Genomic DNA, 72,089 nt, shown 5'->3' with positions numbered 1-72,089 from the left:
TGAGAAGTTGCAGAACCTGGGCCTCTGTCCCACCCTCTGCAATTGAAATCTCAGTTTCCTAACCGGAAGGCCACAATCTGTGCGGATTGGTGATAACCTCTTCTCTTTGCTGGCAATCAATACTGGTGCACCTCAGGGGTGTGCGCTTAGACCACTGCTCTACTCTCTCCATACTCTTGACTGCGTGGCTAGCAATAGCTCAAATACCATCTATAAATTTGTTAATGATATAAACATTGTTGGTAGAATCTCAGGTGGTGATGAGAGGTCCTACAGGCATGAGATATGCCAATTAATGGAGTGGTGCCACAGCAACAACCTGGCACTGAATGCCAGTAAGACGAAAGAGCTGATTGTGGACTTCCAGAAGGGTACGACGAACGAACACATACCAATCCTCATAGAGGGATCAGAAGTGAAGAGACAGAGCAGTTTTAAGTTCATGGGTGTCAAGATTTCTGAGAATCTAACCTGGTCAAAACATATCGATGCATTTATAAAGAAGACCAGACAGCAGCTATTCATCATTTCGAATTTAAAAAGATTTTGTATGTCAACAAATACACTCAAAAATGTCTATAGATGTACCGTGGAGAGTATTCTGACAGGCCACATCACTGTCTGGTAAGGGGAGGGGTGGTGGTGGAGGTGCTACTGCGCAGGACTGAGAGAAGTTGCAGAGGGTCATAAATTGAGTCGGCTCCATCTTGGGTACTTGCCTACAATGTACCCAGGAGATCTCCAAGGAGCGCTGTCTCAGAAAGGCAGCATCCAACATTGAGGACCTCCAGTGCCCAGGGCATTCCCTTTTCTCACTATTTCCATCAGGTAGGAGGTACAAAAGCCTGAAGGCGCACATTCAGCATTTCAGGAAAAGCTTCCAGTTTGCCATCCGATTCCTAAATGGACTTTGAACCCTTGGAAACTCCCTCACTTTTTAATATATATTATTTCTGTGCTTTTGCATGATGTTAATCTAATCAATTTTCCTATACTGTAATTGATTTACTTCTTTATTTATTATTATTATTATTTATTATATTATTTATTTCATTTTCTTTTTTTTCTTCCTCTGTGTTATGTATTGCATTGAACTGCTGCTGCTAAGTTAACAAACTTGATTCTTATTCTGATAATAAGGGGAATGACACAATGGTATTGGAGACTTCAATATACAAGGGGATTGGAAAATCAGGTTGGTGCTGATTCACAGGAGAGGAAATTTGTTGAATGTGGATGAGATGGCTTTTTAGAGCAGTTTGTGCTTGAGCCTGCTCGGTGAAAACCTATCTTTAGACTGCGTGTTAAGTAATAGCCCCGATCTCATAAGGGAGCTTAATGTGAGGGAACCCTTAGGAGGCAGTTATCATAATATGATTGAATTCATAGTGCAATTTGAGAGGGTGAAGCATTACTCACATATATCAGAGAGGACCTTGCCCTGGTGGATTGGAGCCCAAGTGGATTGGAGGTTGATAATGGCAGAGATTACAGCAGAGCAGAGGTGGCTGAAGTTTCAGGGAATATTGCAGAAGGTGCAGGATAGCTATGTTGCACAGAGAAAGATGATCACACATTGACAGGAGTACCTACAAAGTAGGATAAAAAAAGTTTATTTTTGGTTATATATCATGCAAAAGGGAGTTGAGGGTTGTTATTGAACCAATGGCAAATGATGCTGGTGAGATAGTATTGGGGGACAAAAAATAGAAGATGAACTTAATGAGGACTTCACATCTGTCTTCACTGTAGAAGATACTGGCTATGTACCAGAGTTTTGTGAGTATCAGGGAGCAGGAGTAAATGCCATTGTTAATAAAAAAAACAAAAAGTGCTAGGCAAACACGGAGGTCTTAAGGTGGATGGGTCACCAGGGACTACATCTCAGATTCCTGAGAGAGGTTGCTGAAGAGATAAAGGTCATGATCTTTCAAGAATCACTTGATTCTGGCATGGTCCCAGAGGACTGGGAGATTGCAAATGTCACTCCACTCTTTAAGAAGGGAGAAAGGCAAAAGGAAGGAAATGAGAGGCCAGTTAGCCTAACCCTAGTGGTTGGGAAAGTACTGGTGTCTTATTAAGGATGAGGTCCCGAGGTACTTGTAGAGGGGTGATAAAATAAGTCACAGTCAGCATGATTTCTATGAAGGGAAATCTTCCTTGATAAAGGGGTTAGAATTCTTCAAGGAAGTAACAAGCACTGTGGAAAAAGTGGATGTCACTTACCTGATTTTCAGAAGGTGTTGAAAAGGTGCCACACATTAGGCTGCATAACAAGATAAAATCCTAGAGCATTACAGGAAAGATACTCGCGTGGACAGTGGAATGGCTGACAGGCAGGAGGCAGAAAGTGAGAATTAAAGAAGCCTTTTGTGGTTGGCTGCCACTGACTGGTTGTTTTCCTCAGGGGCCTGTATTGGGACTGCTACAATTCACATTGTTTATCAATGATTTAGAAAATCGAATTGAAGGGTTTGTGGCAAAGTTTGCAAATGATATGAAGGTAGGTGGAGGGGTGAGTAGTGCTGAGGAAGCAATGTGTTTGCAGCAGGACTTAGAGAAGTTGGAAGAATAGGCATAAAAGTGGCAGATGGAATACAGTGTTGGGAAAGGTATGATAATGAATTTTGGTAAAAAGAGCAATAGTGCAGACTGTTATCTAAATGGGGAGAAGATTCAGACATCAGAGGTGCAGAGGGACATAGATGTCCTCATGAAAGACATCAGAAAAGTTATTTCATAGGCTGAGTGTGTGGTAAAGAAGGTAAATGCAATGTTGGCCTTTATTTCAAGGGGAACAGAATACAAAAGCAAAGAGATAATTCTTTGCCTTTATCTGCCACTAGCCAGGCCTCACTTGGAGTATTGACAACAGTTTTGGGCCTCATATCTTAGAAAGGATGTGTTGTCGTTGGAGACAGTCCAGAGGAGGTTCACGAGGATGATTACGGGAATGAAGGGGTTCACATATGAGGAATGTTTGTCAACCTTCGGATGTACTCACCTGAATTGAGAAGAATACGGTTCATCTAAATGAAACTTACCAAATGTTGAAAAGAATAGATAGGATGGATATGGAGATGATGTTTCCCATTGTAACGCGCTGTAAGGGTTCACTGCTAATGGAAAAGTTCACTGCTGGAGTAACGGTTTGTCTGTAGCAGCAATGTTTGGGTTATGGCTGGAGATAACAGGACTGCTGGATGCACATTAGCCAATCAGGATTTTGTTGCCCTGGCTTGTGATTCTGGAAGGGTGTGGAAAAGTTAGGGCAGACATACTTGGAGATAGGATTACTATGTGAAACAGTGGGTTAGCCAGTGCAAAGATCGGGCTGAGAGAAGGGCAGGACTGATGGTTAAACATTCCAGGATTCAGATGATTCAAACAGTCCAGAGAGAGGTGAATGATGTTGGGGAGCTGCACTGCTGATCAGGCAGAATGTCACAAAGTTGAGGTCCTCCAAGATGCTCATCCAGTAGGACAATGTAGGTAGAAGTCAGAAATACGGAAGGTGCAATCACTGTAATGGGATGATACTGTAGGCCTACCAACAGACAGTGAGAGAGATTAACATATGTCAGCAGGTTATGGTCTGATAAAATATCAATAGATTTGCTGTACTGGGGTGATTAATCTCCCCAGAATTACTAGGGCTCCCTTACTGCCTGAGGCTTGGATGGGGCTTTATTTGTTAGGTGTGTTCAGAAAGGTTTCCTGAAACAGCATCTAGATGGTCACCAGGGAGGGGGATATACTTCACTTAGTCTTGGTAATAAGCCTATAGAGATGTTTGCAGTTTAATTGGGAAAGATTTAAGGATTATAAATCTGAAGGGTTTCAGATGGTTATTGATAAGGATAGACCTACAGGTCGATGAATGTAAGTTTGTGGATGGCAAGTTACATGAGAATTGGAAAGGAATCTTAGAGGGTAGTCTGGGAGTCAATGTTCCTGTTAAGTCCATCTGACATGTCAGTCACTCACAGTCCAGTCGGTCAGAATTCCGGATTTCCCTGTCCATGTTAGGAAGGTAGAAAAGGACGGGGACTTTCAGGAACTTAGGAAGATGAAAGATATTGTATTTGTTTAAAAAAGTAGGAAGAGTCATATGTCAGATTTAGGAAACTGAAATTGGACAGGGCATTGGAAAAACATATAGGAAGCAAGAAACAAGTCAGACTGTGATTCAGAGAAATGGCTTATGAGGTGAGGTGTACTCTGCGAAGTCAAATTTCAGAGGTTTTCTTCAGAATTCCTCTCCCTGTTGCATAGCTGTAATGACAGTTATGGCAGAGACGTTTTCTGCCTGAGAATCTGGGAGATCCTGGAGTCGGTCGGTGTCACTGATAACTTCATATGAGGGAATTTGCAGTAGCTGCAGTTCCTGACTGAAAACGTGATGGAAATGGAGGTGGCGATTGACAATTCGAAGATAGGTGGAGGGACAGGTAGTGGTGCAGAAGCAGTGAACCTGCAGGAGGACAGACAGATTCGGAGAATGGACAAAGCAGTGCCAGATGCCAGGAACTGTATGGTCATGTGTATAAGCAGTAATGGTGTAGGCTATTTTCTAAGCAGGTTAAAAATTCAAAAAAGCGGATGTGCAAAGGGACTTCGGAGTTCTCCTGTAGGATTCCTAAAGGTTACCTTGCAGTTGAGTTTTTGGTAAGGAAGACAAATCAAACATTATCAATCATTTCAAGAGGACAAGTAAACAAAAGCAAAATTTAATGTTGAGGTTCAACAAGGCATTGGTCAGACCATACTCAGAGTATTATGAGCAGTTGTGGGCCCGTTATCTCAACAAAGGTATCCTGGCATTAAAAAAGGGTCGAAGGAAATTCATGTGATTGGTGAAAATAAATGTTAATGCTTGAGGAGTGATTGGTGACTCTAGGCCTGTACTGACTGGAGTTGATTAGAAATAGGGGGAATTTCATTGAGACCTATTGAATATTGGAATAGAAATATAGACTGGATGTCGAGAAGATGTTTAATCTCTCCATCTACCAGTATAGAGTGCCCTCCTGCTTCAAATTATCCACATTGTCCCTGTACCAGAAAAGACCAAGGTAACATGCCTCAACTGGTGTCCTGTCACACTCACCGCAATAACAAGCAAATGCTTTGAGAGACTGGTCAAGGATTACATCTGCAGCTTGCTACCACCCAAACTGGACCCCCTACAATTCGCCTACCGACAGAACCAATCGACCGACGACGCAATAGCCCTGTTCAACACACAGTCCTTACACATCTGGAGAAGAAGATTGCTTGTATGAGAATGCTGTTCTTGGAGTAAAGTTCAGCATTCAACATCATAATTCCATCCAGGCTCGACAAGAAGCTCAGAGACTTCAATTTTGACACTGCCTTGTGCAGCTGTATCCTGAACTTCCTGTCAGAGCACCAGCCTTTACTCCCTATACACCCACGACTGCATCGTCACCCACAGCTCTCATCTGCTAATTGAATTTGCCAACGACTCTACATTGAGTGGCCTTATCTCAGACAATAACGAGGCGGCCAACAGGGAAGAAGTCATCTCTCTGACACAGTGGTGTCAAGAAAAGAACCTCTCCCTCAAGGTCGCAAAAACAAAGGAGCTGGTTGTGGATTACAGGAGGAATGGAGATGGGCTAGGCCCTATTGACATCAGTGGATCTGGAGTTGAGAGGATAACTAGCTTTATGTTCCTCAGCATCCACATCATCATGGACCTCACGTGATGGGTACACACCAGCTGTGTGGTGAAAAAGGCACAACAGCACCTGTTTCACCTCGGACAGTTTACAAAGTTTGGCTTGAGCCCCAAAATCCTAAAAACTTTCTACATGGGCACAATTGAGAGCATCCTGACTGGCATGGGAACTGTACCTCCCTTAAATTCAGGACTTTGCAGAGAGTGGTACAGACAGCCCAGCGCATCTGTAGTTGTGAACTTCCCATGATTCAGGACCTTTACAAAGACAGGTGTGTACAAAGGGCCCGTAGGATCATTGGGGACCCAAGTCACACTAATCACAATCTATTCTAGCTGCTGCCATCCGGGAAGTGGTACTGCAACATAAAATCCAGGACCAACAGGTTCCGGGACTGCTTCTTCCACTGGGCCATCAGACTAATTAATTCAGACTGATTTAAGTGTAATCTATATTACATTGACTGTTTGCTTTATTATAAATTATCAATTCCTATAATTGCACATTGCACATTTAGATGGAGAAGTCACGTAAAGATTTTTACTCTTCATCTATGCAAAGGATGTAAGAAATAAAGTCAATTCAATTCAATTTATTCCTATAGTGGAGGCATCTATGACCAGAGTGCACAGTCTCAGAGAAGAGCTATATCCATCTAGAACAGAAATGAAGAGGAATTACTTCAGGTTGTGGGTAGTGAAACTGGAATTCATTACCACAGACTGCAGTGGAGGACAAGCCATTCAGTATAAAATAAAGGTTGATAGATTTTTGATTCGTCAGTGCATCAATGGGGTGTGTGGAAAAGGCTAGAGAATGGTGTGAAGAGGGATTAAAAAAAAACCTCAGCCATTCTGGAATGGTGAACCAGACTGGATCTGGTTGAATGGCCTAATTCTGCCCCTACCCCTTGTGGTCCGATCACAGCCATAACAGATACGTAGCTGAGGGAAGGGCAGAATGGGCAGCTAAATCTTCCAGGATACAAAGATGCAGGGAAGAGGGGAGGAGGAGTTAACAACTTGAATGCAGAGGACATAATAATGATCTGTAGGGAGGGCATCATTCTCACCTGAGTCGTCTGGTGAGGCCCTATCAATACCACTTAGATATAAGGATTTGGTATTATAGAAACCCTAACAGTCAGCAGCAATTGGAGTCACAGATATGTTGAGAGACTGCAGTTGTAAACATCATAAGGTAGTATTAGAACGAGATTTTAACTTTCTCACATTGACTGGACCTTTCATAGTGTAAAAGGCATGGAGCTGAATTTGTGAAATGTGTTTAAGAAAGTTTCCTTCATCAAGACAGAGATGAACACTGCTTGAGAAGGCACAACACTGGGACTGCTTCTGAGAAATGATGGAGGTCAGTGGCAGAATTGTCTGTCGGTGAGCAGTCTGGCTCCAATAACCAGAATTCTCATAGATTTTCAATGGTTGTTGTGAACAATACAATCCATTAAAAAGTTAAATTCCCAAACAGGACCAGAACACAGTTAGGAGCTAATAAGCGGGATCTTGCAGTGGTTGACAAGAAAGATACATCTGGCAAGTAGGAAACCTATAAAAGTGTGATGTCAGGAGTTTGGGGCCTTCTTGTTCCTTTTAGGGTAAAGAACAAGGCTCACTGGTTGATGAGAAATACCGAGGCCATGGTTGAAAAACTGGAAACAGCCTGCTTACATTTACTCTTGAGCCCAAAGAAATTAGCTTCAGTCACCTTCACTTGCCCCATCATTCAACTATTTGCACAAGCAACAAACTTACTTTCAAGGCCACCTCATCGCATATTCTCGATATTTATTGATTATTTAATTATTGTTCCTTCTTTTTGCATTTGCACTGTTTGTTGTCCTCTGTAGACAATAGACAATAGGTGCAGAAGTAGACCATTCGGCCCTTCGAGCTTGCACCGCCATTGTGAGATCATGGCCGATCATCTACTATCAATACCCAGTTCCTGCCTTGTCCCCATAGCCCTTGATTCCCCTATCCATAAGATACCTATCTAGCTCCTTCTTGAAAGCATCCAGAGAATTGGGCTCCACTGCCTTCTGAGGCAGCACGTTCCACACCTCCACAACTCTCTGGGAGAAGAAGTTCCTCCTCATCTCTGTCCTAAATGACCTACCCCTTATTCTTAAACCATGCCCTCTGGTACTGGACTCTCCCAGCATCTGGAACATATTTCCTGCCTCTATCTTGTCCAATCCCTTAATAATTTTATATGGCTCAATCAGATCCCCCCTCAATTTCCTTAATTCCAGCATGTACAAGCCCAGTCTCTCTAATCTCTCAGCGTAAGACAGTCCGGACATCCCAGGAATTAACGTAGTGAACCTACGTTGCACCTCCTCCACAGCCAGGATGTCCTTCCTTAACTCTGGAGATCAAAACTGCACACAATGCTCCAGGTGTGGTCTCACCAGGGCCCTGTACAATTACAAAGGATTTCCTTGCTCTTGTACTCAATTCCCTTTGTAATAAAGGCCAACATTCCATTAGCCTTCTTCACTGTCTGCTGCACTTGCTCATTCACCATCAGAGACTGATGAACAAGTACTCCTAGATCTCTTTGTATTTCTCCCTTACCTAACTCCACACAGTTCAGGTAATAATCTGCATTCCTGTTCTTGCTCCCAAAGTGAATAACCTCGCACTTATTCACATTGAACGCCATCTGCCAAGTTTCTGCCCACTCACCCAGCCTATCCAAGTCACCTTGAATTCTCCTAACATTCTCATCACGTCACACTGCCACCCAGCTTAGTATCATCAGCAAACTTGCTGATGTTATTCACAATGCCTTCCTCTAAATCATTGACGTAAATCGTAAACAGCTGTGGTCCCAATACCGAGCCCTGTGGCACCCCACTAGTCACCACCTGCCATTCCGAGAAACACTCATTCACTGCTACCCTTTGCTTTCTATCTGCCAACCAGTTTTCTATCCATGTCAATATCCTCCCCACAATGCCATGAGCTCTGATTTTACCCACCAATCTCCTATGTGGTACCTTATCAAATGCCTTCTGAAAGTCAAGGTACACCACATCCATTGGATATCCCGCGTCTATCTTCCTGGTTACATCCTCGAAAAACTCCAATAGATTAGTCAAGCATGATTTGCCCTTGGTAAATCCATACTGGCTCGGCCCAATCCTATCAATGTTATCAAGATATGCCGCTATTTCATCTTTAATAATGGACTCTAGCATCTTCCCCACTACTGATGTTAGGCTAACAGGGAGATAGTTCTCTATTTTCTCCCTCCCTCCTTTCTTAAAAAGTGGGATAACATTAGCCATTTGCCAATCCTCAGGAACTGATCCTGAATCTAAGGAACATTTAAAAATGATCACCAATGCATCCGCAATTTCCAGAGCCACCTCTTTTAGTACCCTAGGATGCAGACCATCTGGACCTGGGGATTTGTTAGCCTTCAGTCCCATCAGTCTACTCATCACCGTTTCTTTCCTAATGTCAATCTGTTTCAGTTCCTCTGTTACCCTATGTCCTTGGCCCATCCATACATCTGGAAGATTGCTTGTGTCTTCCCTAGTGAAGACAGATCCAAAGTACTTATCAAATTCGTCTGCCATTTCTCTGTTTCCCATAACAATTTCTCCCAATTCATTCTTCAAGGGCCAAACATTGTTCTTAACTATCTTACTTCTCTTCACATACCTATGTTACGTACCCCGTAACTGGGTTGCCAAACCAGCAGAAATGGATCACTCAGTTGGAGTCTGGATTACTGGAAGTAAGAAAGTTTTATTAAAGAAATAAGCAACACAGTACTCTAATAGTAAGGATATAAATGCAACGGGTTAGCAATGAATAAACACACATGTACACAGAACTAGGATAATAGGATCAATCAAGCTCTATCGTCGTCTAGGGGTAAATGACCAGTTTCAAAGTGACAGAGTTCAGTTTAGTTCAGTTCGCAGTTATCGCCGTCGCCGTGGGAGAGAGAGAGAGAGAGCGAATGAATATTCAAATCAGATTCCAATCAGACCTTCGATATTCCTCACAGTCAGCTTTCGGGCGAGCCCTTTGTAATGTCTTCTGAGGTCACCGACTGTGACCCCCCTGTTTCAGATACGATCGTTCCTCTGCAGTGAACCTGGCACCCAGGGAAGGGGACACACACACCAGGTTCCCGCCGATCGTACCTTTCCACCCTGTACGTCTATGGCTTGGTCCCGCGACAGCCCTCCAAAACTCCCACCGACTTGTGGGAGGTGCAATGCTTCCAGGGTCTCGTTACCTTGTGGTGTCGTGTGTGCTGCCGTGGCAAACCTGTCCCTTTTTATCCCCCTGCTGGGGTATCGCCTGTCCATCACACTTCAAACAGTTCAGGGTTCATAAAGGAGCCGATCTTGACAGTTCTCAGACCGGTGTCTCCTTCCGTTAAACTCTCTCGTCTCTTCATTAACATTTCCAAATGCTGCTCCATTGTCTTCCTTATCTCTCTTTCTCCTGAAGAGAGGTGGCAGATCAACTGCTGATCCCACTGGTGCCAGCACAGGACAGTTAACATCTTAGTCTATGTGTACGTTTTGTAACCCTCTTTCATCACACCTAAAAAGAAAAACTTTTGCTATCCTCCTTTATATTCCCAGCTAGCTTGCATTCATACCTCATTTTTTCTTCCTGTATTCTCTTCTTGGTTAAGTTCTGTTGCTCCTTAAAAATTTCCCAATCATCCGTCTTCCCACTCACCTTAGCTCTGTTATACTTCTTTTTTAATGCTATGCTATCTCTGACTTCCTTTGTCAACCACTGTGGCCACTTTCCCCCCTTTGAATCCTTCCTTCTCCAGGGGATGAACTGATTTTGCACCTTGTGCATTATTCCCAAGAATATCTGCCATTGCTGTTCCACTGTCTTTTCTGCTAGGATATCTGACTAGTCAACCTTGGCCAGCTCCTCCCTCATGGCTCCATAGTCTCCTTTGTTCAACTGCAATACTGACATTGCTGATCTGTACTCTGATTGAATGTCCTAGGTGGACGGAATTTCATTGATTCTGTTATAGTTATTATTTACAGATTTGTTGAATAGACAAGAAAATTAATCGGAGTTATATATAGAGACATATATGTATATTGAACTCTTGTCTAATACCTTCAACTCTTCCTTCCTTTTTAAAAGTTCCTTCATCCTACCATTCCTTATCTTCCTCACCAGGACAAATTTATCCCTGACATCTTGCAAACTGCAAGGTAACCTTCAGATATCCTGCAGGAGGACTCCCAAGTCTCTTTGCACCACAGTTTTTGAATTTTTAAACTGCTTAGAAAAAGGCCCACGTCATTACTGCTTATATACATGACTATACAGTTCCCTGCATGACATTCTATCTGCCACTTCTTTGTCCATTCTCACAATCTGTCTGTCCTTCTGCAGATTCCCTGCTTCCTCAACACTACCTAACCCCCACCTATCTTCGAATTGTTTGCAAACCGGAATGAAAAGCCATTAATTCTGTCCTGCGACATGAAAGGTGGTGACCCAGCAGTCCCGAGCACCCGTCACACCTGAGCGCATCCACCTCACCTGTCAAGCCGCTTGCATCGAGCTTAAACTCATTGTCTTTCCTCTCTTTTGTCTGTGCTCCTGTCTATCCTGTTTACCGAATTAGCTCTCATTGGCGACAGTATTATCTCCTGCTCACGGTCACACTGACTGCAACTCACATTTACACTATTCTGCGCATCACTCACAAATCTACAGGATATTGGTCCCCCTCCAGTTCAGGAGCATATAACCATATAACTATTACAGCACGGAAACAGGCCATCTCGGCCCTTCTAGTCCGTGCTGATCCCCTACCCTCACCTAGATCCACCGACCTGCACTCGGTTTATAACCCTCCATTCCCTTCCTGTCCATATATCTATCCAACTTAACCTTAAACGACAACATCGAACTTGCCTCAACTACTTCTGCTGCAAGCTCGTTCCACACAGCTACCACTCTCTGAGTAAAGAAATTCTCCCTCATGTTACCCCTAAACTTTTGCCCTCTAATTCTCAACTCAGAATCCATCTCTTCTGTACATATCGCTCTACCACAGAAAAAATTGCAATGATCCAAGAACTTCAATCTTGCCCCATGCCTCAGACCCTCAGTGACGTATTCATCTGAATCATCATTCTATTTTTATCCTCACCAATATGTAGCACAGCGTGTAATCTCGAGATTACTGCTCTGAAAGTTGAGCTTTTTAAGTTCTCTCCTAATTCCCCCTATTCACTTTGTAGAAGTTCAACCAACTTTTTACCATGATTTTTTGTTAAGGCATTTGATAAGGTTGCCCCATGCAAGGCTCCTTCAGACTGTATGGAGGCATGGAATACAAGGAGACTTTGCTTTGTGGATCTAGAATTGGCTTGCCCACAGAAACAAAGGGTGGTTGTAAATGTTTCATATTCTCCATGGTGGTCGGTGACCCATGATTTTCCACAGGAATCGATTCTGGGACCTATCCTCTTTGCGATTTTTATAAATGACCTGGATGAATGAAGTGGAATGGTGGTAAGTTTACTGATGATACCAAGGTTGGGGCTACTGTGCTTTGTCTGGAGGGCTCTCAGTGATTAAAGCGGACATTTATAGGATGCAGAACTGGGCTGAGAAGTGGTAGATGGATTTTAACCGAGGGAAATGTGAAGTGGTTAAATTGGTATGTCCAATTTGAGGACAGAATATAATTTAAATGGTAAGACTGTAGGCACTGTAGAAGATCTAAGAGATCTTGCAGTCCATTTCGATAGGACACTCAAAGCTGCAGTGCAGATTGACAGTGTTGTTAAGAAGGCGTATGTTCTGTTGGCATCATCAACTGTAGGATTGAGTCCAAGAGTTGTGAGGTCATGTTACAGCTATGTAAGACCTTGGTCTGACCCCACTTGCAGTACTGCATTCAGTTCTGATCACCTCTCTACAGGAAGGATGTGGTAACTATACAGAGAGTGCAGAGGAGATTTACAATGACGTTGCCTGGATTGGAGCATGTACCTTATGATAATAGGTTCAGTGAACTTGGTCTTTTTTTCCTTGGAGTGACGGAGGATGAGAGGTGACCTGATAGAGGTGTGTAAGATGATGACGGACATTGATCGAGTGGATAGCCAGAGGCTTCTTTTCCACGGCTGAAAAGGTTGACCAGAGGGGACATAGTTTTATGGTGCTTGGACATAGGTACCGAGGGGATGCGAGAGGTAAGTTTTTCACACAGAGGCTGCTGGGTGTAGGAAATGCACTGCCAATGCTGGTGGTGGAAGTGAATACAATAGAGTCTTTTAAAAGCCTCTTAGATAGGTACATGGAGGTCAGAAAAATAGAGGGCTATTCAGTAACAACATTTTTGGTGGTCTCTTGAGTAATCTACATGGTTAGTACAATATTGTGGACCAAGGGACCTGTAATGTGCTGTAAATTTCTATGTTCTATATATACCAGGAGCACTTGAGAATTCTCTGCAGCTGCTGCAACACGTTCCTGATTCTGGTTCTCTGGAGACAGCACAACATCCCTGTATCCCTTGTACAGCCACTGAAACTTGAGTCTTCTCTTGAATGCTGCTCTGCCTGGGTGTGTTGTGATCCGTGTGGAGGGCTGTCAGAGGTTACAATGGGACATTGATAGGACGCAAATCTGGGCTGAGAAGCGGCAGATGGAGTTCAACCCAGATAAGTGTGAGGTGCTTCATTGTTGTCGGTCAAATACGATGGCAGAATATAGTATTAATGGTAAGACTCTTGGCAGTGTGGAGGAACAGAGGGTTAGGGTTGCGAGACGGTGTGGTCTGAGTCCATAGGGCACTCAAAGCTGCTACGCAGGTTGTCTCTGTGGTTAAGAAGGCAGATGCTGCATTGGCCTTCATCAATCCTGGGACTGAGTTTAAGAGCCGAGAGGTAATGTTGCAACTATATCGGATCCTGGTCAGACGCCACTTGGAGTATTGTGCTCAGTTCTGGTCACCTCACTATAGGAAGGGCGTGGAAACCATAGGAAGGGTGCAGAGGAGACTTAGAAGGATGTTGTCTGAACTGGGGAGCATGCCGTATGAGAATAAGTTGAGTGAATTCGGCCCTTTCTCCTTGGAGCGACGGAGGATGAGAGGTTACTTGATAGAGGTGTATAAGATAATGAGAGGCATTGATTGTATGGATAGTCGGAGGCTTTTCCCCAGGGCTGAAATGGTTAGCACGAGAGGGTTTTAAAATGCTTGGAAGTAGGTACAAAGGAGATGTCAGGGGTATGTTTTTTTTTACGCTGAGGGTGGTGAATGAGTGGAATTGGATACCAGCAGCGATGGTGGAGGCAGCAACGATAGGGTCTTTTAAATGTGAGGGGATCCAGGAGTACCCCTAATAACTGTTTGGAGAGAGACATTTATCATTGATGGTTTGTTTGGAAAGGAGAGAGAGACAGAGTTATTTACCACTGATATGTTGCTTTTGAAAAGAGAGAGACAAAGGTTAACAGTGGACTGTCACTTTAAGGCATTGGAAGCAACTTTGGATTTTTACTGAGTTGGGAGTTGAAGACAGCACCGAGCAGTTCGAAGGTTGCTATGGTGACTGAAGGTGGTTGACACTCGATGTTATGATTTTCAGCTGGTTGTTGATGCTACTTCCAAGGACTTGCTGCGTGCTTGTGCACTCCTTTACAGACAAAGGAAGGGGGGACTCTTTGAATGACAGGTGATGCTCAGCCTGGTGAAATAAATGGGAGGTCAGATGATACAGACCCTTTACCCTACGATAAAGACACTCCATGTCTAGTTGATCCATCTCTGACATATAGTTATAAATCTCTATCTGATCTCCCCTCAGCCTCTGCTACTCCAAAGAAAACTATCAAGTTTGTCAGACCACTTATGTTAGCACATGCCCTGTAAACCAGACAGCATCCTAGTAAACTTCTGCTCCTTCTCCAATGCTCAGTTCTCAAAATGGGTGAACTAGAACTATATTCGATAGTTCAGATTTGGCCTCAGTGGAGTCCTTTTACAGCTGAAACATCACTTCTTGAATTGAGCTCAGTAACTCAGTTAATAAAAGCAAGCATTTGATAAGCATTCTTAACCACAGATTGACCCGTGTAGTCACTTTCCAGGAGCTGTGAACTTGGACGTCAATCCTCCCTGTTCAGCAACGCTGTTAAGGGTCTTCTCCTTAGCATTTAACTACTTGCTTTTGGTCTACCAAGTTGCAACCCCTCACATTTATCCGTGTTCAGCTTGATCTGCCATTTCTCTGTCCTTAGCTGTGAATAATTTATATTACACTGTATTCTTTGCCAGTTTTCTTCATTATACACAACTGCACCACTATTGGTATAATTCACAAACTAACTAAAGCACCCATCTACATTTTGATTTCGGTCACTTTCATTTCATGGTAAAAATCTTTTTAATTATTATTGAAAATCAACAACAAATACATTAAAGTAATCAAGTGAACATGTCAATACGTACAATAAGAATTAAATTATTGTGACAAGAATACACATCGATTAAGATGTAGCTGTCCTGTGCTGGCACCAGTGGGATCAGCAGTTGGTCTGCCACCCGTCTTCAGGAGAAAGAGTGTTAAGGAAAACCATGGAGCAGCATTTGGAGATGTGTAATGAAGGGACGGGAGAGAGAGTAACAGAAGGACAGAGCTGTCCAGATCGGCTCCCCCTTTGAACCCTGAACTGTTTGAAGTGATGGACAGGCGATAGCCCAGCAGGGGGATAAAAAGGGACAGGTTCACTAAGGCAACACACACGACACCCGAGGTAACGAGACCCTGGAAGCGGTGCGTCTCTCACAAGTCGGTGGGAAGTTTTGGAAGACCGGTTGCGGGACCAGGCCATAGACACACAGGGTGGAAAGGCACGATCGGCGGGAACCTGGTGTGTGTCCACCCTTGCTTGGGTGCCGATCTCACCGCAGGGAAACGATTGTATCTGGAAACGGAGGGGTCAAGGTCGGTGACCTCAGATGACATCACAAAGGACTCGCCCGAAAGCTGACTGCGAAGGTCTGTGCGTGGAAGCCGTTTTGAATATTCATTCGTTTTGCTCTCTCTCTCCTTCCCTTCACTATCTGCGAACTGAACTGAACTAAATTGAACTGAACTTTGCGTCACTTTGAAACTAGTCATTTACCCCTAGACATTGATAGAGCTTGATTGATCCTGTTATTTTAATTCTGTGTACATGTGTGTTTATCATTGCTGAACTGTTGCATTTATTATCCTTTTGATTAGAGTACTGTGTTGCTTGTTTCTTTAATAAAACTTTCTTAGTTCTAGTAATCCGGACTCCAACTGAGTGATCCATTTCTGCTGGTTTGGCAACCCAGTTACGGGGTACGTAACATTATCAAATAAGTGATTAACAAAGCTAAACAATATATCAATAATAATAAGAAAAAAAATGTTAAAACTATTTTTTGGGAAAAGGAAAGGAGGAAAACAGAACCTCCACTAACAAAAACAAAAAAAAACTACTAAAAACAAACAAGCAAACATTGGGAGCAGAACCCCAGAGCTATACGCCATACAAGCTTCCATAAAAGAAAAACATCAATCCGCCAACCAGATCCATTTAAACAAGAATCTGAAGGGTCCATCAAAAGAACCCCACCTTTTCTCAAAGACAAATCGAGGATCAAAAGTCAGTTTCCAGGAGCTGTGACTTCTGATTTTCTCCAAACTAAGACATAACATCACCTGAGAGAACCAATGTATCAAAGTGGGGGCAGAGGCATCTTTCCATTTCAATAAAACAGCCCTTCTGGCCAATAATCTGACAAATGCAATTACGTAGCAATACCATAAATATATTGAGGGACAATATCGAACAAAACTGTCAATTTATTAGGTTGTACGTTAATTTTTGAAGCTTTAGAAATTGTAGAGAAAATACATTTCCAAAACTGTTTCAATACAGAACACAACCAAAACATGTGTGTCAATGTAGCAGTCTCAGGTTTACATCTATCCCACTGACTTTCAACATTAGGAAATATTTTAGACAGTCTCTCCTTTGTCAAATAGTAACAATGTACAATTTTAAATAGAATTAGAGAGTGACTGGCATAAATCGAAGAAGATTTAACAAACTTCAAAATTCGCAACCAATCCTCTGTTATCAAGGTCATGTTAAGCTCTCTTTCCCAATCTTGCTTAATCTTAAGTAAAGGATAATTGTACTGTTGTAATAGTAAATTATAAATTTTCCCAATAAAACCTTTCACTAAAGGTTTCATTTTTAAAATAATGTCTAACCGGTCAGAATCTTGTATATATGGAAAATTACTTAAAGATTTTTGTATGAAATGTCTGACCTGAAGATATTGCAAGAAATGTGAGTACGAGAGAGAATATTTAGTTACTAACTACTCAAAAGACATCAATTCGCATTCTTGGAACAGATCTATGAAGGAATAGACCCCTTTATTCCTCCAAAGAGAAAAGGTAGGATCACTAAGTGAAGGTTCAAATAAATAGTTTTGATAAATTAAACTAAGAAGGTTAAATTTTTTAAGATTATAAAAATTACGAAACTGGTACCAAATTTGTAATGACTGCTTAATCACAGGATATAAGTGTAGAATAGAAATTTTTGCTAATTTTACAGGTAAAGAAGCTCCTAATGACGAAGTTAAGTAAAATTGTTCACAGCTTTCAATTCCAAATCAACCCAAGGTGGTCCTTCATTTTTATCAGTCCAATATAACCAAGAGCACACATAACATATTGTTGTTCGTCCATCGTTGACGTCGAAGAGGACCTCGACACCATAATGATGGTGTCGAGACTAGCGCGTGATTTGGATTTAAGCGAGGGAGAGTTGCGCAGCGTCAGCCTCACTCTCTCTTCCCAATTCCCATCCGGATCCAGTGGCAAGACAGAGTCTAGACGGCTGGAGATGGGACTAGGCGCAGTGTGACCAGGACGTCTTCTGTGTCTTGTCCTGCTCTACACGTTCCACGACGCTTGCAGAGACCGCCTTCTTGACCGTTGGACCTTCCGCTGCTCTCGTCCGCTCAATCCGCCGGAGTCTGTCTTCACATGCTGGGATAGACAACTCCCTATCTCACCGAGGGTTTGAGACCCGTCGGCTACCCTCACCTGGTTTAGCCGGCTTGTCGAAGCCGTTGCCCGGGGTGTGGCTGCTGTCCCATGCAAACAGCTATGGGGAGCCACAGGTGAGAGCTGAGTGCCAGGTGGGGACCAAAGGTGGACTAACCGCCCTGAAAAGGACGTGACATGTTCCCCCACCAGAGGGGCTACCCCTCCCTGACACTCCATATACCCCACACATAATATATATTAACAGCCCAATAATACATTCTTAAATTAGGCAGAGCAAGACTTCCATCCTTTTTTAAATTTTTATAAATGATATTTTCCAATTCTTGGTCTTTTATTATTCCAAACAAAAGATGAAATGATAGAATCAGCCTGATATAAAAACTCCTTAGTTAGAAAAAAGGAATATTTTGAAATACATATGAAAATTGGGTAAAATCACCATTTTAACTGCATGAATTCGGCCAGCTAACGAAAGTGTAAGTGCATTCCATCTACAAAATAATTGCTTCATAACATCCTCTAAGGCAACCAAATTAGCTCTATAAAGGTCTCCATAATTTTTAGTGATGATAATACCTAAATATTTAAAAGAGTCCGTGACGTTACAAGGAATGTCATCATATATAGAAGCAGAATCATTTAGAGGAAATAATTCACTTTTATAAAGTGTTACGTAACCAGCAACAATGAATATCAATCGAGACAGGTTATATAAAAACAACCAAACATTTATTAAACACAGATAAACAATAAAAAAACAAACAAACACCTTAACCAGAAGTTAACCGCTATGTGGCTGTTCAACAAATCGTCACTCGGTACTGATTCTTAAAGCGACAAATGCGAATACAGTTCTTAAAGCGGTAAATTCAAACACAGTTCTTCGAACAGTAAATTTTAAAGTCCAAGAGATTTATACAGTCAATTAGGAGAGACTTTCATGAAGTAACGAATTCCTCGAAGACACGGCGTCACTGCCACTCCCAGATGGAAACTGCCTTTTCCACAGGTTTCACGGCGACGGAAATAAAACTATTTTAAAGGCACTGACCTTCCTCCATAGAAGAACCTTGCACAGCCTTCCTGCCACTTTTAGCAGAGTCTATCTCATGCAGATTACTCCTTCTTGAACAAATTCTGTAATGGTTGATTCTTTCCAAACCCGTCGAACGTTTCCTTCGGGGTCCCACCTTCACTCTCCAATGTTACTGAAAAGATACATTAATAAACCTAGCAGCGATTGTCATACTGCTGGCTCAGACTTCTGTACCTTATGTTAGAACATAAAACTCTGTTTAAAATCAAAACTCCGTCATAATGCAAATACACAGCGGAGCGGAGTACCTCATTAACGTTCAAACTGGAAAAACTAACAGCGTCATCAGAGGTCTTCCCTTTTATACTCGTGGTGAACATGAGGTCCTCACGTGACCTCACATCGGCGGGAAAACTACATCAGCTGACCTCCAAAACACCATTCCATCATTCTCACAAGATCTCCTTGAGGTATGTAACCCCTCTCTCCATAAAGAAATGGGTCTCTTAAAGAGTAAAATTTTAACAAATAACAATTTACACAAAAAAATACAAAGGTATAAAATTTACAACATACACAATATATAGTCTTATCTTTCAACACTTTACAAACTAATATACAGTAGGAGTGTTAGAAATGTTAAAATATCACTCCATAAAAAACTTTTCATTGTACATTTAACATCTAGATAGCCAATCAGCAATCACATTATCTTTACCCTTAATATGAGTGATCAAAATATTGTACTCCTGTAACATTAAACTCCAATTTAGTAATCTTCTATTTTTGTTTTTTATCTTATCAAAAACACCAACGGATTATGATCGGTATAAACCGTGAGTGGTTTATGAGTAGTACTAACATACACTTAAAAATGTTGTAAAGCCAAAACAAGAGATAATAATATTTTTTTCTATTGTTGAATAATTTCTTTGATGGGCATTAAATTTCTTACAAAAATAAGCTACTGGACAATCAACTTCTTCACCATCATCTCTTTGAAGTAACACTGCTCCTGCAGCTTCATCACTAGCATCTACAGCTAACGAAAATGGTTTTTCAAAGTCAGGAAATTTAAGTGCAGGTTGACTACATATTATAGTTTCAATTTATCAAATGCCTCCTGACAAGCTTCTGTCCAAACAAACTTTTCATTTTTCTTCAAGAGATTAGATAATGGAAGAGTAATGTTCGCAAAATTCTTACAAAATTTTCTGTAATATCCTACCATATTCAACAATCTTCTGAGAGTTTTTCTACTAGTTGGAGTGGGTACTTCTAAAATTGTCTGAACTTTCGTCTCAACAGGTGCTAATTTTCCCTGACCCACAACATAACCAAGGTAGGTCACTGTGGCATGGCCAAATGCACTTTTAGCTAAGTTAAGAGTTCAGTTAGCTTTTGAAAGTCTCTCAAATAGTTTCTCCACCACAGTAATATGTGCTTTCCATGTATTATTTCCTAACTAAATCATCAATATAGGCATCTGTATCTTTTAATCCCTGAATCACGCTATTAATCATCCTCTGAAAAGTACCTGGTATTTTTTTGGCATTCCTCATCCCAAATGGAAGAACATTATATTCTTATGTTACGTACCCCGTAACTGGGTTGTCAAACCAGCAGAAATGGACCACTTAGTTGGAGTCTGGATTACTGGAACTAAGAAAGTTTTATTGAAGAAATAAGTAACACAGTACTCTAAATGTAAGGATATAAATGCAATGGGTTAGCAATGATAAAACACATGTGTACACAGAACTAGGATAATAGGAATCAATCAAGCTCTATCGCAGTCTAGGGGTAAAATGATCAGTCTCAAGTGACGCAGAGTTCAGTTCAGCTCAGTACAGTTCGCAGCAATTGCTGTTGTGCCGTTGGAGGGAGAGAGTGAGAGCGAATGATGATATGCAAATCAAATTCAGACAGACCTTGATGTTCCTCCACAGTTAGCTTTCGGGCGAGCCCTATTTTTAATGTCTTCTGAGGTCACCGACTGTGACCCCTCCGTTCCGGATACGTTCGTTCTTCCGCCGTGAACCCAGCACCCAGGTAAGGGCGGACACACACACCAGGTTCCTGCCGATCATACCTTTTCACCCTGTGCGTTCTCTGGCCGGTCCCGCGACCAGACCTCCAAAACACCCAGCAACTTGTGGGGGCACACCGCACTTCCAGGGTCTCATTATCTGGTGATCTCATGGTGTCCCTTGCCTCAGCGAACCTGTTCCTTTTATTCCCCTGCTGGGGTATCGCCTGTCCATCAAACTTCAAACAGTTCAGGTTCACAGCAACCGGTCTGACAATACTCGGAACTGTGTCTCTTTTCGTTAATCTCTCTTGTCTCTCATTAACATTTCTGAATGCTGCTTCATTGTCTCACTTATCTCTCTCTTTCTTTCTTTTTAAAACTTTTTTTATTGAATAAGTATACAACATGGTAAGCCATATAGGCACTAATACACTGTTAGAATATAATAAAATTACAGGAGATATTAATGCAGAAAGAAAAAGAGATACAAGCAATGTAATTTAAACATAACATACTAAGGTAACATAATAGTATACTAATTTATATATATCAATAGAGAAAAGGAAAAAAAAAAACCCCAAAAAAACCCACCGTGCAACTAAACTGAAAGCAAAGCAAAGCAAATGGGCTAACTTGGAACCAAGTAGAGTTAAAGAACTTAAAATCACGTCCTCAAACCCGACCTCCCTTAAAAACAGTAAAAAAAAACAAGAAGGGTATATAAATATGGAGCAAAAAAGAGAAGAAAAAAAAAAGTTACATTAAATGAAAATATTGAATAAAAGATCTCCAGGTCTGTTCAAATTTAAGTGAGGAATCATAAAGATTGCTTCTAATTTTCTCCAAATTCAAGCATAATATTGTCTGAGAAAACCAAAAAAAGGTGGTTGGAGCATTAAGCTCTTTCCAATGTTGTAAGATACATCTTTTCGCCATTAAAGTAAGAAATGCAATCATTCTACGGGCTGAAGGAGAAAGATTACTGGAAATTTTAGGTAGTCCAAAGAAAGCAGTAATAGGGTGAGGAGAGATATCTATATTCAATACCTTTGAGATAATATTAAAAATGTCTCTCCAAGAAGTTTCCAGAGAAGGACAAGACCAAAATATATGAGTTAAAGAGGCTATCTGCTCCGGACATCTATCACAAAAAGGATTAATATGAGAATAAAAGCGAGCTAATTTATCTTTGGACATATGTGCTCTATGAACAACTTTAAATTGAATTAGGGAATGTTTAGCACAGATAGAGGAAGTATTGACTAATTGTAAAATCTGCCCCCAGTCATCCACGGAAATGATAGAACCAAATTTCTGTTCCCAATCTACCCTAATCTTATCAAATGGAACTTTCCTAAGTTTCATAATAATATTATAAATCATAGCCGATGCACCTTTCTGATATGGATTAAGGTTAATTATAGTATCTAAAATGTATGTAGGAGGAAGCATTGGAAAGGAAGAAAGTATAGAACTTAGGAAATTTCTAACTTGTAGATATCTAAAAAAATGTATTCTTGATAGATTATATTTATTAGATAATTGTTCGGAAGACATAAGGGAACCATCTAAAAATAAATCCAAAAACCGTGAAATACCCTTAGTCTTCCAAATTTGAAAAGCACGATCCGTAAAAGAGGGAGGAAAAAATATGTTACCTAAAATAGGAATCGCTAGCCCAGATTGGTTAAGATCAAAAAATTTTCTGAATTGAAACCAATTACGTAAAGTATATTTAACTATCGGGCTAGGATACCTGTTTGAGGCGTTTCAAATCAAAAGGAAGAGAGGAACCTAAAATAGAGCCAAGTGTATAGCCCTGAACAGATTGTAATTTCAATGCTACCCATTTAGGAATGGATAGTATATCCTGGTCAAGTAACCAAAATTTCATATGTCGAATATTAATTGCCCAATAATAGAATCTAAAGTTAGGTAATGCTAAACTTCCATCTCTCTCAGCTTTCTGTAAATGTATTTTACCCAGTCTCGGGTTTTTATTTTGCCAAATAAATGAAGAAATTTTGAGTCAACTTTATCAAAAAAAGATTTTGGAACAAAAATCAGTAATGCCTGAAATATATATAAAAACGTTGGCAGAAAAAAACATCTTAACTGCATTAATACGACCAATCAAAGTTAAATATAAAGGAAACCATTTAGATGAAAGTTGAATGATATGGTCAATTAAGGGTAAAAAGTGAATCCTAAATAAATCTTTGTGTTTACAAGTAATTTTAATCCCAAGATATGAAAAATATATCTTGGGAATATAAATTATTAATCAATTTAAATGGAAAGTTATGATATAAGGGAAATTGTTTATTAATTGGGAAAAGTTCACTCTTACTAAGATTTAATTTATAACCTGAAAAGAAACTAAATTGTGCTAATAACTCTAAAACAGCAGGGATGGATTTTTGAGGATTAGAAATACATAAAAGTAAGTCATCAGCATAGAGTGATATTTTATGGGACTTTAAGCCCCGAGTTATCCCAATAATATTTGGAGATTCTCGAATGGCAATTGCAAGAGGTTCTAATGCAATATCAAATAATAAAGGACTAAGAGGACAACCTTGTCGAGTACCTCAAAAAAGAGGGAAAAACGGTGAGCTTAGAGAGTTAGTATGGACCGAGGCCACAGGAGAATGATATAAGTTTGATCCAGGATATAAATTTCGAGCTAAAATTAAACATTTTAAGCACCTTAAATAAGTAAGGCCATTCTACTCTATCAAAAGCTTTCTCAGCATCTAAAGAGATAACACACTCAGGAACATTTTGTGAGGGGGTATAAACAATATTTAACAGTGTGCAAATGTTATAAAAAGAGTAACCACCTTTAATAAAACCCGTTTGGTCTTCCGAAATAATAAAAGGAAGTACTTTTTCTAATCTGTTTGCTAATAACTTAGAAAAAATTTTAGAATCAACATTTAATAAAGATATTGGTCTATAAGATGCACATTGAGCAGGATCCTTATCCTTCTTTAATATTAGAGAGATTGACGCTCTATTGAAAGATTCGGGAAGCTTAGCAAGTTTTAATAAAGCCTCAAAAACCCTACAGAACCAAGGGATTAATGAAGGTGCAAAACATTTATAAAATTCTGTGGTAAATCCATCATGGCCAGGAGCTTTCCCCAGGTTCATAGAGGAAATAGCATTCTTAATCTCATCAGTAGTAATGGGAGTATCTAGCATAGAAGACATATCCTGTGAAATCTCAGGGAAGTCTAGGTTATCTAAAAAATCATTCATATATTTAGAGTCTCGAGGAGACTCTGATTGATATAAGGAAGAATAAAAATCAAAGAAGGTTTGATTAATCCCTGCATGATCAAGTATCAGTCGGTCATTTTGATTATAAATCTGATTAATTTGAGATTTAGCATAATTAGACTTCAATTGGTTAGCCAACAGTTTACCAATTTTGTCACTGTGTACATAAAATTCACTTCTTGTTTTCTTTAATTGGTTTACAATCGAGGACGAAAGTAATAAACTGTGTTCCAAATGAAGTTCAGTTCTTTGTTTATATAACTCCTCAGAGGGAGTTGTAACATATTTCTTATCAATTTCCTTAATCTTGTCCACAATTACCAACTCCTCCTGCTTCAGTTTCTTCCTCAAAGCAGCAGAATACGAGATAATCTGACCACGAATATAAGCTTTAAAAGTATCCCAAAGAATGTTCACAGAAATATCCTCTGTATAGTTGATTGTAAAAAAAAGATCAATCTGTTCATTCATAAAGTTAACAAAGTCCGAGTCCTGAAGCAACAGCGAATTAAAATGCCATTGTCTATTATTTTGTGTATTGGCCTGAATTTTAATAGAAAGCTTAAGTGGAGCATGGTCCGAAATGGTTATAGAGTCATAATCACATTTAATCACTGAAGAAATAAGGCGAGAGTCAATAAAGAAATAATCAATTCTTGAATAGGAATGGTGAACATGTGAAAAAAAAGAAAAATCTTTTTCCTGAGGATGCAAAAAACGCCAAATATCCATCGACCCAGAATCAGAGAGGAATGAATTAATCAAAGTTGCAGATTTATTAGGTAAGGTCCGTAGAGGAGCCGAACGGTCCAAAGCTGGAGATAAACAGGTATTAAGATCTCCGCCCCAGATCAACGAAAACTCATTCAAATTCGGGAACTGATTGAATAATGATTTATAAAATTCCGGACAATCCATATTGGGAGCATAAACATTAACCAAAACTACCTTTTTATTAAATAGTAGACCACTAACCAGTAGAAATCTACCATTCGAATCAGAGATAATATCATGTTGTATAAAAGTAACTGAGGAGTCTATAAAAATAGAGACGCCTCGAATCTTAGCGTTAGAGTTCGAATGAAACTGTTGCTCCTTCCAGAATTTAAAAAAACGTAGTCTGTCCCCCCTCCGCACATGGGTCTCTTGTAAAAATAGAATTTGTGCTTTAAGTCTCCGGAACACTTTAAAAACTTTTTTCCTTTTAATAGGATGGTTAAGACCATTAGTATTCCAGGAGACAAAATTAATAATAGACTCCATAAACCCTAAAGTCAACCCGCAAAAAGGAGGATTGACGATAGGTTCGATCCACGAACCCGGAAAGGGAACAGAACAAATAAGAGATACCGGGAAGGAGAACGCAACCAATACTTCAATAATGTACATAGCCCAAGAAGAAAAAAACTAAAACGTGAAGCCCCTCCCACCACCCCCCACCCCATGACCCCAAGGCTAAATTTAAAACAGACCAGCCAGAAAGAAGCAAGCACTAAAACTACCCCCATGACTTCCGATAGAGCTCCCTAAAAAAAAGTGTAAATATAAAAAAGATCAGCTAGTTATAAAACAGTAAAAGAACAAAAAAAGTAAATCAATTAAAACAAACACTTAATATAACAGAGAAAAAGCCAGAAAATATAAAAAAAACGCAACAAACCCCAGACCCTATGAATAAACAAAAAAATGAAATTATTAACATAAACTAGTTATGAAAACCTACAAAAAAAAGTAGATTCAAAAACTACAAAATTTAAGGCCTCAAAGGAAATATGTAGAATGACGCTGAGGAAATAACCACCCAGAATCCCCTGGGAAAAAGGAATGACGCAGATAGGAAGAAAGTTTAGCAACCATATTAATTAATCAAAAATAAACTTTTCTGCCCATATAAGGCAAAAAAAAAGTTAAAGCCGACAGATTCACAACCTCCGATCAAACGGAGGTAGTTAAAAATTACGATTAAGATGTTGAAGGTGAAAATTGATCCAGATAACTCTGGGCATCCGATGGAGATTCAAAGAAACGGAGGGCTCCATCCAACGTACGAATCCTTAGACGTGCTGGGTAAAGCAGCGCTGGTTTTAAATCCATCTTGTAGAGTTCCGATATGACAGATCTGTAACGAACCCGTTGATCCCGAATCTGTTTGCTGAAGTCCTCCACGAATCGGAACTGAAGATCCAAAAAATCAATATAACCTTTAGATCAAACGAATCAAAACAGTTTCTCCTTGTCTTGAAAGTAATGAAAACGTAAGATGACATGTCGAGGTTTATCTGACTTAGACGAGTATGATGGAACTCTGTGAACACGATCCAATAACGGTGGTTGGTCAGGAAATACAGTAGGAAATGCATCTCTTAAAAGTTGAGAAAAAAAATTCATTGGGCTGTCAGATTCAGCAGCTTCACGCACCCCAATCATTCGAAGATTCTGCCATCGCATTCTGGATTCTAAGTCAGAGCTTTTAAAGGTCAGAAAGTCAAGTTTCTTCTTCATTACATTGTTTCTTCAATTTTCCCCATCTTGAGTTCATTTTGTTGCGTGGATTTTTGAAGATTAGATATAGCCGACTGGTGTTCCGTAATAGATATTTGTATTTTATCGATTGAATCGGCAATTTTCTGGAAATTAATTGAAATTTCCGCACGAATCAGCTCCATAATAGAGGTTGAAATTTCCCTTTGAATTAGTTCCGATATAGCTTTCCAAGTCACCGGTGGTTCAGTCGGAGGAAAATCGGTACCTTTCGGTCTAACCGGAGGTTTGCCGTCCTTTCCATTTTTTCCAATCTTAGACATAGCAGACCTTAAAAGCATCCGATTATCAAAGAGCCCAATTTGTTTCAAAATATTTTAAAAGTTGATGCCTTAATGGTTAGTTAAAATATAGCTGATCATAAGAAGAAAAACTCAGAGGTAATGGAGCGAGTCAAGAACACGACTTCACTCCAGAGCTCTACCAGAAGTCCACTTATCTCTCTCATTAGCATCAATCTTCTAATAAGTCTTTCGTCACACCCCTATCCTTCAAAGGATTTTTACCGGGGTAAAAATTATAGGCATGAATACATTATTAGATACACACAAATATACATTGGTCATCAGCTATATGGCTAATACAGAGAACTTTAAGTTGTCAACACCTTGACAGACAGTCAGCAATCACATTTTCCGTTCCTTTTATATGTTTTATTTTAGTAATCCTCTAAGACCAGGCTCCAACTTAGCAAACTTCATAGTGGCCAAAAACACTAATGAGTTGTGATCAGTGTAACTTTTCGGTGGTTTTCGTCCCGGACAAAGATAACAAGGGTCGTCCCACACCAAATTAGCATTCTTGGCAAGAGCTTAGTAAGTGGGGGGGGGGTAATATCTGCAAAGTTTTTTTTTGCAAAACTTCCGATAGTACCCCACCATCTCCAATAACCTTCTCAAGGCTCTCTTGTCTTTCGGGGTGGGGACTTCAGAGATAGCCCGCACCTTAGCCTGCATCGGTGCCAGCTGCCCCTGTCTTCCCACCAATCCCGGATAAGTGATCTTTCCGTGGCTGAATTCACTTTTTGCAAGGTTCACTGTCAGGCTGGCTTCAAACAGCCCCTCCCACGTGTCACTCCAGACAACTACATCGCCAATATACGCTTCTGCGTTCTTTAGCCCTTTTGACACTGAATTAATTGTCCTATAGGGGTGTTGCTCACTAGGCTGACCTGATTTGACAACAACACCATGTCCCGGCTCTTTGCACCGCCTCAGGACATCCGGACATACGTGTGCGTGCCGTTTAATTAGCTGTCTTAGCGGCTCGCTCTGTTCGGGGGTTAAGGGAGAGACCTTATCAGCAAAGCTGGCCAAAACAATAGACTTCTCCCATCTGGTCAGCACCATACTTATCTTTTCAAAATGGGTTTTCCCCTTATCAGGTGGCACCCTAGCCTCATTAATTTTCGTGATAACACCGACTAGGTCTGTTAGCCTATCGTGGCAAGCTGTCAGCATATCAAAAGCCTGTAACTGTGTTAGCTCACGTCTACAATAGTCAATAGCATCCTTCCTCCTGTGCAGCCAGTAAAACTCTTTCATAATTCTGTCGACTGTCTTCCTCACCCCAAAATGTCCACCCAGGGGTATCTTGTGGGCTGGGTTAAAAATCTCGCCCCTATAAATTTTCGGCACCACCCCGCATTCCTCATCTGCGGGCATGGTACTTGGTCATCATTTCCTCCTTAGTACTCTCTCCTTCACATAATAGCCCACAGACTCCCTTTTTAATTCTGCTTCAGAGAGAGCTGTCTCCGTCAAAACCATCAGCTCCGCGTCTCACTCCTGTGCCAGTACAAATTCCTTCCTTGCTAATGATAAATCTAACTCAACTCCCTCACTTCCTCCTGTTTCACTATGCTCTCTCTTACTTTCTAACCCCTCCTGGTACAAGGGTGGTAAAAACGTCTCAGCTAAATATATATTAGCTTCGGCAGCCTTTCTGGGCATGCGCCGAGTCACTGCGCAAACAGGATAAACCTGTGAGTCCATGGGCGGGTCATCAATGCTGGCAGGCTGGCTTGTCAATCTTACTGCTGGGTACACCTCTCTGCCGGTGAGGTCAGTACCAAGTGAGACCTCCACATCTTCCATCGGTAGTTCGGGCCTCACCGCGATCGTGACCGGTCTGGAGCCAAGTCGCTTTTTAGGTGTATCTGGTGCAAAGGTACTGCTTCAGTCCCTTTTCCAATGCCTTTTATCACCCTGACCTCACCAGTCTGGGTCTCTGAACTAAAGTCTAACACAATCTTTAATATCAATGACTGACAAGCTCCAGTGTCTCTCCAGATCCATACTGGAACTGGGTATAACCCCTCCTCCACCGACACCAATCCGGCCGAGATAAAATTCTCGCGCCCTTCCTGAACTTTATCAGACCTCGTCTTCCCTAGCGGTCTGTTTACAAGCTCAATACAGCCAGTCGGAACCGTCATTTTCCCTTTCCCCATCTCCTTCTTTGGGGCAAAGCACCTGGACGCAAAGTGTCTGACTTTCCCACAATTATAACAGACGACACCAGGAGACTTCCTACCAAACTGCTCACGGTCTACCTTATCCTTCTCACTAGTCCCCGGCTTACTTTCTGACTTTTCTGGCGGACTCTCTCCGCCGTCCTGACTACCCTTCTGGTAGCCTTTACTTGGGGTAAACTTCGTTTTATGTGTCAACGCGTACTCATCCACTAACTTAGCAGTTGCGGCTAAGGTGTCTGCCTCTTTCCCATCTAGGTAGGGTCTCATACATTCAGGGGCACAACCTTTAAACTGCTCAATCAGGATTAGCTGTAGTAGTCTGTCATAATCCCCATTGACCCCTTTCGAGGCGCACCAACGCTCACAATATATCTGCATCTCACGGGCATACGCTAAATACGTGCGGCCCCATTGCTTCCTCGCATCCCGGAACCTCTGCCGGTATGCCTCCGGGACCAACTCATAAATCCTGAGTATGGCCTCTTTCACCACATCATACCTCTGGGCATCTTCTGCAGACAAGGCCGAGTAAGCTTGTTAGGCTTTTCCTTTAAGTACACTCTGAAGCAAAACAGCCACTTATCCCTCGGCCAGTCCTGATTTGCAGCAACCTTTTCAAAATGGAGAAAGTACCCATCAACATCTGTCTCCTCAAATGGGGGAACCAGCCTAACTTCCTGGGTTGCCCTGAACCCTCCACCTTGGTTCGGCATGGGCCCCAGCGCTGTCGTCATCTTTAACTTCTCCATCTCAAATTCCCTTTCCCTCTGCTTCTCTCTCGCATCTCGTTCTAACTGCTTGTCCCTCTCTTCTCGCTCCAACTGCCTGTCCCTCTCTTCTCGCTCCAACTGTTTGTCCCTCTCTTCTGGCTCCAACTGGTTTACCCGGAACTCGTGCTCGAGTCTCAATATTTCAATCTGCAGCTGTACTGCTTCTGCACCAGGTTTTCCCATAGATACAACCTCCAGCTCCCCTTGGGGAAACACACCTTTAGATACATAATGTTCTATGATAGCTCTGTGCATCCCCGCTCTCCTCATTGTCCACTTCCCCTTAAAAAGATTCAACCATTTGGCCACAGCTGCTAATTCTGATTTCCTGGCATCCTCTAATGCCTGCAAGGTCGGTGCCTTTAGAAATTCCTCAATCTCCATTTCTGCTGTTTGCCCTTTCTTTCTTTCGGGAATTTTAACCCAATCAATTTACCCCGCCCCAAAATTAGCATTCAAAATCGCGGACGAGAACCCCACTTATGTTACGTACCCCGTAACTGGATTGCCAAACCAGCAGAAATGGACCACTTAGTTGGAGTCTGGATTACTGGAACTAAGAAAGTTTTATTAAAGAAATAAGTAACACAGTACTCTAAATGTAAGGATATAAATGCAACGGGTTAGCAATGATAAAACACACATGTACACAGAACTAGGATAATAGGAATCAATCAAGTTCTATCACAGCCTGGGGTAAAATGATCAGTCTCAAGTGATGCAGAGTTCAGTTCAGCTCAGTACAGTTCGCAGCAATCGCTGTTGTGCCGTTGGGGGGGGGGGGGGGGAGAGAGAGAGAGAGAGAGAGAGGGAGAGAGAATGATGATATGCAAATCGAATTCAGACAGACCTTGATGCTTCTCCACAATTAGCTTTTGGGCGAGCCCTTTTTTTAATGTCTTCTGAGGTCACTGACTGTGACCCCTCCATTCCGGATACGTTCATTCTTCCGTGGTGAACCCGGCACCCAGGCCAGGGTGGACATACACACACCAGGTTGCCGCTGATCGTACCTTTTCACCCTGTGCGTCTATGGTCTGTCCCGCGCCCAGACCTCCAAAACTCCCACCAACTTGGGCACACCACACTTCCAGGGCCTCGTTATCTCGTGATTTTGTGGTGTCCCTTGCCTTAGCGAACCTGTTCCTTTTATTCCCCTGCTGGGGTATCGCCTGTCCATGAAACTTCAAACAGTTCAGGTTCAAAACAACCGGTCTGACAGTATTTGGGACTGCGTCTCTTTTCGTTAATCTCTCTCGTCCCTCATTAACATTTCCGAATGCTGCTCCATTGTCTCACTTATCTCTCTCATTAGCATCAATCTTCTGATAACTTGGTCTTTCTTCACACATATAATCCGGATGGAGTTACAAATGCAGATAACTCTCTACTATCCGTCAAAAGAATACATGAATAACCTTTTAACAAATCAATCTTTGTAAGGAATTTGGCTTGTCCAACTTTATCCACACAATCATCTACCCTAGGGATTGGATATGCTTCAGTTTTTGTCACAGCATTCACCTTCCTGTAATCCTTACAAAACCTAATACTATTGTCTGGCTTGGGCACCATAACAAACGGTGAACTCCAATTCGAATTAGAATGTCTCATCATATCATTTTCTAGCATATACCTAATTTCTTGTTCAGTAAGTTCACATTATTCCCTGTTCATTCGATATGGATGTTGTTTTATGGGTTTTGCATCTCTAACATCTACATCATGTGTAGCTACAGTGGTTCTTCTAGCAACGTCTAGAAATAAATCTCTATATTTAAAAATTAACTGTTTCATCTGCTCTCTCTGCTCTGGCTGTAAATGAGCTAATTGTTCATCAATATTTTCTAGAATTTTTGAATTTGGTAACCTGGCTGAAATAATGTTGGGTTTAAAATGAGTTTCAGATGAATCATCCATTAAGGTTTTATCAAGATCAGACTCATTATTGACCACAACAGTCATAGTAGCAGCTTCTCTCTCATAATACGGTATTATCATATTTATATGACACAGCTGTGTTGTCTCTCTATGATCTGGGGTTTTTACCACGTAATCCACATCATTCACCTTAGATTTAATCTCATAAAGACCACAAAATTTAGCTTGTAATGAGTTTGTTTGCATCGGGAAAAGAACCAACACCTTATCTCCAGGCTTAAATAACCTCATCCTAGCTTCCCTATCATACCAAGTCTTCATCTTCTCTTGAGCCAATTTTAAATTTTCCTTTGCCAAGCTATAAGCTTTATATAATCTTTCTTTAAATTTTAAAACATAATCTAGCAAATTAGTGTGTACTTCTTTATTAATCCACTATTCCTTCAACAAAGCCAAAGGTCCTGGAATTCTATGCCCAAACACAAGTTCAAAAGGACCAAAACCTAATGATTCCTCTACTGCCTCTCGTACTGCAAAAAGTAGTAAATGTATACCTTCATCCCAGTCCTTTTCATTTTCCACACAATATGTTCTAATCATAGTTTTTAATGTAGAATGAAATCTCTCCAGGGCTCCTTGCGATTCTGGATGATAGGCTGATGAAATAATCTGTTTTGCTTCCAGTTTATAAACTATCTGCTGAAACAATCCAGATATAAAATTACTACCTTGATCCGATTGTATTTCCTTAGGCAACCCAAAATAAGTAAAGAATTTTATAAGAGCCTTTGTCACAGTTTTGGCTGTTATATTCCTAAGAGGTAATGCATCTGGAAACCTAGATGCTGTACACATAATAGTTAACAAATATTGATGTCCAGTTTTAGTCTTTGGCAAAGGACCTACACAGTCTACAATGATTTTTCAGAACGGCTCACCAAATGCTGGAATTGGATGTACTGGGGCCACTGGAGTAACTTGATTAGGTTTACCCACAATTTGACACGTATGAGACGTTCTACAAAATGTCGCCACATCTTTTCTTAAACTAGGCCAATAAAAATGTTTAGAAACCTTGTTCATAGTTTTCTTTACACCTAAATGACCACCCAAAGGAATACTATGAGCCATAATTAAAATCTCATTTCGATAAATTTTAGGAACTACTACCTGATGATTAACTTTCCATTCCTCACTAGCAGGAATTGTAGGTGATCTCTACTTTCTCATTAATACTCCCTTTTCAAAATAATATCCTACTGGCACTTTTTCAATTTCACTATCTGGAAGAGCTTGTTCTTTTAATTTGCCTATCTCAGGATCTCTACCCTGCTCTGCTATCATCTCCTTCCACAATAAAGACAAATCTTCATGGTGAGACTTACTACCAAAATCCTGATCAAATAATGTAGGTAAGAAAGTTTCTGATACATCCTCAAAATTCGAATCTTGAACTGAACAGTTGTGGGTAACAACCTCATCCTGTATATCGGTCTTTTTAGCTTTAGCTCTTGTTACAACACATGAAGAATCTGTGTTAGAATCCCTCTGTCGTTCCTCAGAATTTGGATTTACTGTCAAATGCACTTCAGGAAAAACTTGTCCACCTGCTAAGTCGTTCTCTAACAAAAGAGAAACATCATTCACAGGTAAACTGGATTGCAGTCCTACTTTAACAACCCCTGTAACTAATCCTGACCTTAAATTTATTCTATGTAAATGTACTGGCATAAGGGAACTCCCAACTCCTCTTATATAATTTACCTCACCAATGTCAGACTCATCACTAAACTTTAGCGCACTGTCTAATATTAGTGAATAAGCAGCTCCAGTGCCTGTAAGTATTCTTATTAGTACTGAATTGGATCCTTCTTTCAAGGATACAAACCCTTCTGTTATAAAAACTTCATATCCCTTCTTAACTTGGTCAGACTCTGACACATCTTCATCAGTATTTTCTAAATCCTGTGAATTTACAGATGTTTCAATATGCTGCACTCAAGCATCTGGGACGGCTTATTTCTCTTTCTTTTAATCGAGAGCAGTAAGCTTCTACATGTCCAGGTTTCTCACAATAATTACAAATAATACCAAAATGTTTTTCTTTCACATATCTCCCTTCATCCTTACTTTTCTCACTAACTTCAGATTTAATTTCTGGGTTACCTTGCCTCTCTGTGCTATTTTTCCTTTTAAAAATTCTACCTGGAGAAAATTTATTCTTATGAATTAAAGCATACTCATCAGCTAATTTAGCAGTCTCCTGCAATGCAGAAGTGTCTCTTTCATTTAAGTATGTTCTCCCTTCAACAGGAATGCTTCTTTTAAATTCCTCCAGTAAAATCAACTCTTTTAATTTATTATACTCCCCATTCACATTTTTAGAGGAAACCCATCTCTCAAAACACACAGATTTCTCATAGGCAAATTCCACATAAGTTTTTTTCCACAGATTTCTTAAAATGTCTGAATCTTTCTCTATATGCTTCCGGAACCAACTCATATGCCTTTAATATTAGCTGTTTAACAAAATCATAATCCAGTGCTTGATCAGCATTTAAAGCTGTATAAACTTGTTGTGCCTTGCCTTTAATTACACTTTGTAATATCACTGGCCATTGCTCTTTCGGCCACCCTAAACTCAGAGCACAATTTCGAAATGCCGGAAATATTTGTCCACTTCAGCTTCATTAAATGGAGGAGCCAAAATAACCTCACGACTAGCAATAAACTGTTTATTAGAACCAGAAGACTAATTTCCCCTCCTTAATTTCTCCATCTCTAACTCAAATTTCCTCTGGTTTTCACCTCCTCTTTCTTTACCTTCCCTTAGTTTACTTTCCTCTCTTTCTTTGAATTCCCTTAATTTATTTGCCTTTCTTTCAGCAAATTCCCTTTTTTTATTAGCCTCTCTTTCGCCATTTCTGCTTTAAATCTTTCAAACTTTATCTGTTCAAGATGTAACTGCATTTCCAGATTATTCATTGGAAACCTACCTAACACCTCATCATCAAACGTTTTCATACAGATATAATGCTCAGCGAATTTTCTTTGTATTAAAACCTTTGTGGTATTCTTCGCAATTCCCTTAATATCCAACTTCCTAGAAATCTTCAATACAACAGGTTTTCTCGCATCCTCTAAAAACACCGGGTCAGGTGTGACCATAAAATCGTCAACATTCATTGCTGCCGAATACTGCTTACACACCAATGAAACTAAAAAAAACAAGGGGTATTTCCCTTTTCCAAATCAGAATGGCAATTACCAGCACTTGAACTCAAAAATTTGGAACAAGATCCCGGACAAGCCCCCACAAATTACGTTACGTAACCGGCAACAATGAATATCAATCGAGACAGGTTATATACAAACAACCAAACATTTATTAAACACGGATAAACAATAAAAAAACAAACAAACACCTTAACTGGAAGTTAACCACTATGCGGACGTTCAACAATTCATCACTCAGTACTGATTCTTAAAGCAATAAATGTGAAAACAGTTCTTAAAGCAGTAAATTCAAACACAGTTCTTCGAATGGTAAATTTTAAAGTCCAAGAGATTTATACAGTCAATTAGGAGAGACTTTCATGAAGTAACGAATTCCTCGAAGACACGGCGTCACTGCCACTCCCAGCTGGATCCTGCCTTTTCCACAGGATTCACGGCGACGGAAATAAAACGATTTTAAAGGCACTGACCTTCCTCCGTAGAATAATCTTGCACAGCTTTCCTGCCACTTTTAGCAGAGCTATCTCATGCAGATTACTTCTTCTTGAATGAATTCAGTAATGGTCGATCCTTTCCAAACCTGTCGAACGTTTCCTTCAGGGTCCCGTCTTCACTCTCCAATGTTACTGAAAAGATACATTAGCAAACCTAGCAGTGTTTGTCAAGCTGCTGGCTCAGACTTCTCTAAACAATGTAATCTCTAATGAAGAAAAATCTCTTTATCCCTTAGACTTACTGCCCGATGAAAAATCACTGGTTGTAGGAGAAAAACTGAAACTAATTATCTATTTTTGAGCACTCCTCACTATATATATATATATATGAACAATTCTCTATGAACTATGAAAACTATCACTTAATTAATGAAGAAAAGGAAGAATAAAAACAGACAATCAAACCAGTTAACAATCTGTCCGCTGTGTATACTCAGTATACCAAACAGACTTTGAAAAAGTCATTCATCAGTCAAATCAAGAAGTTCACATCTTCTTTCAATAGCTCATCAATCAAAGGATATCTTCAACATATCAGAAATCTTCAAAGCCTGTTTTCTTTCAGAAAATTATTCAGCAGACTAATACCATTCAGACCTCGGCCACCTCCAAAATAGAATTAACATAGTCCAATGCCGCATTGGGGTTCCAAAAAAACACGTGGAGTCGAATCTTGAGGAAATAATTTTAATTGCGCTGGATAGCGAAGTGATGGGAATAATCCCTTATCATGGGCTATCTTCATAGCTGGAAGGAATTTGAACTGCTGTTCCATAAATTCCCGTGGATAGTCTTGAAAAAAACGAATCTCGGAACCCATAAATTTAAAAACTCTGTGTTTCCTTTTATATGTTATGATTTGGTCTTCAACTTTGAAATGAAGAAAACTGACCAAAACTGACTTTGCTTTATCCGGATCTTGAGATTTTGAAGTGAGAATTTTATGCACTCTTTCAATATCGGGAGGCTGAGGTAGAATATCCGGAAACAGAGATTGAAACAAATTAGCGAAATAGCCCAATAAACTCCCACTCTCAGATCCTTCCTCCAGTCCAACAATTGGAATGTTATTCCGATGAGACCTTGCTTCCAAATCGATAATCTTGTGTTGAGCCCGTTCCAAGCGGGCTGAAATATCCGTTATCTGACGCTTCGACTCTTTAAGCTCAGTATTCAAGGAAATAATATTCTCCTCTATGAACTGAAAGCTCTGTCGAAATGAATTCATCTCAGAAGTACTATTGTCTATTTTATTGTCGAGAGCCATCAACGCATGTTCTAAACTCTTATCCCAGACAGGCATATCTTCTGATTTTTCTTTCGAAGTTTTTCCCTTTCTATTGCTGGATTCAGAAAGCTGCCTTCTACATCTTAAAGATTGTGACATAATGACAACTAACCCCTCTAATATCCGACAAATAAAAGTTAAAAATTCAAACTGTAAACTGGGGAAAAGGAGAAATTAAAAGCAGCCACAGAATTTATGTGTTAGCCTATTGAGCTGCAGGCTGAGGTCCCAGAAGAGATCCCTGCAGAACACCACTAATTACAGATCTCCAGCCCGAAAAAGGCTCTTCAAACACTACTCTCTTAATTTTACCAGGAGGGACTTCATTAAATGCTTTAGTAAAATCCATGTAGATCGATATCCTCTGCTCTACCATCACCAATCTCTTTCATCACTTTGCCCGAAAACTCAAGTTGTGAAGATGGGACCTGACCCAAATGTAGACATGATGGCTCTCCCTAATTAGGTCCTTGCTTCTAAGAGCTCATATATCCTATCATGAAGAAGTTTCTCCAGCAATTTCCATCTGCAGGTCTGCAGTTCTCCAGATTTCCCCTTGTTCCCTTCTTACATGCAGGTATAACATTCACGACTCACCCGTCCTCTGGGTCCTCATCTCTGCCAAGTGTGGATACGAAGCTACTGATCAAGACCCCAGCAATCTCGTCTAATGTTAATACTCATTAGGAGACCCAATACTTTCTCCTTATTGACGTCCAAACTCCCTGACGTGTTTATGCATGCAGCACTGTCTCCCACTCCACACCTTTTCCCTTTGGTAAATACAGAAGGAAAGTACTTATTATGTACTTCACTCGCAGCTATCTACAGTTATCTTTAAAGTTGGGTAGTTGTGTTCTCTGCCACCTAACTGCAAACCCACTGAAAGGGCAGTCAGCCGAATAGACTTATTATCCAACACCAGGTAGTAGAACAATCCCATTAGTTTGATTGCACCCTTCCTGTTCCTGAGTTCTACTCAATGGACTGAGTCTGAACCCTCCACTATGTCTCTGCTGTGCGTACCTGTGATAATTTCCCTGATTAGTAGTCCAACTCACATCTCTTTTACCTCCTTCTCTATATTTTCAAAAACTTCAAAAGCCTGGAAAATTAATCACACATCCCTGCCCATCTCTCAACCAAGTCTCTGTAATGGCCACAACATTGTAGTTCCACATACTGATACATGTTCTATGTAAATCACCTTCCGTCATAGTACTCCTTACATTCAAATACACTCCATTCAAACATTCAAATACACTCCATTTAAACTATATCTCTCATCATACCTGTTAATTTGATTTTGCCTGGCCATGCTTTCACTGATATCTACCTTCATGTCCAATCCTTCACTTACTGACCTGGTGCTCCGATTCCCAGCCCCCTGCTAAACTAGTTTAAACCCTCACTAGTAGCATATTAGTTCCCTTCCAGTTCAGGTGAAACCTGTCCCTCTTCTACAGGTCATCCCTTGCCCAGAAAAAAGGTTCTAATAATCCAAGCTGGAAACCCTGCCTCCTGCACCATCTCCTCAAGTCACTCATTTATTTATGTGTTATGCTATTCCCACCTACACAAGCCCATGTTACCAGGAGTAATCGTGAAATTATTACCTTGGAGGTCCTTCTCTTCACCCTATTTCCTAACTCTATAAACTCAGTCAGTCGAACCTCTTCCCCTTTTTTGACAATGACATGGTGCCAATATGTATCACGGCCTCTGGCTGTTCATCCTTCCCCTGCAGCCGCTCTGATACACCTGGACCCTAGCACCCGGGAGGCAACACAGCATCGTGGAGTCTCTTTTGTAGCCACAGTATCTCCTGTTTGTACTCCTAACTAATAAGTCCCCTATCACTAATGCATTGCCTAACTTTATCCTTCCCTGCCACAGGGAAACCACCATTGTTTCTTTATCTCGCTTCGAACTTAAAGGAATTTGTAGAATCAGGTACGGGCAAAAGTTTGCAAAAAGTGTTAGTGGACTCAAGCTGACTGACTGAGAACCTCGCTTAAAAACTGCTACACCCTTGACATTGAAGATCACGGAGATCAGGCCCACAGACCCGGTGTTGGATGGTGCAAATAGAAGGAGACCACACCGGCTTCTTACAGAGACCAAAGGCGAGCTGGTGGCGCGTTTATTGGCTGTAAGATACTGTCCCTTGTGTACATGGGAGACAGGAGGAAAGAGGGGGTATGAGACAGGGGAGTTACCGTAGACAGGGTCAGGGCTACAGCCATGAGAGTTATTTCCTTCTGAGACCAAGCGCAAATTCATGGTCCAGGGCTGAATTAGAGTCTCACCTTCCCTGTGATGATTCGGAAGAAATATGACATACTATTAGACCAATACGAGATGAATGAATGAAAAAGGATCTGCTGCTTTCCCAACATATTTGACAAATAAACTTTTCTCAGGATTCCGGCCCGGTGTAGGTATCAAATATAACCGAAGTCTCGATGCCAACAGGCATCAATCCTGATGAGGGTGGCAGAGTTTGTCATCAAAACATTGGTTGTAATCGGCACCGGTTACACGGCTGGAAGCCCACTATGAATAAATATTCTAATAGTACTCGCCTTGTGTGACTTTCCTTTCCTTTGAGCAGAGGAAGGTAAGATTGATGTTTGAGATTTTAAAAAGTGGTGAAGGTCATAGGTGGATTAATAATAGGAAGTTTTTAATTGAAATCTGATGTTTCACATCCATGCAGAAGTGAGGCAATGCAGACGGAGTGTCTAAACAAGGCCAGGGGATGCATTGCAAATGGTGGAATGTGAAGAAACACAGAGGGCCAGAGTGACTCTGGAAAGCATGAGGACAGATCTCCAAAGGTAGGGGTTGAGTTTGATTGGTCAGTTAACAGATGGATGGAGAGTTGCCTTTGTTTGGTGATGGAATGAGAAGAAACACAGAGGGCCAGATGGACTCTGAAAAGCATTTAGACAAATCTCCATTGATAGGGGCTCAGTTCAGCTGGTCATTTCAAGTCTGCGTGGGGACTTGCCTTTGTTCATTGCAGGTACTGAATGCCAGAGAAGGTGGCTCTGCTGGGACTATAGAAGCACAAGTTGGGCCACACATGAAGCGCTGTAAACAGTCCTGGTTATTACACCACAGGGATATACAGACAGACCAACATTAAAATTAGGAGGAAGAATCCCCATTCTGCTGCACTAGCGCACTTCTCCATTCAATATTAGACAAGAATTCATTGGAACCCCAACTCCATATCCCCGTATACCCACGGTAAACATTCACCACTTTGTTTGTCAAATACCCACCAACCGCTGTCCGAAAGGTATTCAGTTCTACGCTCATATCTCCCTTAAGGGAGAAATAAAAGTTGCAAAGCCACAGGAATCATTAAGAAATCACTCTAACAGCACGTACCACGGGGCTTAATGACAACATTTATTGCACTGCTATGAGACTAGCACTATGTGATGAATGATTAGCCTCACAATCTGTCTCCTAAAGATCTTGCACCTTATGGTTTACCTTTCTCTGCAGATGTTATACTTTACTCTGCATTGGATTGTTTGTTTGACCCAGTATGCTAATACACCAACAAGTCGGGTGGCCTGTCCACATCTGACATTCTGTAACATTCAAGGGATAATTTTGAGTTAGGAAGTTGCTGAGTCTTTAGGAACACAAGGTCATAATATAGTTAATCTTGAAGTACTTTGGGGAAACGTATCAGTAAAAAACAAAGCCATGAAGTCAAGGTTTGTGCTGACGTGGCAAAGACCTCGGAAGGTTCACTGGAAGGAACTGCTTGACATTGAGTCAGTTGAGGGACAATGGCATCGAGTCACTGCAGGAAATCTCCATGGCCAAGGTCAGGAGAAGCAACAAATCAATAGATAAACTATATGGATGAATAAATATATGTTCAAAAATGAAGAAAAGGCAGCTGTATAAAGAATACAGAAACAGAAAGTAATAAATTTTACCATTGGGGATATTAAAATATGCGAGCTACAGCCATGTGGGAAATTCGGATTGCCAATGGCAGGTTGAGAAGGATATTGCTGATAATGCCAAGACTGATCCCGAAAATTTTGTTAATACTGAAGTCATGAAAGAAACTGTAAGGAGGTACTTAGGCGCATTCAGTATAACAGTGACCTGTGAAGTTATGCTGTGGAAGACAGAGAGGATATTCCTAACTCTTATTTTTCCAAAGTGTTCACCTGCAGAGTCATCAACATGCTAGTAAGTGTAGCAAGAATTAAAGTTGCTTAAAGTGACTCCGATCTTAGAAAATGAGGTCCTGTCTCAGCTGAAAAGGCTGAAAGTTTATAAATCTCAGTGTCAGACAACATATATCCCAGGGTACTTAAAAAATGTCTGTGATTAAAAATACAGGTACCTAACAAGTATTTTTCAAAATTCTGTGAAGATTGGTGAAATCCGTAAAGACATGAAATGGACTAACATTTTCCCAGAATATAAGAAGGGTGACCACACTGACCCTGGTAATTATGCTCCAGTAAGCTTAAGGTGTGACGTAGGTAAGAACAGGATACACTAATAAAGAACAAGTTTGAAAAGCGGCTGATAAGAACTGGCATGTAAAGAGAAAGCCAGCATGGGTTCAGAAAGGATAAGCACGTCTTGCTAATACGCTGCAGTTCTATGAAGAGGCAACTAAAATTTATTATAACAATAGAGAGGTTGATATCATTTATTTGGACTTCCAGAAGGTTCTTGACACAGTACTCCAGAAGAGGTTAATAATCAAATTACAGGAGGTACGGATTCAGGTATGGGATGCGAATGTGAGCAGAATTGGCTCAGAAACAGAAAACAGCGAGTTATGGTGAGAGGATCGTATTCATCCTAGAAGATGTTAAAAGGGGGTTCCACAAGAACCATTCTTAGGGGTGCTGCTGTGTTTAATTAACATTAATGATTTGGATAAGCACAGAACAAATTCGTTTGCAGATGACACGAAATTAGAGTGATGGACTGATAACATTCAGGCACAGAATCAATACAGGTGGATCTAAACACAATCCGGATGTGGGCAGATAAATGGCAGATGAAGTTCAATGTAAGTAGTATTACATACAGGAAGTAGAATTACTGGATATAAATATACAATGGGGGTCCTCAGTCAGAAAGTGCATTGTATGAGAAAGATTTTGGCGTTCCGGAAGACATCACTATCAACATCTAGACAATGCATTGAAGCAATTCGGAAGGCTATTAGAATGTTGGGCTATATAATATGCTCAGAGGAGTTCTCGCGACATTCTCCTTAAGCTGTGTGATGCACTTGTGAGGATACACATTAAGCCTTGTGTACAATTTTGATTCCCATATTTTGTGAGGGATGTGAAGGCTCTGGAGAGAGTTCAGAGAAGGGCGACTAGACTCATTGCAGGATGTGAACTATGCAGAAAAACTGAGCATTACATATGTTCAGCCCACTTTGACGTAAAATGAGAAAAGATGCAATAAAAGTGTTCAGAATCATTTTGCGTGGAGGTAAGTTGGATGCCAGCTACTACTTCAAAATTAATGCTTCAACAAGGAAATAGGGCCACATGTGGAGACTGGTTAAAGGGAGATTTCAGACTAAAATCATGAAGACGTTCTGTACAAAGTGATTTGACAGATACAGAATAAAACCCACACTCTCACACTGTATCATAGACTGACCGGTAGAGAATCAACCCTACACTTACACAAGGCGCCAGAAACTGACCAGCAGAGATTGACTCTTACACCCTCACTCTGTAGCAGAGACTAGGAGACAGACACAGGAACAACATCTCAATCCTGCAGCCTACTTTCTGGCTGTCTGCCTAATTGCCTGTCTGTCAGTCGATCTCTCTCTCTCTCAGCTAACGTGTTATCTCACATTTGCCTTTTTTTCTCCTTTACCTATTCATCTCCCTGTTTGGAGTACTTTTCTTTATTATTCAACCAGTTTGCCCATTCCTTTGCAGATTGAAATATTTCTTCTCAATTTCTTTTGACATTTGACAGATTTGAGATGCCCATTAAAGACTGTGACTTCAGCAATATCACACACAAAATGCTGGAGGAGCTCAGCAGAATTTCTTGTGTTGACTTGGATTTCCAACATCTGCATATTTTCTCTTGATTGTATGTTAGCAATGTGCTCATTTGACCATTTCCATCCTAATCGCGGTCTCACTATTGTACCTTTGTTCGAATCTGTAGTTGTGGGTTTTGAATTGAATTGACTTTATAACTTACATCCTTCATTTACACGAGGAGTAAAAATCTCTACGTTACGTCTCCATCTAAATGTGCAATTTATAGTAAGCATAGAGCATAGAATAGTACAGCACAGTACAGGCCATTCGGCCCACAATGTTGTGCCGACCCTCAAAGCTTGCCTTCCATTCAACTCCTCACCTTAAATTCCTCCATATACCTGTCCAGTGTGTACAACAGGACATTTGATATAGCATAGAAATACAATAGTACAATTGTCTCTCTCTCTCGGTTTGTGTGTGTGTGTGTGTGTGTGTGTGTGTGTGTGTGTGTGTGTGTGTGTGTGTGTGTGAGAGAGAGAGAGAGAGAGAGAGAGAGATCGAGATCGATCAGGAAGAAGCTGAAGTACTAAACAACATTTACAAAATGGGAAACTGTAGGGACGGAAGTGGAGATCGGTCTGTGTCGCTGGTGTCCGTTCAGAAATCAGTAATTAGCCAACAAAAAGACGAAATATGTAAATGTCGCTGCTTCGTGACAAAACTCAGTCTTTGTAATTAAATCAACCGGCCTATTTTCACCAGAGACTCTGCTGAGGTGATGCCAAAGAATTTTCATGTATTTGTCTCCAATCGCCCGAATATTTACAATAGAGACAAAGGTACTGAATGGAAGTGTTTGTTCAAGCAACTGTAACTGAGCAAGTCAGTGAGGTGTATAACCGTATCTCGGGAGACAGATCCTCTGTATAAATCGGGACCGCTTTGAATGCATCAGCTGTCTGCCGGATCTGTGAACACAGGAGCAACAGAAATCACAGATTCTCACTGAAATGGTGTATCCAGTCATCTGGCGGATAGAAGACGTTTACTACCCTTTTATTTCAGCCTTCGGAATTCCCGGTAAGCCGCAGTGTCAGCTGCCGTGGGCGGATGTTGAAGTTTAATTCCAATGTTGTGATTGATTCTGCCGCCGGCTTAAACTCTCACATTCCAGTCCCGGTATTCCGCTTTTCAGGAATAGAGTGGAAACACCGGGACGACAGATGCTGGAATGTGGATCTAGAAACAAACCGCTGCAGGAATTTAGCGAATCCGCCGACATCGGTGGAACTGAACTTGTCAGACAGTGTTCTTCCAGCGGTTTGTGATCAGTAATGGGATGTTCCGTCTCTGTGCGTTTGGTCTTGCAGCAGTTGCACTGCATTTGCAAATATTGTGTTAATAGAGCCCGCGGAGATTATACTAATTGATCGTCTACATTTGCATGTGAGCGGATTTCTGAGTTAGGAGCAAGACTCAAACAAATAATTGGTAGTAACAATTTAGCAAATGTATGGACTTTCGTGTTGTAGATCGAATCTATTGTCGATTTTAAATAAATGTCTGCGGTATGACTGAATGTAAACAGCTGATGGAAAACAGACTGAACTCATTGCAGAGTCAATTAACAAAGCCGGCCTAGTGCTTCAGAGTGAAACGTTTCCCATCTGACAGACATCTGACTACGGCACCGAGTTTGCTGCTGGACGTTGAATTCCTCTCCCCTGCTTCCCTGTGATGGAATCAACGGGAGGCGTCATGTCTGTTTGTGAGGTTGTGTAATTTACTTTACTGTGTAAACTCATTCTCTGTCTCCACCAAACTGCTGCATTGGCTTCTGCTCAGTGTTTTCTCAACTTGCTGTTCCCTGTCTCTCTTCCAGCGAACTTGGCGGCGATTGTGATCCTGTCCCGGGGAAAGTGCGGGCTCTCCAAATGTGTCACTCGCTACCTGGTGGGAATGGCAGCGGCCGATCTCCTGGTCGTTATCTCCGATCCGCTGATGAAGTGGACTGCTGCGATTTATTTTCCCCGATCATTCCTGCGAATCACTCCTGTGTGCAGACTCGGTGAATGGTTGGTTGCCGCGAGCACTGCGGCCTCAGTCTGGCTGACTGTCGCTTTCACCGTCGATCGATTTGTGGCTATTTGCTGTGAGAAGCTGAAAACAAAATATTGCACCGAGAGAACGGCGGCTGTGGTTATCGGGACAGTGAGTGTGCTGGCCTGTTTGGAGTCTGTTCCCTGGGGCTTTGTGTACGAACCTAGAGAAATAATTGACGGTGTTCCCTGGCATTGTGTTCTGACACCGAGCTTCACAAACTCTCCCTCATGGTCGGCATTTGAGGTGTTTCACCGCATTTTAACCCCTTGTCTCCCACTCTTTCTGATGTTGCTGTTCAATATTCTGACTGTCAGGCGGATTCTAGCGGCCAGTCGAGCCCGCATGGGGCTCCGGGGACAAAAGAGTGGAGAGAATGACAAGGACCGGGAGATGGAGAACCGACGCAAATCCATCGTTTTGCTCTTCAGCATAACCGGTAGTTTCATATTGTTGTGGGGAACACAGGTGGCATTTTCTATCTATAAACGGATTACAAAGAGTTTTGTTTATTCTGTCACGGATCCCCTTTACATCACACAACACACAGCGGAAATGCTGCAGGTTCTCAGTTCCTGCACCAACACGTGTATTTACTCCGTGACTCAGAGCAAATTCCGAGAGGAACTGAAGAATGCGGTGAAATACCCAATGAATCTGATTTTGAAACTGATGAAATGTTCGAAATAAACGCTGTAAAGTTTTACAATTCAGCTGCCGTCATGCTCCCAATTCTATCCACCCACTTGTAGGTGAATGGAAACAATGTGATGAACAGAGTTACAAATCAAACACCAGAAAATCTGCAGATGCTCGAAATACAAAACAACTCACACAAAATCACATCCTGATGAAAGGTCTCGACTGGAAATGTCGACTGTTTACTATTTTCCTCACACAAGATGCTGAAGGAACTCAGCAGGCCAGGCAGCATTTATGGAAAAGAGTAAGTTGTCGATTTTTCCTGCCGAGACAGTTCATCAGAATCCTGTCAACTGTTTAATCTTTTCCATTTTGTGTGTGTTGCTTTAGAGTTATAAAACAACTGTTTACAGCTGAGCCCGACGGCATCACTGACCTCACCATCCCAGAAAAATCCCTTTTGCGCCTCACCTCTCGCCCTGTTAAATTGAAGCTTGAGGAGAAACTGTTTTCCCTGCTTCCCGGTTCTGACAAAACTGCCTGATCTTGCAGTTTACTTTCGTCTCTATCAACCACTCCTGCTCCCGTCAAAACCCGTCCTTTCCTTCACCTTCCTTTTCTCCTCCATCTCCACCTGTACAGTTTCCCTCTCACTGCCAACTTGAACTATCCTCCTGTAGGAGAATGCTCCTGTTTTACAATTGAAGACAGAGAACCGATCTGTTCACTTGTCTCTCTGTGAGAGATGGAGAGACAGAGAAAGTGAGCGCGAGGCTGAGGGCGCGAAGGAGAGAGCGAGTGAGACATTGCGAGGAAAGGGCGCGCGGGAGAGCACGTGAGGGAGAGGGCGCGACGGAGAGGGTGCCATGGAGATGACGTTAGAGTGAGCGTGATGGAGAGAGCCTGGGGGAGAGCGTGCGGGCGATATTGAGCTCGAGGGAGAGCGACAGAAGGGGACATCGCGAGGGGGAGAGCGCACGAGGGAGTTGGCGGGAGGCAGAGGGCGCAAAGGAGAGCACGTGAGGGAGAGCGCGCGAGGGAGAGGACACGAGGAAGATGTCGCGGGAGTGAGCGCGAGGGAGTGGGCGTGTGGAGAGACAGAGAATAGAATGAGAGAGGGAGCGAGATAGTAAAGCGACAGAGACATCGTGAGGGAGAGGGAGAGGGAGGAAGGGAGGAAGGAAGGAAGGAAGGAAAGAAGCAAGGGAACCGGCTGTGTGACATTGCCGGATCTGCTGTGGTTCCACTCTTTCACAGAGATCGGCTTGTTTCGTGGATAAGTATTGTTTCGAATTATGTATAGCTATACTGTAGATATCAGTTTTCTTTTTGTTCTATATCAAAATCGTACGAGTTCTAACAAATTCTGTGGTTTCAACACATGTCCAGTCTCCTTTGTTTGCGAATGCATAAGTAAATTGCCTGAGCTGAACCAGAGAAGAATACAATGAATGAATTTTCAAACAATGTTCATTACAAACAGAAAGCACAAAAGTACACGGGGATGGAAAGATATGAATCACATGCAGCGAACACTATAACTGGGGCACAGACAGGAGTATGTGTGTAAATGAGTGAGATTGCAGGATGATGCGTTACCCCAATCATGCCATGGCCAAGGATGTCTCTGAGAAAGTAAGGGCCATTTTGAAAGGGCAGGATGAACAGCCAGAGGTCATGTTCCTTATTAGAACTAACAACAGACAGACAAGGTCCTGCAAAAAGAACTTAAGGAGTAGGGCATAAAGTTAGGAAATAGTAACTCTTGGGTGGTGATTTCAGGATTATTTCAGGTGCCACATGCTTCCGAGGTTAGATATGGTACGTTGGTACACTTAAATTTCTGGCTAACAATTTGGTGCCGGAGGGAGGGCATCAGGAACACAGATCATTGGGCTTTCTTCCTGGATAAGTGGGACTGGTGTAACAGGGATTGGTTACAGTGAAGAGGAAGTAATATTCTCACAGGGAAGCTTGCTGTAGCCACCCTGACGATTTTTATCATGAGGCATGTGGAGGGGGTTTTGGGATCCAGACCTACCGGTCCATAAGTAGCATTGAGCGGATGGGGTATTATTTGTTTGATGTGTTCAGGAAGGTTTCCAGAAACCGTATGTAGACGGTCCACCAGGAAGGGAGACATACCTGACATATTGAGAAATTAACCTAGCAAGACGATTGGAATTTAATTGGGAAAGTCTTATGAATCTTAATTCTGGAGGGTTTCAGATGATTATTGATAAAAATATGTTTGGACCAGCAGGTCGATGATTATAAATTTGTGGAAGAATTGGGCAGGTGTCATAGAGAGTTGTCTGGGAGCTGATGCTACTGGTTGTTACTGGATGGAGCTGATGTCAGCTGATGTCTGATACCGTGAGAGTCACATACAGCCCTGCCGGTCAGAATTTAGTAGTTCCCTGTTCCTATGAGGAGGGTAGAGAAGGACAAGGATAGTCAGGAACTTAGGGTGATGAGAAATATTGTATTTGTTTAAAAACGTAAGAGGAGTCATTAGAGGAAGATGAAATTAGATGGACTTGGAGGAACATACAGGAAGCAAGAAACAAGTCACACAGCATATCAGGAGAGTGAAGAGTTATCAAGAAATGTCCTCATTCAGGAGGATCACTGAGAATCCCAAGGCATCTTATGCATACACAGAAAACAACAGTATAGTGGGGAGAGGACAGGACCACCCGAGGACAAAGGTGGGAGTTTATGCCCCGAGACAGAGTTAGCATGTGAGGTAGAAAATGAATACTGGTGATCACTAAGGGAAAGGACAAGGAGGAAAGTGTGATGAGAAAGGCTGTATGGTGTTATCCTCCAGCGTGTTGATACTAAAGGGGAAGTGCTGTTTGGTCTCAAATCATTTTGATGGGTCAGTCCTTTGGGGGAATTTAGTACATTGGGAGACCCAGACCACATGCAGTTAAATGTGATGTTTAAACTGCCGGCACCGTACTGCAACAACAAAGATCGTAACAACATCTGTTTAACAACTGTTAAACACTAGGACAACCACAGCATTTCAATGACAGAGAGCTGTACAACCGTGACAATGGACTTCAATTCATGGACAGTATCGAAACCCCCAATCCCACTGGACATCTTTCAGGATATAACAGAGAGTTGAAAAAGAGAACATTGAATGATGTGTGCTTCAATTTCCAAAGATTTTTGAGATGCCAGCAGCAGAAAGAGGAACAGAAATGTAGGCAGGTTCTGGAAAGTAGTGAAAACAACAGAGTAGTGTCTGACTGTAATTTCCCCAACATTTGCTCAGATTGTCTTATCAGAGAGGCCTCGAGGAGTGGAATTTGTTGGCATCGTGGAAATATTTCCCAGCATTTACAGCCTATACTATGTCAGTTTGTGCAGATTTAGCATGTGATCTAAAACTTTGACAATGTTCTCTGGAAAACACAGGGGCTTATATTGATGATCTGGTTGTAGGGAATGACACGTGGGAAGAGCATATTGCAATGGTAGAAAAACTGTTTGAAAGGTTGTCCAAGGCTAATCTTACTGCGAACCTCGCTAAAAGTGAGTTTGGTCATGCTACAGTTACATATCTGGGTTATGCAGTAGGCCAAGGCCAACTGGCTGCTGTACAGGACAAGGTTCAAGCTATTGCTGAGGTTCCCGTTCCAACTGGCAAGAAAGCTTTGAGAATGTTTTTAGTAATGGTTGAGTATTATCGTAAGTTTTGCAAGAACGTTGCTGACACCATTCTCCCCCTAACAAAATTACTTGGGAAGAGTGAAAGATGTGTATGGAATGATCCTTGCCAAGAGGAATTTGAACATCTGAAAGCCATCCTGTGTTATCATCCTCTGCTCAAAGCACCTGATTTTTCAAAACCATTCTCTATAGCAACAGACACTAGTGACGAAGCTGCTGGGGCAGTATTGTTACAGAAAGGTGTGGATGACATTGAACACCCAGTAGCTTATTCCTCAAAGAAATTTAATGTGCATTAGGAAAATTATTCCACTGTTGAAAAGGAATTGCTAGCACTTATTCTGGCATTTTGAAGACTATGTTTGTCCTGCCCAGAGACCACTTGTGGTTTACACGGATCACAATCCGTTGGTGTTTCGAACTGAGATGAAGGATAGGAATAGAAGGTTAGTAAATTGGACTCTGATATTGCAAGAATATGACCTGACAATGAAACATGTGAAAGGTACTGACAACATTATAGCTGATAGTTTATCTAGATGTTAAGTTAGCAATTCTACACGTTTTTGCTCTATTATCTGTTGATTATACATGTTTCAAACTTTATAATTTTCAGTTAAAGTAAAATTTTGCCTGCGTCAGAGAGAGAGAGAGAGAGAGAGAGAGAGAGAGAGAGAGAGAGAGAGAGAGAGAGAGAGAGAGAGAGAGAGTGAAAGTGAGTAAGTGAGTTGTGGAACAAAGACACCTTGTTAAAAAGAGAGAGAGAGAAAGAGAGAGAGAGGCAAGGACTGCTCACAGTTTGTTTATACTTTCTACAAGGACACTAGCAGCATCCATGTTCTTACAGAGAGAGAAGGGAGGAGCTGCTTTATGGACAGTTGGTATTCAGCGTGGTGAGATAAATAGAAGGTCAGCTGTTAGACCTACAGACACATGGTTTTGGACACTGAATGAGCTTTGTTGTGCCCACAGAAAAGTTGGGTTTTGGAGGATTGATCAGGCGGATCGATCAGTGGCTCTAGCAGTGCACAAAGGGTGTGACCGGTGGGGAGTTATTCGTGTGCCACCCTTGCTGGGTTGACAATTCCACCACAGAAGAACGGTCTGAGTTTGTTGTGGTCACAGTCGGTGACTTCGAAAGGATTTCCGAGGACAACAGGAAGCTCACCTGAAGACTCAGACTTCTCCCTCTCTCTCGCTCCATCACTACTCAACTCAATACCACGAACTGAACTGAACTTTACTCTCATCGGAAGACTATCTATTTACCCCTAGACTTGATGAAGCTTGTTTTTCATATATTTCCACATTTACTTATACATATATATATATATATATATAAGCACTGCTAACCTGTTTGATTTATCTGCACTTGTATTACTGAATTACTTAGTAACTAATATATACCATTAGTTATTTGCAATACTGGATTCCAAAGTGCTTTCCATTTCTGCTGGTTCTTTAACCCGTCATGGGGTACATGACAATAGACATATTTGTATGTGCAGAGTAAGTAATTTCATATATTCCTTTCCATACTAAAATTAAAGGACATAATTTTGTGGTGAAATTTGCTGACATGGATTAACAATTTTTTGACTGACTGGAAACAGACCAAGGGAGTTTCTTCTCTTCTCTTCTCTGTGGCAGACATTTACTCTTGGGCCAGTGAAGGGATCGGAGTTTTGAAACAGCTGCTCACAATTCACATATCACCTGGCCAAGTTAACTACATTTAGACACTCCAAGTTCACAGATGGCAGGAAGCTGGGAATAGAATTTAAGAACAGATCATTGGGGAGATACTGAGCAATTATGCAATAGGTTAGTTTAGGCATACCTGGAGTACTGTGTTTGTGAAACAAATTTGCATCCCCTGTTCACTCACCTGTCGATCTGTTAACCTCCTGAATCCAGCCCGGCAGAGGTACCGTCGTCATCTCCTAACAATTCACCTTCATTCCATGTCTTTTCATTATCATTTCCCTGGTCAGTGATGCCATCTCTCCCTGACCGGCTTACCTTTGGCAAAAGTATATTCACCGGGAAGCACAGGAAAGACACTCCAGTGGTGGCGCTCATCTCACGCACAATGGACAACAATGGTGTTTCTTAGCGTCAATCACACCAGGCACAGGACTTCTCTGAAGGAATTCCTCACATCTGTCCCTTGGTCTCAAACATCTTCAACTGTATCCTCAATGACTTTTCTTTCACTGCAAGATTTGAAGAGTGATATCACAAACACGAGAAAATCTTGAGATGCTGGAAATCCAATTTAAACACACACAAACTGTTGGAGGAACTCAGCAAGTCAGGCAGCATCTGTGGATCAGACGCCATCTGTGTAAAGTTACTATTGTATATGGAGCAGATCGCTCGGCTGTTTTTTTTAAATGCTAAGTGATGTGTGTTTTCAGCATTGTCAGTTTTGGTTTTCAAGTTCATTGTCTCCAGCATGTTCTTCAATTTTTGACACAATCTGATTGAAACATATAAGATTATTAAGGTATTGGACATGCTGGAGGCAGGAAGCATGTTTCCGCTGATGGGCGAGTCCAGAACCAGAGGCCACAGTTTAAGAATAAGGGGTAGGCTATTTAGAATGGAGTTGCGGAAAAAAAAAATCACCTAGAGCATTGTGGATATGTGGAATGCTCTGCCCCGGAAGGCAGTGGAGGCCATGTCACTGAATACTTTCAATAAGGAGATGGATAGAGCTCTTAAAGATAGCGGAATCAAAGGTTATGGGGATAAGGCAGGAACTGGATACTGATTGATGATCACCCATGATCACAGTGAATGGCAGTGCTGGCTCGAAGGGACGAAGGGCCTACTCCTGCACCTATTGTCTATTGTCTAATCCAAACGGCACCAGCCTGTCACACTTCCCAAACCCCACACACCACCAGCACAGTTTGTGGCTGGACTTGTACTGACCAGGACTTCGTCCCTCTCCTTCCAAAAACATCCAATAATAAAGCCCTGCACTCCGGCCGCTCAAATCTACAACAACACTGAGCCTTGGAATCTCTACTTCATGCTGATCAAGATTATTTGTTGCTTAACAGAACTACTGTCACAGCAATTCCTACACGCATTCGTAATGTGAATTCTGTCTGCGGAAAACACCTGTTGATCGTATCTGATCCCGGGGCCTCTATATCCAATAATGCTGAACTAACAGAATTATTTTGTGCCATTCTGATGGCAGTTTTTCAACTGATAAACCTTGTCTCTCCAGGGATTCGGTGTAGCCTGCCGAACGTTCCCACAGTTTCTTAGTCTTCCCGTTCAAATTAAATAAATTCGTAGAATCAAGCAGGGGGCCAAAGTCACGAAGAGCGTCAGTGGAATCGGTCTGACTTTCTGAGAATTTTGCTTATAAACTGCTACACCCTGACACAAGATCTCGGACGGCAGACCCATAGACCATGGAGTAGATCATGAGAATAGAAAGGAACTGCACCAGTTTCCTTCTAAAGACCATTGGGCACTAGATGCCGTCCCTTCTGATCATGGAATATAGAAAGAAACTTCAAACTACAGTACAGGACAAGACGGTTTACCACAATGTCGTGTGGAACCAACTGAAAACTATATCAATAAATCTCCATGAAGTGATCGCTCCGACCCACACAATGTCATTATCCCAGGCTGCAGATTGTGAGCATCCTCCACCCTCTAAGCAAAAAACTTAACCCTCATATCTCCTCTGAATCTACACCCTCTCACTTCCAATGCATGCCCTCTGTTACTGGAGATTTCTATCCTGGGAAAAAGAAACTCCATCTCTGCTTGATCTGCGCCTCACATAATCTTACAAACCTCTATCAGATCTGCCCTCAGCCTCCACCGATCCAAAGAAAATAACCCAACTTTGTCAAGCCTCTCATAATAACCTGTCCCCTAAACCAGGCAGCAACCTGGCAAACCTCTCCTGCACCCTCTACACTACCTCAACGTTATTCCTATATTGGGGCGAGCATAACTGTATGTAATGCTTCAGATGCGGCATAACCAGGGTCTTTTTAAATTACCTCGTGACATTTGAATTCAAGGCCTAAAATAATAAGACAAGCAGTCTATAAGCATTGTCAACCAAATGATCAACCTGTGTAGCCACTTTGAAGAAGCTATAAATGTCAGCCCCAAGATCATGCCATAAACTGATTACTGTCTCCTTGCACTTGTCTAACCATTTATTTGGGCTGAACTCCATCTGACGTTTCTCTGCCCATATCTGCAACTGATCGAAATTACCCAGAAGCCGTAGCACAGATCCCTGCAGAATACTGCTGACCACAGACCTCGAGCTCCAGGTCGGCGAGCTTGTTGTCCTTCTTGGATGCGAGGAAGGGGAAGAAACGGCAGTTTGAGGCGTAAATCCGGCAGAGAATGAAGTGTAGGAGAGGTCCATGGCAGACGGTGGAGAGAGAGTCCCGGAGTGGTGGCAGAGAGATGGACAGGGCCCGTAGGTATCTCCGCATGGCAGCGAGCATGGCGCGGAGAATCCTGCGGGAGCAGCGGAACGAGCAGTGGTCAATGAAACGGAGGTACCTGGGATCCTTGCTGGGCCCGAACTGGGAGGCCTGGAACCGGAGCTGGAATCCCTGCGGTAACAGATGGTGGCGGAGACACGCTCCCAGGAAGGAGCTGCGGCTGTGGTAGCGGGTCTGAGTCAGGATGTGGTCGAAGAGTCGGAGAGAGGCAGAGATCACAGGGGGGAGCAGTGAGAGAGGATCTCACTGAACTCCTGTCGAAGAGAGGATTTAAACTTCTTCACGGTAGGCATACCTTGAAGAGACCTCGCAGCGGAGTAGCAAATCATAAACACAAAATAATCTGCAGATGCTGTTGTCAAAGGAACACTCACAATGCGCTGGAGGAACTCAGCAGGTCAGTCAGCATCAGTTGAAAAGATTAGTCGACGTTTCGGGTCGAAACCCTTTGTCAGGACTGAAGGAAGAACTTTGGGGAGGGTTTGAAGAATACTGGTAGTTGAAAAAAAACAGTAATTTGAAAGACAAAGGGGAGGGGGAGGGGAGGCAGGGAGGTGATTAGCAGGAGAACAATGCGCAGTAGTAGAAGGAGGCGGAACTGTGAGGGAGGTGACGCGAAATAGGGATAGAGGATGGGAGAGGGGAGGGAATTTCCGGAAGTTGGAGAATTCTATGTTAATACCAAGGGGCTGGAGACTACCTAGACGGTATATGAGGTTTTGCTCCTCCAACCTGAGTTTAGCCTCATCATGGCAGTAGAGGAGGCCAGGTATTGACATATCTGAATGGGACTGGGAAGCAGAGTTGAAGTGGATGGCTACCGGGAGATCCTGTCTGTTGTGGCGGACGGAGTGGAGGTGCTTGACGAAGCGGTCCCCCAATCTGTGTCGGGTTTCACCGATGTAGAGGAGGCCGCACCGGGAGCACCGGATGCAACAGATGACCCCAACAGATTCAAAAGGGAAGTGTTGCCTCACCTGGAAGGACTGTTTGGGGCCCTGAATGTTGGCAAGAGAGGAGGTGTTGGGACAGGTGTAGCACTTACGCTTACAGGGATAAGTGCCAGGTGGGAGATCCGTGGGGATGGACGTGCAGATAAGTGAGTTGCGGAGGGATCGATCCCTGTGGAAAGCGGAGAGGGGTGGAGAGGTAAAGATGTGCTTAGTGGTTCTTAGTGCTTAGCCTGTTCCTAATATTGTACTGCAGGGGTCAAGACATTTTCCTCCCTGTTACAATCACATGAGAGATGTAAAGGATGAGAAAAGAATAAGCCGTTGAAGGACCTTTGAGAAATAGAATGAGATCATGCGAATGAAAATAGTGTAACACCAGACAACAGATGACTGATGCTGAAGATAAAGGACTTGAATACTGAATTCAGCCGACCCAGTCCTTCACACGCATATTGTAGTGTTTTAGTCACACCAATAGAGGGCATGGATCCCATCAAGTCCAAGTCAGTACTCTGGAGGGAAATCCATTCCCCCTCCAGACAGCTTGCAAGCCATATCCTTCAACTGCCAATGCTATTTCCATTTGAAATCACATCTACTTCCAACAACCTAAAACATCAGATTCCTGGACTTGATCTTGCTGTATCAAAAAGTTCTTCATGAACATCCTTTATTGGTTGCCCAAAACCTCAAATCCATCTCATCTAAGTCAGAAGTAAATTTATTTGCCTTACCTAATGGCTGGATATTAGATTAGATTATGAGGACACTCAGTCCTCGTTCACTGTCATTTAGAAATGCATGCATTGAGAAATGGTACAATGTTCCCCTAGTATGATGTCACCGAAACACAGGACAGACCAAGACTAAAACTGACAAAAAACACATAATTATAACATACAGTTACAACAGTGCAAAAGAATACCGTAATTTGATAAAGAGCAGACCATGGGCATGGTAAAAATAAAAGTCTCAAAGTCCCGATAGCCCCAACATCTCACGCGGACGGTAGAAGGGAGAAACTCTCCCTGCCATGAGCCTCCAGTGCCGCAAACTTGTCGATGCAGCATCCTGGAAACACCCGACCACAGCTGACTCTGAATCTGTCCGAAAACTTGGAGCCCCCGACCAGCCCTCCAAGACCAAGCACTGTCTCTGCCGAGTGCTTCGACCCTGCCCCGCCCGCTGAGCAACAGCAAAGCCAAGGACTCGGGGCCTTCCCCTCCGGAGATTTCAGATCACACAGTAGCAGCGGCAGCGAAACAGGTATTTCAGAAGTTTCACCAGATGTTCCTCCATGTTCTCATGTCTGCCTCCATCAAATCAGAATTGTGCATGGCACTCTACTTGATAGATAACAGATATTCATCACGGAGTGGCTGCTGTGCATTGCGTCGCATCGCCATTTTCTCCTCTCCAATTTAACATCAATATATCAAATGGAGCCTGGACAATGATACAATGTCTGCCTTAGGATTTGAGTGCAAGATTGCTCACTTCCACTCTGGTTCCTCTATCCCTATTTCACATCACCTCCCTCATAGTTCCGCCTCCTTCTACTACTGCGCATTGTTCTCCTGCCAATCACCTCCCTGCTTCCCCTCCCCCACCCCTTCATCTTTCAAATTACTGTTTTGTTCAACTACCAGCATTCTTCAAACACTCCCCACAGTTCTTCCTTCAGTCCTGACGAAGGGCTTCGACCCGAAACGTCGACTAATCTTTTCAACTGATGCTGACTGACCTGCTGAGTTCCTCCAGCGCATTGTGAGTGTTCCTAAGAGTACCGTCTGTGGTCCAATCCACCTGGGGGCAAACCTTGGCCTTTCTGGCAGCACCCTCACCATAACCTGGTCGCCGGGCTGTGGAAAAACCATCCCCTCTCCCTCTGGCTCCTTTTGATCAGCCATTCACTGTTGTTGTTTTGCTCGGTCCTTTAATACTTCAAATTGGTTGCAAAGGTCTTTCATGTGTTGGGTCATTCTATCCCTGAATGTCCCAGGCTCCCCGCAACCCATAATTACCCCATAAGGGAGTCGCATTGCTCACCCCATCAATAATTCGTAGGGGCTGAGACCCAAATTGCAGTTCGGGGTTGCGTGCAATCTCATCAAGATTCCTGGTAATACATCAACCTACGTCTTTCCTGTCTCAGCTATAGCTTTGGCTAACGCATTCTTGATTGTTCGGTTCATCCTTTCTACCATCTCTGAACTCTGGGGGTGGTAGAGTATGTGGAACCGTTGTCGAATCCCTAGTAGTTGGCACATTTCCTTCATCACTTTCCCTGTGAAATGTGCTCCCTGATCTGAATCCACCTGAACTGGGGTTCCCCAGCTTGGGAGGATTTCCTGAACTAGGATCCATGCAGCAGTGCGGGCGGTGCAGTCACTTGTTGGGAAAGCCTCTACCCACCGAGTGACGTGATCCATAATTACCAGACAGTAGCTTTTCCCCCGGCTTTTTAGCAGGGGCCCTGTGAAGTCTATCTGGATGGTTTTCCAGGGTCCCCTCGGCTGAGGCTGATTTGCCAGCTGTAGCTTTCTGCCCTTACCAGGGTTATGCTGGGCACAAATGATACAACGGCGGCAGAATTTCTCAACATCCCCACCCATCCCTGGCCACCACCAGTCCTGCTGGAGGGTTGTGATCATGCTCTGCCTTCCCTCATGCATCGCCCCATGATAAAACTTTAGTAGTATCTGTCTAATACAGGGTGGGTCCATCGCGACTATTTCCTCCCCGTGTGTCCAGCACCCATCTGATCCCTCCTTTGCTCCTTTTAATCTCTATTTTTCCTTCTCTTCTGCCTCTACCTCTTCATATAATTTTACTAAGCTAGCTTCTGTCGTTTCCTCCTGCACACTTGCAATTTCAGTTGCCTCTTGCCCCCTGCTGCCTTATTCGCAGCAATGTCTGCCCTCAGAGGAACTGGGAAAACTTTATATTCTGGAGTGGCCGCAGTCTCTCTGAGTATCCCTGGTGTTTTTGTTCCTTCGCTATACCCTGAGCAGCAGTCAGTGTGTCATTTTGTATAGGGTCCTGCTTAGGGGGTTTATACAGACCCTCCTCTATTTTAACTGGGTTTATCTTTACCTGCCCACAATCTTGCTTGTCTCTAGCCCACACTGCTGGGAACTGTTGACAAGGTAACCCATAGACACCATCCTGGTTCCAGTCTCTGATGATCAGGGCAGCTGCGCCTATGCTGGCCAGGCCGTGTATTCTGTTGGTTGTGCGCATTCACTGCCCCTGACTCGTCCACATTATTTCTCCCTTTCTCGAATCTACAAAAGCTCCCGCTTCCCTTAGGATGTCTATTCCAAGGATCGTGCCCTCATTATTTGGACATACCCAGAAATACACTGGAAGCTGCACTCCCCCGATTTCTAGTACCTGCAATTCGCTTCTTTCTGCTTTTACTGTTTTCCCTCCTACATCCCTGATATAACTGGCCTGTCCGGTTGTTGGTAAGGGTAAGTTTGTTATCGATACCGTGCCCGTGTCCACTAACATATTGCATTGCCGTCCCCTTAACAATGCCGTTGTGTACACCCGCGGGTCACCAGTGCTGGCAGGGCAGCCCGCTGCCACATCTTTTTCTGTCCTAAGAGGCACCGTTACTAGTTCTTTTATCTGATCGACAGTCAGACCGTTTGCTGATGGGGTGAGTGACTGGGTATCTGCCGTGACCTTCGCCTGGGTTTTCCCCCTCCCTTTTGGACACCGGCTCCAGCCATGCCCCGACAGGGCACAGCTGTAGCATATCAACTCCTTCACTGCCTTATACTTGGTCCGGCAGTCCTTTGCTGGGTGCCCTGGCTGCCGGCAAGCAAAACAAGCCCTCCGGGACATCACAGCAGCTGCATCCACTATACCCACTTTACGATTTCTCTTGCCTTTTCTATGGTCTATCTCACTGGCCCACGAAACTATCTCAGAGTAGTTGGACCCTACCGTTATGCCTAAATCTAAAACTTCCTGGTGGGCTGAGCTCAGGCCTTGCTTCAGCATTTTTAGGAAGACTGGGTCGTCCCTCCCTGGGTTGTCCAACCCTGAATACTCCTCGTACACTCGGTATTTACGTTCTGCATAATCCATGGCTGTCTCGTCAGCCCTCTGGGTCACTGCCATTATCGTTCCCCAGCTACACTCGCCTCCCCCCAGCCACTGCCTCACTTCCCCTTTAAAAGAGCGATATCTTTCTTCATCACTGGCGCTCCCGGTAGTTGTCCATGTACCATCCTGCACCCTCTGGGCCATACTGTCCCACGTATTCCTCGGGCACTTGGCTTTCACTAACACATGTACATCTTTAGGGTGCATCTGGTGAATTTCAACCATTTCCTCGAGTTTGCGCCAGAACTCTGAATTCCCACAGGCGACTTTAAGTGAGGGCAACTTGGACAAAATGCTCTGTTTCTCAACGGGGGTAAAGGGCTTATGAATAGTCGTAATCAAGGTCAAGGGCTGGCTCGGATCATCAGAGTTCTCAACCTGATGTTGCCTGACTTCAATAGGTGCCATTCTGGTTGATCTCTCTGGGTAAAACCTCTCCCTGAGATATCTCCATACTAATTCCCACACTACGCAAAATATAAAACCGCAGAGTATGTATTCCACAATCTGCCAATTTTGAGTACCCAAACTCATGATGCCTGCTGTATTCCCTCGCATCACACTTGCAAACGCATACACTAAAATGCAGCTCTCCGAACGAGTATACACGCCCCCACTCCGGCGTCTCGAACCGTACCATTGGTTACCACCTTTCGCAACTGGTGGTTCAAGTCTCACCAAGTTAACATGCAAAGGTTCCTCACTTATATAAACACACATGCACACGCACACACTACTTTAATATCTACCAGTTCAGCTCTCCACGTTCGTCATACCTCGTGTTCCCATGTGTCCGCCGACCGAACAGATCCAAGTGTGAGTGTTATTTTAGAAAAATACTCACCAACTTAGACTGCTAGGATCGCTGACCACACGACAGGTCACAAAGTATCCCACTCCTGACACCAAATGTTGTATCGTGGGTGAAATCACCGGACAGACAGAGCCACTTGTAGATACAAAGCAGCTTCTTTATTCAACACAACAAGGTACAGCAGGCATCTTACGGACGGAGATGCTTTCTGTAGAAAAGTCTGCTAGCCCAATGTGGGCTCGATGTTTATATACTTCATACTTTATTGTCGCTAAACAATTGGTACTAGAACGTACAATCATCACAGCGATATTTGTTTCTGCACTTCACACTCCCTGGATTACAAATATTGAAAATTAAAAATAGTTAAAATTTGTAAATATTAAAAATTTAAATTATAAAACATAAATAGAAAGTAGAAAATGGGAAGTAAGGTAGTGCAAAAAAACCGAGAGGCAGGTCCAGATATGTGGAGGGTACGGCCCAGATCCGGGTCAGGATCTGTTCAGCAGTTTTATCACAGTTGGAAAGAAGCTGTTCCCAAATCTGGCCGTACGAGTCTTCAAGCTCCTGAGCCTTCTCCCGGAGGGAAGAGGGACGAAAAGTGTGTTGGCTGGGTGGGTCGTGTCCTTGATTAACCTGGCAGCACGGCTCCAACAGCGTGCGGTGTAAAGTGAGTCCACGGACGGAAGATTGGTTTGTGTGATGTGCTGCGCCGTGTTCACAATCTTCTGCAGCTTCTTTTGGTCTTGGACAGGACAACTTCCATACCAGGTTGTGATGCACCCTGGAAGAATGCTTTCTACGGTGCATCTATAAAAATTCGTGAGGCTTTTAGGAGACAGGCCAAATTTCTTTAGTTTTCTCAGGAAGTAAAGGCGCTGGTGGGCTTTCTTGGCAGTGAACTCTGCTTGGTTGGACCAAGTCAGGTCATTTGTGATACTGACCCCGAGGAACTTAAAGCTTAAATATGCTAAACACAAAGGCAATCGCTACTTGAAAAGTTGCAGACAATGCATAGGCAATGCTTCCTTTTGAAGCTACATACAAAATATCACACCATCCTTTCCTTCTGACGCCAACATATCTGGGTTGGTATCCACAGCCTTTAGGATTTACTTGGCATTTTGCGTGCTTACACAGAAGACAATTAATATTTATAATGTATAGATAATACTGTCTTTGAAACCACAGCATTAGGTCAAACTATGGCGCCAGAAGCATCTGGTATTTACACCTTTTAGGAAGCTCATTGTGGTGGACTCAATCCACAGTCCTTTGTCAAACAGTTAAGATAGAAATCTGATGGCCGAAGTCATTTAAGTGTAAACATATCATCTACCCAAAAAAAACTCACTCCAACAGCATGAATACTTTTTATCGGCACTTTACATGTAGGGACAGTGATGGTGAAAGGGGGAGGGAAAGAAGACATGGGGAGGAGTGGTCTCAAGATCCTCAGGTGTTCCTCCCGATGGGATAAAGCACAAAGAGGGGAAATATAAAAGAGAGATGAGAATGGAACTGTGATTGTCATGAGAGATTTAATCAGAAGCAGATTAGGGTAGCGCTGCATTGAGTACCTTTGCTCTGTGAGCTGCAGCAACCATGATCTGCTGGTGACAACCCATTCCAATTGAGCTTCCCATTCACATGCCGACATATCGGTCCCTTACAGCTGTCTTAACCAGTGGTGGGGTAGTAATGGGACAAGCTCCCACTTCCCATCAAATGCTGACAATGGTGTGCACCTCAAATTGCCTCTGTCAATCAAGTCCAGCTCCTGGCTTTTACATATGGCTTCGCTACTACACCCGATGAACTGTTTTCAGTGCCAGGGGAAGGTGCAAATGGGTTTACTGGCGTCATATAACCAACCGCTATGGGCAGATGAGGCTCCTCAGCCATACTTGGCAGCTCAAGTGGAAGAAAAATTCTGATCTCAGACCTCCACTGGCCTGTGGCTAGACCCATTCATGGGAAGACTTCGGGAGTAAACCCTGAGGAACAATCCTGAGCTGGATTCCCTGTCAGTCCTGTGTTCAATGCAGACTGGCAATCCTGCAACATCGCTGGTGCCTGACTGCATTGGTCTCTGCCGTTGCTTTGCATTCATCAGCTGTGTGGAGAGCAGGGGCCCCTGCATGGGCAACTGCTTGCTTTACATATCGTACTTCCCTGACTTACATATCGACTTCAACACTGGGGTGCAATATCCATGGTCGACCCCGACCAGCGGAGGGCCATCACTAACATGTCTGTACACGGCCTCCTCTCCTGCTACAGTGAGGCCGAGTACAGGTTGGATGAGCAACGCCTCATATTCTGACAGTGTAGTCTCCAATCTCGATGGCATGAACATTGATTTCTCCAAATTCAAGAATAACTGCCTCCTGTTTCCACAACCCACCCCCACTTTTCTTCTGACTTTTCACCCATTCTGATGGCCAATTAACCCCTTCACCTCTCCTCACGCACCCTGACTTGCTCATCATCTCTCTCTGGTTCTCCACCTCCTCCGTGTCATCCCATGGTCCAACATTCTCTCCTATTAGATTTCTTTCTCTTCATCTCTTTGCCTTTTCTGCCTGTCACCCAGCTCCTCACATCATCACCCCTCCACAAACCACACGTTCCCCACCCCTCACCTGTCCTCTTCCCCCTCCCCCACCACCTTATTCTGGCTTTTGTCCCTTTCTTTCTAATCCCGATGAAGGTTCTCAGCCCGAAATGTCGACTGTTTGCTGAGTTCCTCCAGCATTTTCTGTGTGTTTGCTTCAGTCTGTGTATTGATTAAGCTAATCAAACTGGTACAGTGGAAGAGGAATTTGTGGAATGGTCAGAGACAGTTTCTTACAGCAGTATCTCACCCATGAACGGGCCATTTCAGATGTAATCTGTGTACTGAGGTGGGATTACAGAGAGATCTTGTGATGAAGGATCCCTGAAGAAGTGATCACAATGTGGGAGATCTCCAGATCACAGATTGAGGGTGAACACCAGGTCAGAACCAGTGTCCTCAACCTAAATAAAGCCAATTACAGAGATGTGACAGTGGAGTTGTCTGGGACAGATGGGGTAAATAGGCTCAGGGACAGGTCAGTAATGAGCAGTGGCAGATGCCTAAGGAGACTGTTCGTAACACTCAGCAGACGTTGATCTCGATTAGATAGAGGGATCACAGAGAGCAAAGAACATTCTGTGGTCAAAGGAGGCAGACAAGAGGATCAGGATTTTTCCAGGAACCAGTGATGAGACTAAATCTAAAACTAACAAGGAAAAAGCAGAGAGATTAACTCCAATAATTTGCATTAGTGTTCACAGTGGGGGCACAGCAAACATCCCATAGATATCTCATGGTGACATTTCAACATTGCGCCATAATGTGTAACAATCACCATCACGAGGGAAAAAAATAATGGGACTAAAAGCAAACATTACTTGGTCCCAAAGACCTGCACTGGAGGCTTTCACAGGAAGTCTGGAGAGAAAGTAGAGACATTGAAGTCTGTCAAAACTCACTGTTAAGAAAGGTCCCAGTGGAGTTGAAAGCCATTGTTGAAAAAGGGTGGAGGATGAAAAGCAGGTAACTGTAGTCCAGTTAACTTCACTTCAGGTACTGGAGTCTGTAATCTATAAAGAAATAACGTAATTTAGAAAAGTTTAATGTCATTGAAATAAGTCACCAGGGTTCACAGTCAAATTCACACAGCACAGAAACGAGCCCTTCAGCTCAAATGGTCCACGCTGACCAAAGTTCCCATCTGAGCTCGTGGTCTGTAACCCCCTCACCACCACATTATGATCAAGGTTATCCTCCTCTTTGTCCCATTTCCTTCCATTTGGCCCATAACCTTCAAAACCTTTCCTTTCCATCTACCTGCCCAAGTGCATTTTTAATGTACCTGACTCAACCACTCCCCATAGCAGCTCATTCCATTTACTGACCAGTCTGTGTGTGGAAAAGTTGCCCTTCAGGTCCTTATTAAATCTCATCTTAAACCAATGCCCTTCAGTTCTTGATTCCCCAACACTGGCAAAAAGACTGTTCTCTTTGACCCAAACCTGGTCCTTCATGAAATTATACGCCTCTGCAATATCAGCACTCATTCTCCAACATTCCAGGGAAAATTGTCTAAAATCCTTTCCACAAATCTCCTCTGCACTCTTTCCAGCTTAATGCTGTCTGTCATTCAGCAGGGTTACCAAAACAGATCATTCTGGTCGCCAGTGAATCTCCTAAGCTCCAGGGTGGACAAGGTCAATTGTGTAATAAGGACACACTTCAGTAAAAACACTGACACTGTATACCAAGCACACTGAGCTGCCAGAGCACAGCACCGGCCAGTGAGGACACAGACCAGGACAACACCCGGCTCTCTACTACAAAGTTCAAAGCTGAAAGTAAATGTATTATCAAAATACATTTCTGTCACCGTATACAACGCTGAGATTAGTTTTCTTGTGGGCATACTACCAGTTTGTTAGAGCGGTAGGGGAGGATGAAACTAATTTGGCGGGGGTGGGTTGTAGGAACCAGAGTGGAGGCACTCAGGATAGGAAGGAAGGTAAAAAAGCAAAGATAGCATGCAATTACACTGTCAGATGATAGGACATCACCGCAGACAGCAGGGTGAGTATCAGTGCATGAGGGATCAGAATCAAAGGGTAGCGATACTGTACTCAGAGTGTTATATCTCTATCCATAGAGTATAAGAAATAAGGTGGATGATCTTATTGCCCTATTACAGATTGTCAGATATGATGTCATGGCCATCGCTGAGTCGTGGCAGAAGGATGCTGGCAGTTGGGAGCTAAATGTCCAAGGTTACATGTTGTATCAGAGAAATAGGAAGGTAGGCAGAGGGGGTGGCATCAATTCAGTAGAAAGATGTGATAGAGGATCAGAAGATGCTGAATCATTCTGCGTTGAGTTAAGAAACTGCAAGGGTAAAAGGACCCTGACGGCAGTTATATACAGGCCTGCAAACAGTAGCCTGGATATGGACCACAGATTACAACAGGAAATAGCAAAGACGTGCCAAAGGACAACGTTATGATAGTCATGGGAGATTTCAACATGCAGATAGATTGCGAAATTCAGGTTGGAAATAGATCTCAGGAGAGTGAGTTTGTTGAATACCTACAAGATGGCTTTTTAGAACAGGGATGAGCTACATAAGATTGGGTGTTATATAATGAAACTAGGGTAATTAGGGAGCTTAAGGTAAAAGAATCCTTAGGAAACAGTGATGACAATATGATTGTGTTCAGCTTGAAATCTGATAGATAGAAAGAAAGTAAAGTCTGACGTATCAGTATTTCAGTGAAGTAAAGGATATTACAGTGGTACGAGAGAGGAGGTGGCCAAAGTAAATTGGAAGCAGATGCTGGCAGGGATCAAGCAGAGAAGCAATGGTGTGAGTTTGTGGGAAAAATGAGGAAGATGCAGGATAGATGTATTCCAAAAAATGAAGAAACACTCAAATGGCAAAACGGGGCTGATGAGGGAAGTCACAGCTAATGTAAAAGCAAAAGAAAGTGCATCCAGCAATACAAGAATTAGTGGTAAGACAGAGGATTGGGAAGCTTTTAAAAGCCGACAGAAAGAATAACAGGAGGGAAAAGACGAAATGTGAAAACAAATAGCAAACAATATCAAAGTGCATAGTAATAGTTTTTTCAAGTATGTGAAAAATAAAAGAGAGATGAGAGTGGATATAGGACCACTGGAATACGAGGGTGGAGAAATAATAAAGGGGGACAAGGAGATGGCAAATGAACTAAATGGGTATTTTGCATGAGTCTTTACACAAGACATTAGCAGTGTACCAGATATTGAAGGGTGTGAGGGAAGAGAAATGAATGCAGTTATTATTACAAGTGAGAAGGTGCTCAAAAAGCTGAAGGACGTGAGGGTACATGTCACCCGGACTAGATGTACTGCACCCAACGGTTCTGAAAGAGATAGCAATAGAGATTGTGAGGGCATTAGTAATTATCTTTCAAAATCATTGGACTCTAGCATGGTGCCATATGACTGGAAAACTGCAAATGTCACCCCACTTTTTAAGACTCCAGGAAAGCAACAGAAAGGAAATTATAGACCAGTTAGCCTGAACTCAGTGGTTGGGAAGTTGTTGGAGTCAATTTTTAAGGGAGGAGTTATGGAGTACTTGGAGACACAGAACAAGATAGGACAAATACTCAACCACGAGGAACTCTGCAGATGCTGGAATTCAAGCAACACACATCAAAGTTGCTGGTGAACGCAGCAGGCCAGGCTGCCCCTCTAGGAGGAGGTACCGTCGACGTTTCAGGCCGAAACCCTTCGTCAGGACTAACTGAAGGAAGAGCTAGTCAGAGATTTGAAAGTGGGAGGGGGAGGGGGAGATCCAAAATGATAGGAGAAGACAGGAGGGAGAGGGATGGAGCCAAGAGCTGGACAGGTGATTGGCAAAAGGGATATGAGAGAATCATGGGACAGGAGGCCCAGGGAGAAGGAAAAGGGGGAGGAGGGGAAACACAAAGGATGGGCAAGGGTAATAGTCAGAGGAACAGAGGGAGAAAAGGGAGAGTGAGAGAAAGAATGTGTGTACATAAATAACGGATGGAGTACGAGGGGGAGGTGGGGCATTAGCGGAAGATAGAGAAGTCAATGTTCATGCCATCAGGTTGGAGGCTACCCAGACGGAATACAAGGTGTTGTTCCTCCAACCTGAGTGTGGCTTCATCTTTACAGTAGAGGAGGCCGTGGATAGACATATCAGAATGGAAATGGGACGTATGTGGCCACTGGGCGATCCTGCTTTCTCTGGCGGACAGAGCGTAGGTGTTCAGCAAAACGATCTCCCAGTCTGCGTCGGGTCTCGCCAATACATAGAAGGCCACATCGGGAGCACCGGACGCAATACATCACCCCAGCCGACTCACAGGTGAAGTGTCGCCTCACCCGGAAGGACAGTCTGGGGCCATCAGTGGTGGTAAGGGAGGAAGTGTAAGGACATGTGTTGCATTTGTTCCGCTTACAAGGATAAGTGCCAGGAGGGAGATCAGTGGGGAGGAATGGGGGGGGACGAACGGACAAGGGAGTCGCGTCCGGAGCGATCCCTGCAGAAAGCAGGTGGGTGGGGAGGGAAAGATGTGCTTAGTGGTGGGATCCCATTGGAGGTGGCAGAAGTTATGGAGAATAATATGTTGGACACGGAGGCTGGTGGGGTGGTAGGTAAGGACCAGGGGAACCCTATTCCTAGTGGAGTGGCGGGAGAATGGAGTGAGAGCAGATATGCGTGAAATGGGGGAGGAACGGAAGCCCCTTTGTTTAAAAAAGGAGGATATCTCCCTCGTCCTGGAATGAAAAGCCTCATCCTGAAAGCAGATGCGGTGGAGACGGAGGAATTACGGGAAGGGGATGGCATTTTTGCAAGAGACAGCGTGAGAGGAGGAATAGTCCAGATAGCTGTGAGAGTCAGTAGGCTTATAGTAGACATCAGTTGATAAGCTGTCTCCAGAGATAGAGACAGAAAGATCTAGAAAGGGGAGGGAGGTGCCGGAAGTGGACCAGGTAAACTTGAGGGGAGGGTGAAAGTTGGAGGCAAAGTTAATAACCACATGGGTCTGAGCTATGCCTGCCTTTTTGTTGGCTTTGTGGAACAATCTATGTTGCGAAAGTGGTGGACAGATGCCAGAATAGATTGGGAACATAGATTGTTAATGGTCACATACTGAACCAAACCCCTCAAAAGGTGACTAAAATGCTCCCATCCCCTGTGCATCCTTTTTATCTGGGAATTTGGGGAGGTACTCTGAGTAACATGAAGAGAGATGTCCTACAGCTTGGTCACAGCGGGGGGGGGGGGTGCAAATATCTTCTCAGAGGATAAGGGGTTCAGTGGAACAAGCTCACAGCTGAGAATGAAGGTGACAAACCCCACTGCATTGGAGGACTGCTGTGGTCAGGCTTTCATATTCCTCTGGGCCTTGCTCACTGAAGCCCCTGTGCATGTGCCTCTAATATTGTTACACAGTTCCCTGTATGTGGCATCACAGGTAGACAGGGTTGTGTGTTCTACTTGCCTTGTCAGCCAAAGAACTGCCTCTCATTAGAGTTGGACAAAACTGTTTAAAGACAGATTCAAAGGGGATCTGAGGGATAAATATTTCACACAGAGAATAGCTGGCATCCAGAATTAACTCCCAAAACAGAGTCACTGGTTTATACAGAAATGAAACAGTCCCTTCGGTACAACTCATCCCCGCCGACCAAGTTGTCGACCTGAACTCGGCCCATCTGCCTGCATTAGGCCCGTATCCCTCTCAATCTTTCCTATCCATGTGACTGTGCAAATATGTTTTAAATATTGTACCTGAGGCAGAGAGCCGGTGCAGTGAGGCGCTGACAGACACTCACTGTTCCGCGGGCAGGAAGAGGCGAGGCGGATTCCACAGCGGAGCCGAAACCCCAACAAGTGGAGACCGGCTCCACCATCTCGGACTTCCCGCACTGGACCGTTTCCAAGGAAACGACGGCGGTGACGGTGGGACCCCTGTGACGTCACCGCGTGTTTGTCACGTGACGGGGCAGCGGGAGCTGTCAATCAGTGGAGCCGCCAGAAAACTTGGGAGTATCGTAAATAGAATCGGTCTGGGGAGGGTGGGGGTGGATTTCCAGGAACGGTGACTCTCCCACCCCACCTCCGGGAAGTGACTGTGTTATAAACTGTAATATTCACATTGCAATCTGACTCTTCGGTCCTAGAAATATTTAATGTTTGTATTTTGTATATTTTTGTGTGGATAGTCCTTTCAATTTTGGATAAAAAACGTTGGAACTGAATCACATTCATCAACCTTCCTGGTAACTTCCTCAAAAACACTCTACAAGATTGGTTAGACATGACGTACCATCACAAAGCCATACTAACTATCCCCAATCAGTCCCTCTCTACCCATATAATTATATCTGTGGTTGCTTAGAATACTTTCCAATAACCTTCCAACAACTGATGTTAGGCTCACTGGCCTATGATTTCTTGGCTTATTCGTAGACCCTTTCTTAAGTAACAGAACAACATTAACTAACTTTCAATCCTCTCGTACCGCACCAGTGGATGAGGAGGTTTAAAAATATCTCTGCTCGGACCCTGCAATTTCTGCATTATCCTCCCACAAGGTCTGTGGGACCACCTTATTGGGCCAGTATATTTTTTCACCCTAAGGCAGCAAACTTCTCCTCTTCTGTGATCTGTACAGGGCCCATGACCTCACTGCAGCATTGTCTTACATATATGTCCCTCTCCTAAGGATTTACAGTTGAACAAAATCTATCTCCTGCAACTCTTGTGGCTCCACATATAGATTACCAATCTGATCGTTCAGAGGACTAGTCTTGCCCCTTTCTATCCTTTTGCCCTTAATATATCTGTATAAATGCTTTCAATTTTCCTTCATCTTTTCTGCAACAGTAAACACGTTTTCTTTTCACCCTCCTGATTTCCTTCTTATGTCTTCTCCTGCATCTCTTAAACACCTCAAGTACCCCATTTGTTCCTGCCTCTCAAGACCTGCTACATACTGTACATCTGTCATTTTCTTAATCCACTCTCAATTTCTCTCAGAAACAAGGGCCAAGGTTCAACCTGTTAGCCTTGCCTTTTATTCTGAAAGAAGATACAAATTCTGTGCTCTCAGAATTTCACTTTTGAAATCCTCCCACTTACAAATCACACCTTTGCCAGAAAATATCCTATCCCAATCCACACTTACCAGATCCTTCTGGTACCATAAAATTGGCCTTTCTCCAATTTTGAATGTCAACCTGAGGACCTGACCTATCCTCTTCCATAATTACATTGAAACTAATGGCATTATGATCACAGGATCCAAAGTGTTCCCCTACACAAACTTCTGTGACCTGCCCTGTCTCATTGTCTAATGGAGTTCTGGTACCACACTCTCTCCAGTTGAAACTTCTGTGTACTGATTAAGGAAACTTCCCTGAGACAAATTTGACAAACTCTTCCCATCCAGCCCTTTTATGGTATGGAAGTCACACTCAATATGTGGAACTTTGAAATCACACACTATCAGAACCTTAATTTTCTTGTAACAGTCTGTGATCTCTCTAAAAGTTCTTTCTGCTAAATCCCACGGACTGTTGGGTTGTCTATAATATAATCCCATTCCTTTCTTAATTCCTCAGTTCTACCCATATAGCCTCATGAGACAAGCTCTCCAGTCTACCCTGACTGAGCACTATCGTGACATTTTCCCTGACTAGTAATGCCACCTCACCCCCTTTAATCCCTTCTGCTTTATGACATCTAAAACAATGGAAGCCTGGAACACTGACCTGCCAGTCCTGCCCCTCCTGCAATCAAGCCTCACTAATGACATAATTCCACATGTTGATCCATGCACTGACCTCATCTGTCCTTTCCTACAATATTCCTTGTGTTGAAATATACGCAGCTCAGGACATCAGTCCTACCTTGCTCAAGCTTTTCATTCCTGACTTTGTACGTGGGGTTAACAACATCTTTTCCCACAACCACTCCACTATCTGTTCTGGTGCTCTGGTTCCCATCCCCTTGAAACTCTTGTTTAAACCAACACCCCTAGTAAACCTTCCCACTAGGATATTAGTCCCCCTCAAGTTAAGCAGAGAACCAAGTGATCCGGAAATCTGAAGCCCTCCCTCCTGCACCAAATCCTGAGCCTCTTTAAACTGTATGATCTTCCTATTTCTGACGTCACTAGCATGTAGCACAGGTAGCAATCCTGAAATTAACAACCCTGTGGATCTTGTGCTTTACGTAGCACCCAACTCCCTGAACTCACTTTGCAGGACCTCGTCAATAACCCTCACCACGTCATTGGTACACAAGTGAATCACAACCTCAGGCTGCTCACCCTCCCACTGAAGAATGCTGTGAAATCGATCTAAGATGTCTCTGATCCTGGCAACTGGGAGGCAGCAGCCATCTGGGAATCTTGTTCTCATTCACTTAAACTCCTTTCTATTCCCCTAACCAATGAACCCCCATCACTACAGCTCACCTCTTCTCCCCACTTCCCTCCTGAACCTCAGAGCCAGACGCAGTCCCAGTGACCTGACCCATGTGGCCCACGGTATTCCAAAGTGGTATGCATGTTGTTGACGGGAACAGCCACAGGGATACTCTGCACTGCTTTCCTATTCACTTTCCCCCTCCTGACAACCATCCCACATCTTGGGTTTAATCACTTCCCCCATGTCCTGTCTATCAACAACTCAGTCTCTCGGGGGATCCAGAGTTCATCCAGTTCAATCTCCAACTCCTCAGTACGGCCTGATAGAAGTTTCAGCTTTATGTCTTCTAGCAACAGTAGTCATCAAGGACACTGGATGTCTCCATTTCTTCAGTCGTAGAAGAGAGCATTACAGAGGGTCATTCACTGATGGGGTTATAGCACAGACCTCCCAAGATGGTCTTGTTACATGCACGTGCAGTTCAACTCTTTGAATGATAATGCAGAAAGTTTGAAGTTAATAACTCATCTCCTTCTACCTTAGGCCACGAACTTATCAATTACCCCTTGTGTGTCTATTTTAATGTGAGGAGTATTATAAATAAATAGATGAGCTTACAGCGTGGGATCAGCACGTAGAGCTATGACGTTGTGGCCATTACATGGATGGTGCAGGAGCAGGAATGGCTTTCGGTGTTTCAAAAAGGATAGGGAGGGAGGCAAAAGAGGCGGGGGTGTGGCACTGTTGATCAAGGATAGTGTCATGGCTGCAGTAAAGGAAGAAGACATGGAGGGAAACAACAGGAATTCTGCAGATGCTGGAAATTCAAACAACACACATCAAAGTTGCTGGTGAACGCACCAGGCCAGGCAGCATCTGTAGGAAGAGGTGCAGTCGACGTTTCAGGCCGAGACCCTTCGTCAGGACTAACTGAAGGAAGAGTGAGTAAGGGATTTGAAAGTTGGAGGGGGAGAGGGAGATCCAAAATGATAGAAGAAGACAGGAGGGGGAGGGATGGAGCCAAGAGCTGGACAGGTGATAGGCAAAAGAGATACGAGAGGATCATGGGACAGGAGGTCCGAGAAGAAAGACAAGGGGGGGGGACCCAGAGGATGTGCAAGAGGTATATTCAGAGGGACAGAGGGAGAAAAAGGAGAGTGAGAGAAAGAATGTGTGCATAAAAATAAGTAACAGATGGGGTACGAGGGGGAGGTGGGTCCTTAGCGGAAGTTAGAGAAGTCGATGTTCATGCCATCAGGTTGGAGGCTACCCAGACGGAATGAAAGGTGTTGTTCCTCCAACCTGAGTGTGGCTTCATCTTTACGGTAGAGGAGGCCGTGGATAGACATGTCAGAATGGGAATGGGATGTGGAATTAA

General features: G+C 42.9%; 1 long non-coding RNA gene across 1 annotated transcript; it reads right to left on the bottom strand.

The window, feature by feature from the left end:
• Positions 1-35,505: 35,505 nt before the first annotated feature.
• LOC140189171 (uncharacterized) lies at positions 35,506-68,186 on the bottom strand. The gene is made up of 4 exons (XR_011883476.1): positions 68,067-68,186; positions 63,223-63,333; positions 51,335-51,528; positions 35,506-35,701 (listed from the first exon to the last, which is right to left on the bottom strand). It is a non-coding gene; the product is annotated as an uncharacterized lncRNA (long non-coding RNA).
• Between the last annotated feature and the right edge of the window lie 3,903 nt (positions 68,187-72,089).

This window comes from Mobula birostris, chromosome 28 (assembly GCF_030028105.1).
Source record: "Mobula birostris isolate sMobBir1 chromosome 28, sMobBir1.hap1, whole genome shotgun sequence".
NCBI classification, from domain to species: domain Eukaryota; kingdom Metazoa; phylum Chordata; class Chondrichthyes; order Myliobatiformes; family Myliobatidae; genus Mobula; species Mobula birostris.
This window is presented reverse-complemented; position numbering and strand designations above follow the sequence as displayed.